Raw genomic sequence first — 66,527 nt, 5'->3', positions numbered from 1 at the left:
TCAGCCCCGTCCAGCAGTGACACACACACACACATACACACACACAGCAGAGTTCAGCCCCGTCCAGCAGGGACACACACACACACACAGCAGAGTTCAACCCCATCCAGCAGGGGGCAGCGCACACACACACACACATGCACGCAGCAGAGTTCAGCCCCGTCCAGCAGGGATACACACACACACACACACACACACCCTCTGTAACTAACCCAAGGACTCCGGTTTCATTTGTGCCAGCCTGAGTGGGTGAAAGAGAGAAAGAGCGTGGGGGGTGGGGGGAGGAGATTGGGGGAGGGGTGTGGGAAAAGCAGATGGGAGGTGTGCTGTGGGCGGGGGAGGAGCTGGAGAGAGAGATGAGGTTGTAGGAGGGGATGGGAGGGGTTTTGTGGGGGGCTGGAGGGGCTCTGGGGTGTCAGGGGAGTTGGAAGGGGAGGGGTTTTGGGGGGCTGGAGGAGGGGGGCGTTAGGGGGAGGGGAGGAACTGTGCTGGGTTGTGGTGGGTTTGAAGCATGTGTGGCCAGAGCCCCCCATTACCCCTGAACCCCACCTCTGCTAGCACCTCCCATCTTAGACTTCGGGGGGGGGGAGCTCACCCCATGATCCTCCCCTCCCCGAATGTTCCATTTCACCCCAGTCTCGGGGGGGGGGCAGGATTTTTTCCCCTGTTGTTTCTTTTCCAATCCAAATCGAGTCCAGCTGTGCATCCCGGCGGCTGATTGGAAACAGCTGGGCCCACCAAACCGCTGGCGTCGCCCCACCCGGGCTGGGCTGGTGGCCAGACTCCGGCGGGGAAAGGGGGGGGGAGAACAAGGCACGCAATGGGGCTCTGAGAGAACCCGAGCTCCCTCAGGGGAGGGAAACTGAGTCACGGGGTGGGCGGGGTGTTGGCATGGGACCCAGTCCAGGCACAGCCCGATCCAGGAAAGCCAAACCTATTTCTGGACAGCTAAAAGAATCTGGGCCGGGTTCCCCCAGCCCCCTATATTCCCCATGGGGGGGGGATCTGATGTGGCTGGTGGGTCCTCGGCTGGGGTTGAAATCTGGGCTAGAGGGGAGATCTTGGCTGGTGGATCGATGGCTGGGGCGGGGGGATTCTGGGCTGGGGGAAGATCCCGGAGGGTGGGTCCTCGGTTGGGGGGGAAATCTGGGCTAGGGGGAGATCCTGGCTGGTGGGTCCTGGGCTTGGGGGCGAGATTCCAGCTGGTGGGTCTTTGGCTGGGGGGGGAAATCTGGGTGGGGGGGAGATCCCGGCTGGTGGATCGATGGCTGGGGGGTGGGAGACCCTGGATGGTGGGTCCTGGGCTGGGGGGAGGTCCCGGCTGATGGATCGATGGCTGGGGGAGATCCCAGCTGGGCGGGGGGAGATCTGGGCTGGTGGGTTCTCGACTGGTGGGGGAAATCTGGGTGGGGGGGAGATCCCGGCTGGTGGATCGATGGCTGGGGGGGAGATCCCGGCTGGGGGGGGAGATCCCAGATGGTGGGTCTTGGGCTGGGGGGGAGATCCTGGCTGGTGGGTCCTCGGCGGGGGGGAAATCTGGGCTCCGGGGGGGAGTCCCGGATGGTGGATCGATGGCTGGGGGGAAAGCTGGGCTGGGAGGAAATCCCGGCTGGTGGATCATGAGCTGAGTGGATCGGGGCCCTGTTCCCCGAACCTCTCCCCCTCTTCTCCCGCCCCCAGCTCCTGGGCTTCGACGAGAAGCCGCTGACCCTGCAGATGTTCATCGGCACGGCCGACGAGCGCAACCTGCGGCCCCACGCCTTCTACCAGGTGCACCGTATCACCGGCAAGATGGTGGCCACCACCAGCTACGAGACCATCCTCAGCAGCACCAAAGTGCTGGAGATGTCCCTGCTGCCCGAGAACAACATGGCGGCCAAGTGAGTCCTCTCCCTCCCCCCCAAACTGGGGAGCCTGAGCCGGGTCTTCAGTCCAATCCGGGCGATCCAGGCCCGGGTCTTCTTGTCCTCCGGAGGGGTGGGTGTTGCTGCTAAAGATCCATTCCAGAGTCCGAGGGAATCCGGTTCCAGAGCTTCTGATATCTACATGGGGGCTGCACACGGAGCCCAGGCCAGGGAAATCCGCTCCAGGTTTTCTCCCCCACCTGAGGGAGGCTGCACTTAGAGGGGCCCAGAGATCTACTTCCGGATCTTCCCTTTTCCCAAAGGCTGTAGCCCAGAGTTCAATCCAGGGAGAACCATGATCCGGCTCTGGGTTTCTCCCCCTCCTGACTGAGCCACACCCCGGAGTCCAATCCAGGGAGGACCATGTTCCGGCTCTAGGTTTTCCTTCCCCTCCTGACATAACCCCATCCCAGAGTCCAATCCAAGGGGGGCTACAGGATCAGGCTCCGGGTTTTCTTCCTCCTCCTGGGCGTCCGGAACCCCCAAGTCCAATCCAGGGAGCACCATGATCTGGCTCCAGTTTTTCATCCCCTTCTGACTGAGCCACATCCCAGAGTCCAATCCGGGGAGGACCTAGATCCATCTCCAGGTTTTCCCTCCCCTCCTGATTTAGCCTCATCCCAGAGTCCAATCCAGGGGAGGCTCCAGGATCTGGCTCTGGATTTACTTCCTCCTCCAGATCCGCCCTGGGGGATTGGGGATGTGGGGAAATCCCGGCATGGATCCGCCCTCGGGGAGTGAGGATGGGGGGAATGGGGACAACTCAGACCACCCAGGGTTCCTGCTTCAGGTTTCCAGATTGTGTGTGTGTAGGGGGGTTGAGATGAGTGCCCCCAAGGGCCCCCTTCCAGGGCACACATGGAGTGGGGGGCCCCCTTAACCTGGGCCCCCCTCCCACCCCACAGCATTGACTGCGCGGGGATCCTGAAGCTGCGGAACTCGGACATCGAGCTGCGGAAAGGGGAGACCGACATCGGGCGCAAGAACACGCGGGTCCGGCTGGTGTTCCGGGTCCACGTGCCCCAGGGCAATGGCAAAGTCGTCTCCATCCAGGCTGCCTCCGTGCCCATCGAGTGCTGTGAGTGCCTGGCCACAGGGGGGCAGGCTGGGGGTCTGCCCGGGACTGGGCGTTCCCCTGCTAAGAGTCGCGGATGGGATGGGGGGATCTTCTCTATGGGGTCCAGTGTCCCCCTGCGGGCCTGGCTAGGGGCTGCATGGGGGGCACGGGGTGGGTCCGGCCATGGGGCCAGGCGCTCACCCCTCTCTCCTGTCCCCCCAGCCCAGCGCTCGGCGCAGGAGCTGCCCCAGGTGGAGAGATGCAGCCTCAGCGCAGGGTCCGGGCGCGGGGGCGAGGAGATGGTGCTGGCCGGGGCCAACTTCCTACCTGACTCCAAGGTCGTCTTCATTGAGAGGGGCCCCGGTGAGTGTGAGCCCCCCCCCCCGCCTCCCAGCCCAGCTAGGACACCCCTCTGTGCCCCTGCTATCTCCTCCCCTGCCCCCTAATCTGGGGAGCCCCTCAGGGGACACAATCCCCCCCATCCCCCATTGGCCCCCCCAGTGTCCTCCACCATCTCCTCCCCTGCCCCCTACACCTGGGGAGACCCCCTTCCCCAATACCCTCCCTGTCCCACCCCCTTTCCTCCCCCCCACCATCCTTGCCTTGCCTCCTCCCTTCCCCCTTGCTCCATGGACCATCAGCCAATGGCCTCTCTCCTTTCAGACGGGAAGCTCCAATGGGAGGAGGAGGCCTGTGTCAACCGGCTCAAGAGCAATGAGGTGAGGAAATCCCGGAGCGGATCCGCCCTGGAGGAGCAGGGTGGGGGGAAATCCCGGAGCAGATCTGCCCTGGGTGGGGGAGCGGGGGGGGGGGAAATCCTGGAGTGGATCCGCCCTGCGGGATCGTGGTTGGGGTGGGGGGAAATCCCGGAGTGGATCAGCCCGGTGGGGGGGGGGGGAGCGGGATGGGGGGAATGAGAAATCCCGGTGTGGATCCTCCTGGGGGGAGTGGGGTGGGGAAATCCCGGAGCGGATCCACTGGTGAGGGGTGGAATCCCGGAGCAGACCAACCCTGGGGGAGTGAGGTGGAGGAACGGGGGGAAACCCGGAGTGGATCCATGCTCATGGAGCGGGCTGGGGGATGAGAAATCCTGGAGAGGAGCCATCTCAGACAGGGAGGGAATCCTGGAGCAGATCCATCCAGGGGAGGGAAATCCTGGAGCAGACCGACCCTGGGAGAGTGGGGTGGGGAAACAGGGGAAAACCCGGAGCAGATCCACCCTTGGGGAGCAGGGTGGGGTAAAATTCCGGAGCGGATCCACCCTGGAGCCGGATTCCTGAAACAGCTTCTGGGTCCAGCGCCAGCCAGGATGGGGGAATTTTGCTGCCCCCCCTCACCCGAAATCCCCCTCTACAGACCACGCTGACGCTCACCGTCCCAGAATACAGCAACCCTCGGGTGGCCCGGCCCGTCCAGGTTTATTTCTATGTCTCCAATGGGAGGCGAAAACGAAGCCCAACGCAGGCCTTTAAATACCTGCCCGGTGAGCAGGGGGGTCCGGCGGGGGGGGGGGGGGGGGTGAAGTGGGGGGAGGGGAGCAAGATGGGATGGGAGAAGAGCAGGAAGAGGTTGCGGGAGGGGACGGGGGACAGAAATAGAGGAATAGGGAGAGAGGGGAAGGGGATGGGGGGCAATGATCGGGGGGGGTGATTCCTCTGTCTCGCCCTGTTTCCTCGGGAGGGGGGACTGTTGGATGGGAGGCATTTGGGGCAATTCCACCCCCTCCCCATCTCTGACTCCCGCCCCATCTCCCCACAGTGATCTTCAAGGAGGAGCCACCTCCGGATTCCCCCCTCCACACCTTCCCCCCCAGCCCCTCTGCCCCGACGCCTCCCCACGGGCCCCCCTACCTCCCCGAGGGCCCCGGCGACATGGACGTTTCCCCCAGCCGTCCCCACTTCCCCTGCTACTCTGGCTACTCCCCTTCCCCCACGGCCTTCGGGGGGCCCTCCCCGTACCCCGATGGGCCCACGCTGCTCCCTCTGACGCCTCCCTATCACCGCTGTCTGGGACCCCCTGAGACGTCCCTCCGCTACCCCCCTACGGAGCAGCAGTATGGGGGAGCTGGGCTGGCGGTGCCTCCTCCCTTCCAGCCACCGGGCTACCGGCCCCCCCACTTCCAGGCCCCCAGCCAGCCATCGGAGGGAACTGGGCCCCCCAGCTGGGGGGGGCCGGAGTCAGGGGAGGCAGAGCAGCTGGAGAAGCCCCAGGGCAGCGGGTACCGGGCAGCTTTCCGCGACAGCTTGCCCGTCCAGGGCATCACGCTGGAGGAAGGTAAGGGGGCTTTTCCCCTCGGGGGGGGGGGGGGGGGGCGCCGGCTCCTGGCTGGCCATGGGGCGGGGACTGGCTGGCTCGGGGGGTCCCCCTCACTCCGTTTCCCTCTTTCTCTTCCCCCCCCCCCAGTGACCGAGATCATCGGCCGGGACCTGAGGGACTTCCCGGAGCCACCGGGGAGCTGAGAGGCTGACCACGGCCGGGTCCGTCCTGGCCTCTCTGAGCTCCGTCCATCTCAGCGCTGTCCATCCGTCCCAGCTCTCGGGCCATCCCTCCATCTGTCCATCCATCAATCGCCGTCCTGTCCTGCTGTCTGTCCATCCATCAAGTGCCGCTCCATCCCTCCGTCTTTCCCAGCTCTCAATCCATCCCTCTGTCCGTCCCTTAATCAAGCACAGCTTCATCCATCCGTCTGTCCATCTGGGCCCTCAGTCCATCCCTCCATCTATCCTAGCTTTCAGTCCATCCATCCATCTGTCTGTCCAATCTCTGTCCATCAAGCATAGCTCCATCCATCTGTCCGTCCAGCCCGGCTCTTTGTCCGTCCATCCATCCGTTCAGCCCAGCTCTCTGTCCATCACTGCTTCCTCCGTCCATCCAAGCTCTCTGTCTGTTCGTCCATCCAAGCTCTCTCCCCATCCATCGAAGCTGCATCTGTCCATCCAGTCCTCCGTCCGTCCGTCCGTCCAAGGTCTGTCCATCAATCGCAGTTCCATCCATCCAGCTGTCGCAGCTTCATCCGTCTGTCCGTCCATCCAATCTCCCCGTCCATTGACCAGGTTTCCACCCACCCACCTTGGCTTCCTTGCCCTCCATGCCAGCTGTCTGTCTGGCTGCCCGTCTCTCTCTCTTTCCTTCTACAGCAGGGAAGGATCATGCTAAAGCCCCCCCTTACCCCTCCCCACTGCAACCCTGTCTCCTCCCCTGAGAGCCCCTACCCCCCCAGACCCCACGGCACACGCCGGCAGCTGGGTGAGGGGCTCCCTCCTTCTGTCACCCCCTTCTCCCGCCCACCGGGGGCCATTTTCCAATGGGGCAAAAATACCCACCCGTGGGGGGGGAGAAACCTTCCTATTCCCTCTGTGTGACCCCCCCCCCTCCACTCAGCAATGGGGGGAGAGGCAGATGGGGCTAGTGGGGGTGAGGGGGGACTTTGTGCCCATAGGTTTTTCAGACCCTGCGAACAGTTCATTCCCCCCCCCCAGGGTTAAAGGCCCTTCCAGCCGAAGGGGGGGAAAAAGTAGTGAAGTGGGCGGTGTACAGCTCCCTCCCCCCACGGCATCTCACACAAGCCCCTCCCCTCACTCTCTTCCACCACCCCCAACGGGGACAAGAAGGGGTTAATGGCGCTAGGGGGGTCAAGGGGAGAGGGGGGCGCCCCTGATTCTCTCTATTTTTATACCATTTATTTACCGCCCCCCCCCCACATCTTCTTTCTTCCCTGGTTTGTTTTGTAATTAAATGAATGGATTAAAAAAACCCCCAAACTAGGAAATCCCCGAAAAACGTGTCTGAGTGCGAGTGTGGGGGGAGGGGAAAGGTAGGGGGGTGGGGAAGGGAAGTGGAGGGGGGAGGACGTCAGTCCAAGGACCGTTGCTGCTGGCAGTGGCGGGGCAGCCGTTGTGGGGTTGAAAGTCCAAGTCCAGTCCTGGAAGCTCGGGGGGTGGGGGGGTGACGTAAGAGCAGAAAATCCCACCTGGCTCCCCAGGCCTGAATCCTCTGGGACCCAAACACACGGGCCTAGGGGGGCCAAGATGCAGGGGCTGTGAGCCAGGCCAGGCATTGAGCTGTTTGGGGTGGGTCCCCTGGGAAATCACCCACTCGCCCCCTAACCCTCTCTCCAGCGTAGAAAGTCAACCGTTGAACGCCAGGCACCACTTTGGGGAAATGGTGCGACCTGAATTCATGACCTCAAACCGTCGAACCCACCCCGGGGTACGTGGGGCGCATCCTTCGTCTCCCCCTTGTCCCTTTCCCCTGCCCAACCGAGCCGCGGAGTTACAGCCTCAGCAGGAAAAACCCCACCACCACCCCACCCGGCTTGATTTTACAGTCCCTGGGCATCAGAATGCCTCCTCCGCTGAGTTTTGCTTGGATGAGAGTGAATCTTTCATCGGGGCAGGCGAAAACCCAGTTCTGCTGCCACCATGGAGCGGGGGGTGAGGGCGGCATTTCATTGCCCCGGCAATTAATTTTTATTCAAGATAATGTTTAAAAAAACTGGTCAGGTACCGAGTTTAAACGGACGAGTTCCTGGACAGCCAGGCATAATGTACGGAGTATTAGCGGGTGCAGAGTTTGGTTGGGAGACCGGGAGCACAATGAAAGGATAATTTGGGGTATCCTGGATGGGAGGTGATTGGTTTGACGGTTCTCAGCACACGCGATCCGTAATTCGGGAACATCCCTTATTTCAGGGGTCACACAGGAGGCGGTTAACGGGGAGTAGGTCTGTCCATAATACTGGATTGTCCCTCTTGAGTCAGTGATGTGTAGAGCAGGGGTGTCAAACTCATTAGCTTGGGTGGGCCAGATTTGAACAAAATGTACTTCCAGGGGGCCATGCACCCCATAAATCGACACACCAGGCCGAACCGTTTTTATGTAGTATTCTCTTCTATTTGCTAGATATCAGCGCTATAAAAACCGCAGTAAAGTCCCTTCTACAACTGCTGCTGTTTTACGATTAAAAGACTCGAGCAAGGGTTAAGATTTATAGGACGGCGGGATGCCCCGAGACCACCCTGGCCCTCTCCTGCCTTCTGGAGCACTGGGTCTCATGCCAGAGAGCACAACGCCGCGAGATGTCGCGGGAAGGTGCACTGCTGCCAGGGGCCGGGCCAAAAAGGTTGGTGGGCCGTCTCCGGCCCGCGGGCCGGATGTTTTGACACCCCATGGTGTAGATAGTCCTTTAATCTATAAATTCCTAGTGGTGTGGCTCCAGTTTACTCAGCCCGGGACTGTCTGCGCCTGGTGAGGTGCCCGATGTAAATATCACTTGACCACTGGATGGTGTAAGACACCATGAGGTGCTACATCAGCCGGGCGTAGCGTCGACTGACCCCGCAGCATGCGCTCGTTGCGGGGATCCCAAGTGCCCAGGTCTCCGATGATCAGGGCGTGGGTCTGAACCTCCGAGCCCTGTGCTCTCAGGATGTCGGCCAGGGGGGCGCGTCCTTCTCCTCTTTGCGAGCTCGGGCTGGGCGAAAGGCCAGGCTCCTGTTTTCGAACGGGACCGTGATGTCCACCAGAACGATTTTCTTCTGGTCCTTGGTAGTGATGAGGATGTCCGGCCTCAACGGGCTGTTGGATCCGGGACCAGCGGAGTTCCCGGTGACCTTTCCCCAGCGAGGCGGGCTGGCTTTCGCGAGTTGGCTCTGGATTGTGTTTTGCCGCAGCCACCAGGCTCTGAAGTGGGGGCATGCAGCCGCAGATGGACGTGGGGCAAGATTTCGTTGTTGTACCCGCCCTTCCGGCAGCGTTTGGCCCGGTTCCCGTGGGCGGACGGCCCCGTGCAGCGGGAGGCAGCTGAGCCGGGCCCGATGGATGAACCGCCCGTGAACTACAGCGATTTCTAACCCAATCCCAGCCAGCCTGGGCCATGTCCCATCAGGCTCAGCATCTGGGGGTGCTGGTGCAGAGCCAAAGCCACCAGTTCGAGCACCTGGTTGTACTCCTGCAAATACAGAGGCAATGCAAATACAGGGCCCGCCCCCTTCAGCCGGCTGAGCAGGGGAGGGCCACTCAGCCCTTGCTTACAGGGCCCGGCCTGTCTTTCCAACCTCTCGCCTTTTCCTCCCTTTCCGTCCTGCAACCCCAGGAGGAAACCATCTGTGGGAGCCGCCCTCAGCCTGTGATGCTGGGACGCATCAGAGCCAAGGGGTGGTGTCAGGACAGGGAAGGAGGAAGTGCCAAGGGACTGCTCCGCAAAGAGAAACTAAGTCAGCCCGGCTGACCGGAGCAGGAAGCCCATGAAATGCTGCTGACAGCTGCAATCTGGAGCTAAAAGGCGTAAATTCACCGCCACACACACACACACCCCGCGCTGTCCTGGGAGCCAGTTAAAAAAGGTATCGGAGAAGTACAGTGAATGGGGGGCCCAGGTGGGTTAGCAGGGGGCTGCAGGTCAGCATTACGAGGGACCGGCAGAGCTGGGGGGAGCCCAGGGCTGTGATAACAGGGGGCTGTGGGTCAGGAATGAGGGGCACCAGCAGATCTGTGGGGGGGTCGCCCAGGGCTGGGCATGCGGGGGGTCTGTGGGTCGGGAGTGAGGGGCACCGGCAGATATGTGGAGGGGTTGCCCAGGACTGGGCTAGCCGGGGACTGCAGGTCGGGAGTAAGGGGCACCCTCTCGCTCTGTCCCAGTGCAGGGATGGCCGCCAACATCGAGTTCCGGGAGCGGATCCCCCGGGAGTGCATGGAGGACCTGCAGTTCATCACCTCGGGCGGGTTCGGTGACATCTTCCGGGCCCAGCACCGTGACTGGCGCATCCTCATTGCTGTGAAGATACTGCACCGGTAAGGGCCGGAGGGACGGGGAGGGGGGTCGTGTGTCTCCTTCCCTCCCCTATCTGTATCCTTCTGGACTTCCATTCCCTCCTTTCTCCCGTCTTCTCGTTCCACCTCTTTCTTCCCCCTCCTTTCTTTTCCTTCCCTCCCTCCTCCCCGCTTTCCCCATCCCTCGTTCACCTTTCCCCGCCCTGCAGCGACTCCTGCAGCCGTGAAGAGCTCCTGGCGGAAGCCCGGGCCATGGACAAAGCGCGCTTCATCTACATCCTGCGGCTCTTCGGCCTCTACGAGGAGGAAGAGGAGAAGGGCGGGGATCGCGGCCCCCGGCTGGGCATCGTCATGGAGTATATGGACGCCGGCAGCCTGGCCAACCTGCTGGAGAGAGTTCGGCCGCTGCCTTGGGCCCTGCGCTTCCGCCTCCTCCACCAGGTGGCGCTGGGCATGAATTATCTGCATGGGCTCCGCCCGCCGCTGCTGCACCTAGACCTCAAACCCAGCAACGTCCTGCTGAACTGGGAACTGGACATCAGGGTGAGGAAGCCCTGCCCCTCCTGGCCAGCTGAACTCGGGTTTCAGCTGGCGCCCACTAGAAGGGGAAGGCCCCATGCCCCATTCCCACCCTCTGCAGAGCCAGTCAGTCCCCTCCTTGGTGCTTGGTGAAAGCTGGTACCTCCTAGAGGGGAATGGCCCCCTTCCTTCCCCTCCTAACCCTGCTGTTCTCTCTGTCCCCCCAGCTGGCAGATTTTGGGCTCTCAAAGGTCAAGCGAGGGACGACCAAGAAAGGCTCGGACAGATCTGGGGACGAGGACGAATACGGGGGCACCCTGGAGTACATGCCCCCCGAATCCCTCATAGACCTCAACTACAAGCCAACGCCAGCCACTGACGTATACAGGTAAAGGAATCCCCATGTCCCAGTGCAGCGCTGGGGGCACTGTGCTGTAGGGAGTGGGGCAGGCGGCTCAGTAGGGGCCGCTCTCCCTTCTCAGTTGGTCCTGACCCCATTGTGGCACTGGGTCCTAGAGGGAACAATGTAGAGGGAGCCCTCCCATCCCCATGATCCCAACCGACCTCTTCTTTTGCCTCTGCAGTTACGCCATCCTCACCTGGTCCGTGTTAACCGGGGAGCAACCCTACCCACGTGAGTCCTATTCCTGCCTTATGCCCCCAAGCCCCGCTTTTGAGCTAAGCTTCTCCTGGGAGTCAGGGGCCTCTTGGGGCTTCCTGGGAATAGAAACAAAACCAACGCCACTTTTGAGCTGTGTGTGGAGGGGGGGAGGAGGGGGAATCACTTCTCTTCCAGCAGGACAGGATTTATGGCTCATACAGGTGCAGTTTTCAAGCTGACCACTAGATGTCAGTGAGATGCAAGAGCCATAGACTGTGTCTATCAGCCAGACACCCTGTATTGCTGCTATAAAAAGAGAGGGGACGTGTGAAAAAGGAAGGATAGCTGGCTGGAGATATAGCTTGATGGAGGGATAGTTTAGTAGAGAGGAAAGGGGGAGAGAGAGATAGAGAGAAAGAACGGGGAGGAATAGATAGGAATGAGGTTGGCTGGGTCTGTGGATTGCAGGTTTGGTGGGAAAACGGTATTTTACAAATTATTGATTAAAAAACCTGAAAAAAATTGCCCCCGTATTTGAAAATATTGGTGAGAGAGAGAGATCGTTGGTGGAGTATTCGGAGATAGATAGATAGATAGATAGATATAGATGAGGGGGTGTATAGAGATGGATAGATGGATGGATGGATTGGGGGCTATAAGGATGGATGGATGGATGGATGGATTAGGGGGTGTCTAGGGCTGGATGGATGGATTAGGGGGTGTCTAGGGATGGATGGATGGATGGATGGATTGGGGGTGTATAGGGATGTGTGGATGGATGGATGGGGGGATGGGGGAATGGATGGATGGATTGGGGGCTATAAGGATGGATGGATGGATGGATGGATGGATTAGGGGGTGTCTAGGGATGGATGGATGGATTAAGGGGTGTATAGGGATGGATGGATGGATGGATTAGGAGGTGTCTAGGGATGTATGGATGGATGGATGGATGGATGGATTAGGGGGCGTATAGGGATGGATGGATGGATGGATGAGGGGTTGTATGAGGATAAATAGATAGATAGAGGGGCAGTGGGGGGATAGATAGACAGACAGACAGACAGAGGGTGGTCAAATAATGGCTCACGAGCCACATACGGTTAACGTGTGGCTCGTAGAGCTCCCTCTAGCCCCATCCCTCCCCCCCCCACCATTCTCCACCTACCTGATGGGGTGGGAACCTCAGAGCTTCTTCCTGTGGCAGGGTGGTGGGGTAAGAAGCTTCTGCCCAGCAGGACAGGGGAGTCACCATCCCCCCACTATATAAACTGCTGAAAATATTCTCAGCCGGCTGGGCCAGATGGATGGATGGACAGAAAACATGGGTGGTGATTCGGGGGGTGGGGAGGGTTCTCCTTGCAGTCAGTGCTGGCCCCAAAACCCCAGCGTGGCACCTGGGGAATCCGCTGTAGGGAGCAGGGTGGGGGCTCGGCGGGGGGTTCTGCACCCAGGTATTCAGTTCTGGGTTCTATCCTGCCTCTGGGAGGGGAGTGGTACCTGGTGGTTAAAGTGGAGGGGAGGGGCTGGAAGTCAGGACTCCTGGGTTCTGTCCCATGCGTCGGGAGGAGAGTGGGGTCGAATGGTTAAAGCAGGGAGGAGCTGGAAGTCAGGACTCCTGGCTCTATCCACAGCTAAGCTATACAGCCTGGACCAAATTACTTCAGCCCTCTGTTGCCTCAGTTTCCCCACCCACAAAAGAGGACTTCCTCGGTCTCTCCGGCCTGTGGATGGTTAGCAGCAGGGAGTCCCTCTGACAGGCTCCTCATACAAACCATGGTGAAACGGCCAGAATATCCCAATTTGAAAATCTCTGCCCCCTATCTGGGAGTTCAAATCCCGGAGGCTCCGATGGGCACCAGAGAGGAGGTCTCAGCTCCAAGATACTTTAGGAAACATGGCTGGGAATTCAATGGCAGCTGAAATCAAATGGGATGGAAGGTAATGCCTATAAAGTCCAGCCCACCTCCTCCTCCTCCCTTCAGCCTGCCCCATAGTAAACAATCATGCCTCGGAAGCACCACAGGGGGGCGGTGTTGGGGCCTGGCTGCTAAGTCTTTGATTCACCATGGGGTGGTGGTGTTGGGGCCTGGCTTCTACATGTCCCGTGTTCTCTTTATCCAGATCTCCACCCGAAATACATGAGCTCCCTTCTCCGAATGCACGTCCCCCAGGGGCAGAGACCCACCCTGGAGGAGCTGGCGGAGGTCACAGGGGTGGAAGGACTGGAAGACATGAAGGAGTTAATGAAGAGATGTTGGGACAATGACAGCAGGCTAAGACCCACATTTAAAGGTAAAGTCCATGCCCTTGCTGCAGGGAGTGGGTCAGGGGCTCCGTAGGGGGCACTCTCTCCTGGCAGGCTGTGCTGACCCCAGTGCCCCTGCACAAGGGGGGCCCCAGGCTGCAGGGGAATCCCTGACCCCTCCTGTCTTTCTCCTGTAGAGTGCAGCAACGAGACAGAGAAGATTTCTTCCCTCCACAAGTCCCAGATTGTGCCGGCCGTGCGCAAGGTGCAGGACGTGCTGGTAAGCCATAGAGGGCGCATGGTAGCCGTGGTGCTCATTCCATCCTCTGCGCCGCCACGGCTGGCCACGAGGGGGTAGCACCTTCCCAGCAGAGCGGAGCATTCGGCGCTGGAACGATCCTGGCTCCAGGCCAAGCCCAGGGCAGGATCTGCGCCTACAGCCCATCCTCCAGCATTTCACGGAGGATAATTCAATCCCGGCTGTTCTCACCACCTACCACAAGGGGGCGGTGCTGCACCAGACGAGAAATCAGAATATCTAACTATCTCCAAACACCTCTCTCTCCCAATCCCCCATACATACCTGTCTGTCTCTCTGTCCCCATCCATCCATCCATCCATCCATCCATCTACACCCCATCTATCTCTCTATCCATCCCCCATACATACCTGTCTGTCTGTCTCTGTGTTCCCCTACACAACTACCCATCTGTCGATGCATCCATCCATCTCTATACACCCCATCAATCTCTCTATCTATCCATCCTCCGTATATACCCATCTGTCTGTCTCTCTGTCCCCATACTTATCCACCCATCTGTCCATCCTTCCATCCCTATACACCCCATCTATCTCTCTATCTATCCTTATAGACCCTCATCTCTCTGTCTCCCCATACACCCCCTCTATCCATCCATCCCTCCAGTCCTGACCCCCAAATTGTCTCCCCAGATGAAGATGACCAGTTCTCCCAGAGAGGAGTCCAGTCCACCAGTAAGCGTCTATACGCCTGCTCTGGCTGAGAGCTCCCAGCTCCACGCCCCTCCTCCATCTTCCCTTGGGGTCACAGAGAAATTCCAGACACTTCACTATGGGGATCCTCCATCCACAGAAAATGGTGAGTGGGGTCCCCGTCCCCCCTCCCAGCCCATCTGCATCGGGCACCAGCTGGTGAAATTCTGGGTATGGAGGGAATCTACGTTGGTGACATGACAGGAAAAATCCCACCTCCAAGATAACAGGGCAGGAAGTCCTGCCTCCAGAAAGACTTACACCTCTGGTCTGACTGCCTGAGAATTCCCACCTCTGATGTGACAGAACAGGAAGTACCACACCAAAGGTCACCCTGGAGGAAGTCTCACCTCAAAAGCAGCAACCTGGGAAGTCCTGTCTCTGATGTGGCATGAGACGACAAAAGAAGTCCCATGGAAAAAGGGGACAATGGGGGAAGATCCCCCTCCAGAGTGGCAAAGCAGGAAGTGTTGCTTCCAGTGTCACCGGACAGGAAGCTCCGCCCAAAATGGTGCCTACTGAGTCACTGGGAAGGAAGTTGTGTCTCCAATGTAGCAAGATAGACTTTGCCATGCTAAACAGTAACTATGGAGGAAGTCCCACCTCCACAGTGGCATAACAGGAAGTCCTGTCTCCAATATGGCAGGACAGGAAGGCTCACCGCTGAAGTGCCCACACAGGAAGTCCTGCCTCTAGAGTATCACCACAGGAAGTCCCACCCAAAATAGGTGGCTGTAAAGGAAATCCCACTGCCAGAGTGACAACACAGGAAGTCCCGCCTCCAGAGTGGTGGTACTTCCTGAGTTGGCTGTTGTGGCCAATTTCCCTGCCTTAGGGGTGGGGTCTGGGCTGTTCTGAGAAAGGGGAGAGGGGGACAGGGACTCCCTACAAGTTGGCAGTGACTCAATGGGGTGTCTTTCCGTCCCTCAGAGGCCTTGCCCCTGAGAAGCACGAGGCAGATGGAGCATCAGCGAGGACCTGGTAACACAACGCCCTGTAGTGTCAGCACAGGTCCCACGCAGGTAAGTTCCTGCCATCTCCTTCTTCCTTGGTGGGGGGGAATCAGCGTTTGCTGGCTAAGTGGGGTCACCCCTGGGTTAGGGGGTGGATGGGATACCCAGGGGGCAGCAAGGGGTGCAGGATAGGGGAACGCCATCCCCTCACACTCAGCACCAGCTGAACCATCCCCAGGCATTGCTGCTTTGCGAGTCTTACATAGCCTCTGCGCCCTACCCCAGAGGGGACGCATCTTAGGGTCGGGTGAGAGATTCCCCTATAACCAGCCCCTGCGCCCCTCCCCGGAGTGGCCCAGTCTCAGGGCTGGGTGAGGGGCCGCTGTGTAAATTGTATCTGTGGGGATCTGGTGCATCCAGGAGGGGCGTGATTCTCTCTTCTTTTTCAAGGGAGCAGAAGGACCCGCTAACGGAGATTTTGCCTCCCCCAAGATGACCCCATCTAAATTCATACCCCCAGGTACCATGGGGCACAGCCAGGGGGGTGGGAAGGGGAGGCCAGGCTGGGGGACTGAGGGACCAGTCCAGGGGGGGGAGGGCCAGACCCTCAATGGGTGGTCTACCCCCATTGCAGTACCCCCATTTCCCCAAAAGGTGGCAGCTTTTTGCTACCAGGCTGCGGGACAGAGGCCAGCACTATAAAACTCCCCTTTAAGAGCCCACTTAAAGGGAAAGTGGGTGTGACATTGGGCGGCAGGCAGTGAGACATTGAACCCTTAAAGGGGAAGTACCCCGGTGCAGAATGGGCCGCTGTTTGACCTTGAGAAACACCCATCCTCCTGTCATCCTTACACACACACACACACCTATCTCCATCCATCCATCCCTCCTTCCCCATCCCCATCCATCTGTCTGTCCGTCCATCCTTACACACACCGCTATCTCCATCCATCCATCCCTCCTTCCCCGTACACATCATCCACATACACACCCATCCATCTGTCTGTCCATCCTTACACACACACACACACACCCCATCTCCATCCATCCATCCCTCATGTGCACCTCTCTGTCTCTATCTATCCAGCCCCAGACACCCGCCTTGTCCCCCCCCCCCCCTGCAAAGCCCATCTCTTTCCGTCTGTCCGCCTGGCCACGTCTCCCTTCACCTGCCTGTGTCTCTGTCTCTCCCTCAGGTAGCTACGTCCAGATCACGGGCTCTTCCAAGGGCATCCAGATTGGCCACAACAACTACATGAAAGTGACCACAGTGCAGAAACCAGAGAAGAAAAAGAAGAAGCAGAAGCAGAGGCAGAAGGAATAACAGCTCCGTCGCCTCTGATCTCCGCATGTGTGCAGGGGTGCACCCCAGCCCTCACTGCCCCTCCTCCCACAGGGGGCCCCCCTTTTCTGGGATGCAGCGCTCCCCTCTGAAACCCAGCCTTCCCACGGTCCCAGGCCCGTTCCCAGCTCCCCCCCACCCCCGCAGGGGGGCAGGAAGGGGCGGGGGGGGAGAGATCTCAGCCTGGAGGCAGGTGGCCTCTCTGGGCCGCGTGGAGGGTTTTTGCAGACTCCACATTAAAGCGCCTGTGAAAGGAAAAGGAGTGGTTTGGAGTCTCAGAGACGGGGGTAGAGACAGAAAGAAGGGGGTGGGGGGTGGCTGCAGGGGCAGATCAGTGGGGGCTGTTTGGGAGGGCAGAGGACTCTGGGGGGGCTGTTTCTGTGAGGGTGGGCTGCATGAGCTCTGCTTAGCCCTGCCCGGCTCACCAACACTCGACTCACTGACCGGGGGGGCTGTGGCATCTGTGCCCCCTACAGACAATGGGGCAGGCTGGAAGCTGACTGTGTGGGAGGAGGGTGAACACCCCCTGCTGGTCCCCCCCCCAGCCGCACAGCGCCCCCTAGTGCCAGCAGCCACCGCACAGCACCCCCCCAGTGCCAGCAGCTGCCACACAGCACCCCCCCAGTGCCAGCAGCCCTCGCACAGCGCCCCCCAGTGCCATCAGCCCCCGCACAGCACCCCCCCAGTGCCAGCAGCCCCCGCACAGCACCCCCCCAGTGCCAGCAGCCCCAGCGCAGCACCCCCCCAGTGCCGAACTGGGGTGCTGCGGTTCAAGGGAAGGGCAGGGAGCCGCGCAGGGGGTGTCGCCTGTGATTTCAGCCGGTGTTTCTGTTCCAGCTGGGCGTGAGCTTCCACTGCCTTCCTCCGGTCCGGCCAGATTCTGCAGCCTGGGGCTGCCTCTCACCTGCCTCTTGCATTTAGGGAGCGGGGCAGGGGGGTGTCAATTTAACTGGGACTGGAGCCAGACCTCTTTGTGTGAGCCCAGAGAGGGGGTCACAGCCCTAGGGAGAGACACCCCACCACACACACACACAAGCCTGGACACGGCAGAGACACCCCAGCCCATGAATTCAGAGACAGGGACAGGTGGGGCCGCACCGGGCATCCGGAGTCGTGAGCCTGCTGAGTGCTAGAGAAATAGACAGAGGGGTGTGTACGGAGATAGAGAGAGAGATAAAGCCAGAGAGAGGCGGGCAGGGGTGTGCGGAGAGAGAGAACCAAAGAGAAAATAGATCGTCAGGAAAGACAGTGAATTTTCACTCCATGCTAGGAAGTGCCCCTGGCCCCAGGGGGCACCGTTTCAGCCCCCCGGCGACGTAGCCGGGCAAGCAGAACAGCCGCGAAAGCAAGGGACCCTGGAGGGATTCTCCTGCCCCCCCCCCCCCCCCCCCCGCTCCTTGGCCGGCTCAGCCCAGCTCCTTGGCGGGGGCCGGGGGTCAGCGAGCAGCCGGTGCAGGGCTCGGCATCAGGAAGGAAATCTGGAGCCATGGGTCCGCGCCAGCCCGTCCCCTGGCTTGGGGCGTGGGTGCTTATCGGCCAGCCGGGGCCTTCCTGTGACGTACGGGAAACTGGCAGGGGACGGGCAGAGCGCCTGGGACCCTCACTCCTGACCCGCAGCCCCCTGCCAGCCCAGCCCTGCGCCCCCAGCTCTGCGGTGCCCCTCACTCCTGACCCCCAGCCTCCTGCCAGCCCAGCCCTGCCCCCCCAGCTCTGCAGTGCCCCTCACTCCTGACCCCCAGCCTCCTGCCAGCCCAGCCCTGCCCCCCCAGCTCTGCCGGTGCCCCTCACTCCCGACCCACAGCCCTGCCCAGCCAGATTCTCCCTTCCTCCAGCCGGTTGGCAGAGGCCCAGCAAACTCATTTATCTGGCTGCATCTTCCTCCCCTCCCCCCGCCGCATACCCAAGGGGAGTCGATTAGTCCGTTCGCAGCGCTCCAGGCCCCACTTAACGTGCACACGGCTGGGAGGCAGCCCCTGGGCCAGACAGGCTTACTGGAAATTCACCCCCCCCCCCATGGCCGCACTGGGGAATCCTCTAATGGATTCAGTTGCGTGACTCAGGCCTAGGCAAAGCGCCTCTTCCCCATTGAATCACGGGGGGGTGAGGGGGGTGTCTCTGGTCACCCAGGCCCCTACAAGGGGACACGCTCATTCTACTGGGCAGCCCAGTTGGCTGGAGAAACTGGGCAGCCCAGTTTCCGGGTGATATCCCCCCCGGCGCTGAATATCCCCGAGTAGCAGGCCGAATAGGTTAGAGCTGGGGGGCTGGGCACCAGGACGCCTGCGTTCTCTCCCCAGCTCTCTTAGGGGAGCGGAGTCTATTGGTTAGAGCGGGGAGGAGGGGCTGGGAGCCAGGATGCCTGGGTCTCTCCGCAGAGGTGGGAGGGGAGCGAGGTCTAGTGGTTAGAGCAGGAAGGGTGCGGGGGTAGCCCGGACGCCTGGGTTCTAATACCATTGCTGACCAGGACGCTGGCTTAAGAGACTCCATCCCAGGCCTGATGGGCGGAAGGGGGCAGGGCCCTGAGTCTGAGAGGAAGCTGAAAATCTGGTTGGGCCGGTTCCCCTACGCTCCCTGCCCTGGGTCAGCCAGGGGACCTGGCCCCCCCCCCCCATTCCTTCCCTCCCAACTCTTCCCTGCACCCCCTCTTACCTAGGGATCGGGGTGCCCCATGGAGGGCATGTCTCCACAGCCCCCCTCCCCCACCCGGCCCCTCTCTGCCACCCCCAGCCCCCCTCAGCTCCGGCCCTGCCCGCCTGGGAATCAGACCCAGCCTCTGTCTGCCAAGAGACAGCCAAGTGTGGGGCTAGCAGGGGGCTGCGGGCTGGGATTGAGGAGTCTTAGAGGGAAAGGTACCACTCGCCCCTCGCAGCCCTGTCTCTTGCACCAGCGCCTCTCCCCATTGGCTGGTCGCCCGGCCCCATTCGGGCCCCCAAGGGGGTTAGGCGCCAGCCTCCCATTACACCTAATGAGAAGCTGGTTTCTGAATCCCTTCCGGCCTTTTAGCCCCACAATCCGGAGAGGGGACCAGGCATCCAGAGTGGTAGAGAATGGCCCAGTGTGAACCAGGGAGCCAGCGAGCCCCTGCTCTAACCACTAGACCCTGCTGCCCTTCCAGAGCTGGGAGAGAACGCAGGCATCCTGGCTCCCAGCCCCCTCTCCCCCCGTCCTCTAACCACTAGACCCCACTGCCCTCCCAGAGCCAGGGAGAGAACCCAGGCATCCTGGCGCCCAGCCCCCCCCCCCTGCTCTAACCACTAGACCCAGAGTTAGAGGCGAGACGTCAGGGCCCCGGGCTCTGGGAACTTGGGGCTAGTTTGATCTGTGGGTCGGGCGGTGGCGTCTCTGAGCTGTGGGGCTGGTGAGGTGACCTGGGTTGGGGGTGGAGGGGGGCAGGGCAGGGCGAGGAGGGGGCTGTAGGTCGTGGGGGGGGGCTAGGATTAGCACCCACCCCATCTCCGTGGGTCTACCGGACTCTGCCCCCCTTACCTGGCTCTTGGTCCTACAGGGAACAGCCGGTCCTGGGCGGGGGGAGGCGGATAAATCCCGGCCCCCCGCCCACGTAAATTAATCCCACGGCGCCCGGGTTATAGCGAGTGGCCACAAGCCAATGGGTGCGGGGGAGGGTGACTGCCCCTAGGGGTGAGCTTAGCCACCCCGGACTCCTGGGTCCCTTTCCCCTGGGGGCTGAAAGCCGTGGGGCCCCTCCCGGACTCCTGGGTCCCCTTCTCTTTCCTGGTCTCTTCCCCAGGGGACCCGGACTCCTGGGTCCCTTTCCCCATGCCGGGCTCTCCGCCCCGGCCGTGAAAGGGTTAAGGCTGTGGGGCCGGGGCGGGGGAGGATGTGGGTGTGGATCCGAATCGCTGAGACCAGGCAGCGGGGCGGAGAAGCTACTATCACGGTCCCCTCCGACCCGGAGCCGCCCGGTAAGCGGAGGCCAGGGGGGCGCCCCACGGGGAGCAGGGGGCTCTGGAATCAATGGGTGGATACCTCTTTAAATGGGGGGCTGGGGGGTCATTAACCCTAGACTCTATCCCCGCTGCAACTTAACCACCCCCTCCCCCCCCATCTGGGAAGCTCTCCCCGGGGAGGCAGAAGAAGGGCCCGCGGTGCCTGGGGAAACTGAGGCACGGGGAGGTTAAAGGGCACAAGCGTGTTGGGGGAGGGGGGAGCTGCCTCCTAACCGCTGGGCCAGCCTTCCCCTCAGGCAGACAGACACACAGAGGGACGGGTGTGTGTGGGGACAGACAGCATGGAGAGACCTGTCCGTCTACCTCGGGCATTAGAGAGACAAGGTGAAGGGCTGGGGGAGGGGATCCCAGGGGTGGGCTAATGGGGGGCTGCGGGTCGGGAGTGAGGGGCACCGGCGGAGCTCGGGGGGGAAGCAGCCAGCCAGCTCTGGGCTAGACTGGGATGGGGGTGGGGGCTGTGGGTCAGACCTGACATTAACCCTTTCCTTTCCTTCCCCAGACTGAAGAACGACCCCCCGACTCTCCTGACGAGCCCCCCCAAAAAATCCCTAAGGAGGGGGCCCCCCTTTGCCCCCAGGACCTTCCGGGCATGCTCCCTAGAGGGCGATTTTAGCGGGGACCCCCCCCACACTATTCACACCCGGGGCAGGGGAAACCTTGGGGGTGGGGGGCGGTGGGTGAGTGAGCAGGGGAAGGGATCCCCAAGGGAGGGATGTGAAAGGGGGTGTCCCCCAGGCAGTGCAGGGGGGGATCCCAGCCGGGGTGGGGGGGGGGGTCCCAGGATGGCCTGTCGGCGGCGCCCCCCGGCCCAGCGGCAGGATTTGTTCTACCAGACCTATTACAGCCTGAGCCAGCTGTACCCGCTTCTCCTCCTGCTCCTGCTAATCCTGCTGGCCGCCTGCCTGGCCCTGCTGGCCGCCCACCTGGCCAGCGGCAGGGTGAGGGGTGCTGGGGGGCCGGCCTGGGACAGGGTGGGGCCAGGGGGGAGACACGGGCCCCCTCCCAGTGACCCCCTTCTGACACTCTCTCCTCCATGTTCCTCCCACCCCACCCAGCCCCCCCTTTCCTCGGCTCTGCGCCCCACTGGTCCCCTGACCCCCAACTCCTCCTTCCTATCCCCTCCCACAGCCCACAGGCCAGGACCCATACCCCTGCTGGGCGCCCCTGAACCCCCGCCCCTTCCACTCCCCCTCGGTCCCAGTCCCCTGACCCCCAACTCCCCCCCCCATCCCCTACCTGCCCACCCCACTCCATCCCCCGAGGCCTGTAGGGAAGGATCCTCTGAGTCTGGGGGGCGGGGCAGGGGAGGTGGAGGATGAGGGGGACTCAGGCGACCGGGATTGATGGGTGAAAGGCCGCCGCGGTGGGGGGGTGTTTTCTGCCCTTCGGCTGCCTGCCCCCCAAAATCTCTAGCTGCTCCCCGGTGGGTTAGCGGATCAGCACTGCCACTCAGTGGCCAAAGGTGGCAGCGCCGCAGCTTTGCCAAGTCCCCCCCCCGGCCCCACACCCTGGGGGACAGTGACCCCAAGTGCCCCATGGGGAGAGCGGGGTCTGCAGTTCCCCCCCCCCCCCCGTCCTGTTCTCACACTGCCCTGTTCCCGATTCCCAGGATCTCGCCTCCCACCTGGGCTTCCTGGTCACGCTGGGAGTGGGCCTGGCCCTCTTCTCCCTCACCCTCTGCCTGGTCTGCGTGGAGGGCATCTTCCAGAGAGGCACCCGGGTCTTCTCTGCCGTCATCTGGGCCGGCCTCCTGGCCATGGGCTACGTCTTCACCTTCACCGGCGGACTGGTCACCGCCTGGGACCAGGTGAGACCTCGGGCGGCTGCTCTGGGCCAGGGGGGTGGGGGGGGACGGGACAGGGGGCTGTTACCTGGAAATAACGCCCCAGGCTGAATCTCACCCAGCCCGACTTCCTCCCCTCCAGGTCTCCTTCTTCCTCTTCATCATCTTCACCGTCTACACCATGCTGCCCGTCCGCATGCGGGACGCCGTGGTGGCCGGCCTCGCTTCCTCCCTCTCACATCTCATGGTCTTGGGGGTCTACCTGTCCGCCGGGCAGGGCTCGCGGGCCGAGCTGGCTGTGCAGGTGAGAGCCCCCTACCAGCTGCCCCCCTTGTCCTCCCCCATAGCAACCCCTTCCCTCTCCACCCTTCTCAGGTGCTGCCCCCTTAGCTCCGCTCCGACCTGCCCCACTTCCCGTGCACATCACCCATTTCCCAGAGCCCCCTTCTCTCCCTGCTCCCCCTTTTCAGCCCCCCTGTTTCCCCATGTCGCCCCCTTTCCCCTAGCTGCACCCCGTGACGCCCCATAGAGTTTTTTCTTCCCCGCCCATGTCTCTGTCTCCATAGCATCTCCCATCCACATGCCCCCCACCCAGATGTCCCATGGATCCCTCCCTCCCTCCCTCCCCCTGGGCCCTGTCTCACCCTCCTCTGCCCCCCTGCCACCCACAGCTGCTGGCCAACGCGGTGATCTTCATCTGCGGCAACCTGGTGGGGGCCTACCACAAGCACCTGATGGAGGTGGCTTTGCAGGAGACCTTCCAGGAAACCTTCAAACTCATCCAGTCCCGGGTCAAGCTGGAGTCTGAGAAGCGGCATCAGGTGAGGAGGAGGGAGGCCGAGATATTTGTCAGTATGGCTTGTCTCCACATGCCCCCTTCTGTCCTTCCATCCACACCTCCATCCATCGGTTTTCCACGTAACCCCTCCGTCCATCTGGACACCGTCCATCCGGTGCCCAGACTGGTAGATTCCTCCCTTCCGAGGCCAGACGGCTCCATGGTGACTATCCCGCGTGGCACATGGACCAGGGGAGGGCCCCATGACAATTCCCAGAGCAGATCATGCAGAAAAATATCCTCCTGTGTTGATTTTCAAATGGTCAGCGAGGGAGAATCCACAGGTACCACCAGTTGTTCCCAGGGTTATTTGCTACTCACCATTGAAAACGTGATGTCGTATTTCCAGTCTGACCATGTCTAGCTTCAGCTTCCACTCATGGGATTGTGTTAGACCTTCCTCAGCTAGGCTGAAGGGCCTGTGGTCAGATCTTGGTTCCCCGTGCGGGAAGTTATGAACCGGGATGGTGACCTCTTGGTTACGCTAAAAAGATCAAGCTCCGGGAGTCTATCGCTCAAAGGCAGGTCCTCATGGCGCTTCTCTGCAACGTCTCAGCATCCCCCTTGAGTGGTGGACGTCAGAACAGGACACGGCTTCCCAGTCAAGGGGGCCCCAGGGCCAAATCCAGAGGTCAAATAACCGCTCCGCTCCGTTTATGTCAGTCCCCTGTTGAGGCATCCCAGGCTCGGAGCAGCCCGTGTGGGCACAGAGCCGAACTGGGAGGCGGGCTGTGCCGCTGGTTCTCCACTGCGACCCCTCGATCCTTTTCCGAGTCGGATCTGTGCATCTGTGCTTCCAACCCCCACGTGCTGCCCTCCCGCACGTCCATCTACCCACCCACCCAAATCCATCCATCCACCTACCCACCCAAACCCATCCTCCACCCATCCACCCACCCACCACCCAAACCCTTCCATCCACCCACCCACCCACCCACCCAAACCCTTCCATTCATCTACATCCATCCACCCACCCAAACCCTTCCATCCATCCACATCCATTCGCCCACCCACCCACCCCAATGCTCATCACTCACCCTCTCCCCCCTGCCCACCCACAGGAGCACCTCCTCCTCTCCATCCTGCCCGCGTACATCGCCATGGAGATGAAGGCCGAGATCATCGAGCGGCTGCGGGACGGGGGCCGGCAGGAGAACGCCAACAACTTCCACAACCTCTATGTCAAGCACCACAAGAATGTCAGGTACCGAACTCCTGGCCCGTCCCCCATGCCATGGGGGGGAGGGGCATTGTGAGTGGGGGGGTTGGGGTCCCCCCTCTGAAGCGTGACCCCCCTTTATAAGCACCCCATCTGCCGAGAGCTACCAAGGCTGGGAAATCCCCTGTGTGATGTGGGGCAGGGTTTGCTGATGCCTCCCTGATTCTGTCCTCCCCTTTCCTGCCCCCCAGCATCCTGTATGCCGACATCGTGGGGTTCACGCGGCTGGCCAGCGAGTGCTCCCCCAAAGAGCTGGTGCTGATGCTGAACGAACTCTTCGGCAAGTTTGACCAGATTGCCAAGGTGAGGCGACCGGATCCCCCTGCCCCCCAGCTCCCCTAGACCCCTGCCCCTGGCATCTATCTGGGACCCCTGCCTCTTGCATCCCATGGGACCCCCACCCCAGAACCTCCAGAGACACCCCCGCAAGTCTCCATGGATCCACCTCCTACACCTCCTTCCGTGTCATTGGACCCCTCCCCAGAACCCCACATGGTGTCCCTGAACCCCCTGGGAACCTCTCCACTATTTCCCCCAGGGAGACAGCCCTCCAGAGACCCACTGACTCAGACTGAGACTCCCTAGTACTCCAATCCCCACCCAAGCCCCACGGGACCCCCTACTTTCTCCTGGGGACCTCAGGAGACCCTCCTCGTCTCTGCCCCTGGCCCCAGCCCACATCTCCAAGGACCAGTCACAGGCGGCAGGGAGGGACGGATTTCACGTCTCTCTCATAGACTCCTTCACCCAAAGGGCAGAAGGGACCATGGTGATCATCCAGTCTGATCTCCTGCCCATCTCTGTCGTGACTCGGAGCCCTCCCCCTCCCCGGCCGTTGGAGAGATTTGTTTTTAGCCGACGCAGATGGGCCATGTGCCATTGCAGGCAACCTCACCATACCATCCCCTCGAGAAACTTGATCAAGCTTGGTCTTGAAGCCAGTGTGGGGTTTTTTGCCCCCTTGGGAGGCCGGTCCAGAACTTCACCCCTCCAATGGTTAGACACCGCTGTCTGATTTCAAGCCTAACCCTGTTGGTGGTCATTTTCCACCCATTTGTTCTCGTGCCAACTGTTGGTCCCAAACGTCAATAACTCCACACGAGTTCCTCGTGTGATGCTGGGGCAAAAAGGGGGGAACGCGATCCTTGGGTGCAGAGCAGGGGAACAGAGATGATTCCCCCCGCCCTCCCCTGGATCCGGCACTGGGACATGGCCTTTTTACAGGGCTTAGAGAAGTGGGCGGAGAAAAGCCGCGAAAATAGTTCGGCGTCTGGAGGAAACATCTGAGATTGAAAAAGTTCAATAGGTTAAGCTTGTTGATAAGAAGATTGAGAAACTTGCTGGGGAGAAAAATGCCCAGTACTAGCGTGCGTGTGTGTGTGTGTGTGTGTGTGTGTGTGTGTCCTGGGCTGCCACCTGATGGTGCATGGAGGAACTCCACATAGTGTGTGTGTTTAATTGTGTCCTCTAATGGTGCGTGAAGGAACTGCATATCTGTGTTGTGTTGTGCTGCCTCCTTATGATGAATGGAGGAACTCTGTGTAACATGTGTGTGTTTGTTTGTGTGTTGGGCTGCATGGAGGAAAGCCATATAGTGTGTGTGTGTGTGCATGTCTGTTTAGTCTAGCGGAGGAAGAACAAGAACCCATGGCTGGAAGTTAAAGACGCAGAAATTCAGAGGGGGAAATAAGGTCCCAATTTCTATGTGTGGTGGTGATTTACAGTGGAATGAACACCCAAGGGAGGTGGTGTCTTCTCCATCTCTTGATGTCAGCTGCTCCTCACTGGAGGCCTCTTTGGAAGATGCTTTGGCCAAGCCCAAGGGATTAGATCAACACCAGCGGAGCAGGGGTGAAAATCCCTGGATATGCAGGTGGTCAGACTGGATTATCTGATGGTCGCTTCCCGCCTTGAAGGACTAAATCTGGGAGGAGAATTCCACCATGGCCTCACCATGAAGGACGGGTTCTTTCTTCCCTCTCTCTCTCTAGGACAACGAGTGCATGCGCATCAAGATCTTGGGGGACTGCTACTACTGCGTCTCTGGGCTGCCCGTCTCCCTCCCCAACCACGCCCGCAACTGCGTCAAGATGGGCCTGGACATGTGCCAGGCTATCAAGTGAGTGCCCGACGCAGGCGGCCTGTCCGTGGGTTGCCGTGAACCAGCTCTAATGGGAAGGGTTGTCTCCCCCCCTCCACACACACACACACACCATCTCTTGTCCCCCCCCCCAAGGAAGCTCCGGGACGCCACCGGCGTGGACATCAACATGCGGGTCGGGGTGCACTCAGGGAATGTGCTGTGTGGCGTCATCGGCCTGCAGAAGTGGCAGTACGACGTCTGGTCCCACGACGTGACGCTGGCCAACCACATGGAGGCTGGAGGAGTGCCGGGGTGAGTGGGGGGGGATGGGGACGTGGGGTTGCCCCCCGCCGGGGGCATGATGCATGGAGGCGCTCATGTGCCTGTGTTTCATGCCATCCCCCCTACTGGTGCCCGGAGGAACTGCATGTCTGTGTGTGTGGTGTTGTGTTGTCTCTTTGTGAACGGAGGAACTCCATGTAGTGTGTGTGTTTGTGTGTTGGGCTGTCCCCTAAATGGTGCATGGAAGAACTCCATCTAGTGTGTGTGTGTTGTGTTCTGCTGCCTCTTTATGAAGAATGGAGGGACTCCATGTGTTTTGTGTGTGTGTGCACGTGTGTTGGGCTGCCACCTGATGGTGCATAGAAGATCTGCATATTTGTGGGTGTTGCATTGTGCTGCCTCCTTGTGACGAATGGAGGAACTCCATGTGTTTTGTGTGTGTGTGTGTGTGTTGTGCTGCCCCCTGATGGCACACGGAGGAGCTGCACCGTTGTGTGGCACTGCCCCCAAGTGGCAGGTGGAGGAATCACCCACCTTTGTGCTGCCCTCTCTTGTGGACGGTAGGACCATCCTGCCTCTCTGCGGAGGGCTGGAGAGTGGTGCCCACCCTGCAGGTGTGAGAAGGAACCATGCCTGCAATTTGCAAAACCGCCCCAGGAGAAACGGGGTGGCAGCTGGGAAAACCCACAGCCTCCGTGCGCCGAGTGGCTCCGGTGCACGGAACAATGGCATGCCCTCTCTTCCCCCCAGGAGGGTGCACATCACAGAGGCCACCTTGTCTCACCTAGGCGGGGTCTATGGGGTGGAGGAAACCTGCCGCTGGCAGCGAGACCCCTTCCTGAAGGAGAACAAAGTCAAGACCTTCCTGGTCATTGACCCACGGGTGAGTCTACACGGCTGGCGTGACGCTGATGCAAAGGTTCATCGCGCAAAGGATTAATAGGGGCAGGGATGGGACACTGGGCCTGTCCTCTCTAGGGGGAGCCGGCTCTGATCCGGCCCCACGGCAGGGCGAATGGCTGGCTCACGGGGGGCAGGGAATGGGACAGGGTGTGTGTGTGTGTCTCTCTCTCTCTCTCTGGATGTTGTGTTGTTCTCCACCATGCCAGGCCGGGGCGGAAAGCTGCAGCGACGCCCTGTCCCCGGTGCCTGGGGAGGGCCCGAAGATGCGGGCGTCGGTCCGTATGACTCGCTACCTGGAGTCCTGGGGGGCGGCCAAGCCCTTTGCCAACCTCAAGCACCTGGACGCCAGCCCGGCCGACCAGCCGGGCTTCAGCCGGAGCAACCACTCGGTGGGTCCAGCGAGAGGAGAGGCACAGCCCTGCCCCCCGATCACCCCACTCCCTGCGGCCTGGTCCCCCCACCCGCCCACCCTACCCTATTCAACCTGCCTAGCCCCAGGGCTCAGTTCCTTCACACACTACTAGGGGGCAGCCCCACAGATGGGAGCTCCCCATTCCCTTAAAGGGGCCACACGTGGGAACTGTCTTCATTGGGTGTCCCCCCCATAGGGAGTCACACAGCACCCCATAAATCTGACACCCCCCCACCCCTACTTTTCTCTCCCCAGGAGAGTTCTCTAGGGTCCCTGAACCAGTCAAAGGCCATGGAGCGGTAAGGCGTAACCCCTTCCTGCCCCTTGAAATGTGTGGGGGCATGAATGTCTTTGGTGGGGGCCTTACTTGACATGCAGACCCCTCCCCCTCTGAATCAGTGAACCCCAAATCATGACACTCATTCTCCTCCCTCCTTGGTGGATTTGGGGGGGGGCTGGGTTCCCAGGGGGTGGACATGGGGGTGATGGTGGGGGCAGGTCTGGCTGGGGGTCTGTGGGGAGATTGGAGGGTCAGTGTGGGGGTTCAGGCTGTGGGGAAGTGGAGTTTTTTGGTGTCAGTGTGGAGGGATTTTTTCTGGTAGGGGTCAAGCAGGGACTTAGGGGTCAATATGGGGGTGATTTTTGGCGGTAGTGGGCTGAGTTTCAGGACTCCTGTCACTGATCCCCTATGGTCGTCTCAGAGTGCCCCCCTCACCTCTGCCTCCTGGGGTCACCTTATGGGGTTCTCTCTCCCCTCCCCCCACGTCTCGCCTGCCCCCCCTCATTCCATTTTCAGGGTTCGCTCCCCCAAGGGGCCGGACGAGGAGCTGGATGGGGTGGATGAGAAATTCTTCCAGGTGTTGGAGCAGCTCAACTCGCAGAAGTAGGGTCCTGGGAGGGGGGTGTAAGGGAGGGGGCAGGAAGGGAGGGAGCAATGGGGGGGGGGAAGCAGAGGACACGGGGAGAGGAATCGGGGTGGGGGGAAAGGCAGAGGGGGAGGGGCAAATGGGGGACAGAAGGGGGTGGCGAGGAAGAGGATGGGGAGAAACTGGGGTGGGGCATGGGGGCATGTCGGGGGGGGAGATCCGGATTTCCCCCCCACACACACCCCCAGCTGCTCCCCTCGCATCCCGTTCAGGCAGTGGAAGAAGTCGGAGGATTTTAACCGCATCACCCTGTACTTCAAAGAGAAACTCATGGAGAAGGAGGTGAGCGGGGCTCCCTGGGGAGGGGGGGCAGTCAGGGTGCAAGAGGGCACTTCTGTGGGGAGCTCATAATTCCCCCCCACCCCCCTGAAGGCGAGAGGGCACCAACCCCCCGGGAAACAGCTCCCCTGCGAATACGACTCTCGAATGTCCCTGCCCCATGGGCCCCCTGCTGGCCGGTGGCCCTCACTGCGGCTCTCTCCGCCCCCCTGCAGGACCCGCTCCCTGCCCCATGGTCCCCCCTGGTGGCCGGTGCCCCTCACTGTGGCTCTCTCTGTCCCCCTGCAGGACCCGCTCCCTGCCCCATGGTCCCCCCTGGTGGCCGGTGCCCCTCACTGTGGCTCTCTCTGTCCCCTTGCAGGACCCGCTCCCTGCCCATGGGCCCCCTGGTGGCCGGTGGCCCTCACTGCATCTCTCCGCCCCCCTGCAGGACCCACTCCCTGCCCCACGGGTCCCCATGTGGCCGGTGGCCCTCACTGTGTGTGTGTGTGTCTCTCTCTCTCCCCGCCCATGCAGTACCGATTCTCTGCTTTGCCTGCCTTCAAGTACTACACGGCCTGCACCTTCCTGGTCTTCCTCTCCAACTTCCTCATCCAGATGCTGGTGGCCTACAAGTGAGAATGGGAGAGGGGGCTGCGACGATCCCCTTTCTTCCCCCCCATCCTCCCCAGCTCTGCTGGTGCCCCTCACTCCCGACCCGCCATCCCCTGGGAGCCCAACCCTGGGCTCCCCATAATTCCTAGCATCTCTGCTGCTCTCCTCCAGGACCCCGGCCCTGGGCATCTCCTACAGCGTCGCCTTCTTCCTCTTCCTCCTCCTCCTCCTCATCAGCTTCGCTGGCAACCTGGCGGTAAGTGAGATGGGCAGGTCACTGCCTGGGGGGGGGGGAAGCTTGCCGCTCCAGAGCCCCCAGGTAGGGTTAATCTAACCGTCCCTTCTCCCCCCGCCCACACCCTGCTATCCCCCACTCTCCCAGAAGTGCTTCCAGAAAGGCCCCAAGATGCTGCATTGGGTGCCCTCCCTCTCAGCGGCCGTCTGCACCCAGCCCTGGCTCCGGGTCACCCTGGGGGTTACCACCATCCTCATCGTCCTCACCATGGCCGTCTTCAACGTTGTGAGTAACCGGGGAGGGGCGGAGGAGGGGGTGCAACAGCTGGGTCTGTCCCCGGCTCTGGGAGTGGGGAGTAGGGTCTAGTGGTTGGAGATGGGAGGCAGGACTCCTGGGTTCTCTCCCCGGCTCTGGGAGGGGAGTGGTGTCTAATAGTTACAGCAGGGTTGGGGGCTGGGATCCAGGACTCCTGGGTTCTCTCCCCGGCTCTGGGAGGGGTAGTGGGGTCAAGTGGGTCAGAGCATGGGGGGTGGGGCTGGGAGCCAGGACGCCTGGGTTCCGTGCCCAGGTCCATCCGTCTCGCTGCTTACAAGGGCCGTCCTCCTCTTCGAGCAGTTCTTCATCCCCACGCCCCGGTGTCCTCCACCGTCCCACAATCCCCCGGGGCCAGCCAACACCACCCGGGAATCTCTCTCGACTGATTCCTTATCCAGCGTCCCGGTAAGTTTTTTGTTTTTTGTTTTTTTTTCTCACGCGCTGCAGTTCGGTGTTTTACTTGCACGTGGACTTGGGAAGGTCTTTAACTCTCCGCCCCCTTTCTCCCTCACCCCACCCCTTCCCCCCTATGCCCCGCCCCCTCCATGTCTCCCCAGTACTACATTTACTGTTGCATCCTGGGACTCCTCTCCTGCTCCCTCTTCCTGCACATGAATTTTGAGTTCAAACTGCTGATGCTGACGCTTTGCCTGGTGATCTACAACGTCCTCTTCCTCCACAGCCACGCCTGGCTCTCCGACTGCTACGTCCAGCACCTCTACCCCAACCAGACCCTGCTCAGGTGACCCCCGGCGTGGCAGGTGCCCAGCCTGCACCTCCCCAGAGCCAGTGGAGAGCGCGGCCACCCCGCCTCCTCTGGCACAACCCAGCAGTCTCCCACCCAAACCCTACACGGTCCCGTTGAGCGGCTCTGCTCCGGGACCGGGTCCATTCTCCGCTAACCAGGTCTCTCTCCCTCCGTCCGCAGGCCGGGGGTCCTGAAGGAGCCAAAGCTGATGGGAGCCATTTCCTTCTTTGTCTTCTTCTTCACCCTGCTGGCCTTGGCTAGACAAGTGAGTTCCCGGGGGAGCTCCCCTAGAGAGGGAGACCCCTGTACTGCCACCCCAGACCCCTGGGTCCTATTCCCCCTCCCGGTTCTTCCCCTGTGGGGCCGAGAGCTGAGACCCATTGGGAAGTTTCCTGGGCTTCATTCTCCATCCTACCCTGTCCTGCTGCAGGGCCCCTAGGGGTGAACGCCCTGTACTGCTACCCCAGACACCTGGGTCTCCATCTCTTCTCCCCCTGGGTGCTGGGCACTTCCAGCCCAGGCGCCTGGCTCCCATTCCTGGTCCCAGGCTCTCCCCGCAGGTGCCGGGAGTTGCAGGCACTAGGGGTGCCATCCCGGATGCCTGGGTCCCCGTCTCTCCCCGCCAGGTGCTGGCCATTGCCTGGACCAGGGGTGGCGGGAGGGTCTGAGCCCCTCTGCGTGCGTCTCTCTCTCTCTCAGAACGAGTATTACTGCCGCCTCGACTTCTTGTGGAAGAAGAAGTTCAAGAAGGAGCGGGAGGAGATCGAGACCATGGAGAACCTCAACCGCGTCCTGCTGGAGAACGTGCTCCCGGCCGACGTGGCTCAGCAGTTCATCGGCCAGAACCGGCGCAACGAGGTCAGCCTGCCTGCGGTGCATTGCCCCTTTCAACGGGGGGGATTGCTGTCTGCTGGGACCCAGCTCTCCGGGGGCGGGGAGGGTGGTTCCTTCCCCACCAGGAATCGGTTTACCCTGAGCTGGTCCACCCCATCCCATGTCCCGTCTCCAGCTGCGGCCGATCTGAAGAAGGTGTAAAATACTGTGGAACACATCCGGCCAGTTGTGCATTGAGGGGCAAAAGAATCCTTGACCCCTGCATTTCCCCCATCCCGGTCCCTCCCCCGTGAGGCTGACAGCTACAGGACCCACAGGGATTTCATCCTGCATGTCTGGGTCCCGTTCCCCGTCCCACTCCCTTCTCCTGTGGGGCTGAGATCAGCAGGGCCCATAGGGGAACTCTCCCAGATCCTGGGTCCCATTCCTGAGATCATAGATTCATAGACTTTAAGGTCAGAAGGATCATCTAGTCTGACCTTCTGCCCAACGCAGGCCAGAGAACCTTGCCCACCCACTCCTGTAATAAACCTTTAACCTATGACTGAGTTATTGAAGTCCTCAAATCATGATTTAAAGTCTTTGAGGTACAGAGAATCCACCAGCAAGTGACCCCTGCCCCATGCTACAGAGGAAGGCATCCATGTAATAGGTTTTCCTCTCATCAGACCGGTTCTCTATACCCTTCGCCATGCTAGTAGCCCTTCTCCGCACCTGGTCCAGTCTAAATTACTTTGAGCTACCGAATCTTATCAGTTGCTTTGAGCATCTCAACATTGAACATCTGCCATTGAAATGTGGTGGTGGGGTCCGTATGAATGGTGGGCTGTTGTCAGCTGGGTGGTGGTGGTTGGATTTGGTGACTTGTCGTGTTGGTTGTCTTGGGCTTTGTTTTGTGTGAGGTGGCGGATGGGATCGGGAGGCTACGGTGGTAGAACGTGGATGAGGAGTTGGCTGGGCATGATAGATCGTGGGGGTCTGGTTGGGTTTTGCTTTGGGTTGTGACGGAGTTGGGTCTGCTCTGCTGTGTTGGCGGCTGTGTCGGCTGGCATTGATGCACTGGGTCAGTTGGAGGTGGTTGGGTTTGTTTGGTTGTGATGATGGATGTGTGGGCTGGAATTGACTCACTGGGGTGGGGTATGTTGATTGGGGTAGTTGGATGGGTTTGATGATTGCTTATATTAGTTGCGATCTTTGAGTTGAGTTGGTTGTGGTGATGGCTGTGTCGGTTGGGTTTAGTGGGCCGTGCTGGTTGGGAAGGGGTTGGATTTGGTTATCTTTTGTGATGTTGTGGGTGGGTTTGATGATGGCTGTGTGTGGTTGGCTTTGGCACACTGCTAGTTGGGGGTGTTTTGGTTTGATTGGAATTGGCTGGCTGTGGTGGGTTGTTTTGACCGATTTGGTGATGATTGTATTGGTTGGGGATGTTTGGATTTGCTTGGCCATGGTGATCAATATATTGATCGGGTTTGGATGGCGGAGTTGGTTGGAGGTGGCTGGATTTTGTTGGCCATGGTGCTGGCTGGAGTTGGCCGGTTGTGGTGGGCTGTGGCTAGCTGGGATGTGGTTCGGTTGGTTGGATGGTTGTATTGCCTGGGGATGTTAGTTGGGTTCGTCTGGCTTTAGTGAGCTGTCTTGTACAGATTGTGGCATTCGGGTGGGTTGGGTGAGGACTGTGTTGCTTGTGGGATGTGGTCATGGTGAGATTTGTTTTCCATTGAGTTGTGGCTGGGTTTGATTAGCGCTTATCAGCCATGTCCGCACGCTGTGTGAAATGATCAGAAAGTGACACGCTGTCTCTCTCTCCCGCCCACCCTCCCATACAGGACCTTTACCATCAGTCCTATGACTGTGTCTGTGTCCTCTTCGCCTCCATCCCCGACTTCAAGGAGTTCTACTCCGAGTCCAACGTCAACCACGAAGGGCTGGAGTGTCTGCGGCTGCTCAACGAGATCATTGCGGATTTTGACGAGGTCCGAGGGGGTTCAGATGAGATTGGGATGTGGGTGCCGTCTCAGCGCATTGTAAATGGGTCACGGGGCTAACCTGGGGCAGCGGGCTGCTTTCTTGATAGGGCCGGTTGGGCCGAGGACCCAATCTGAGCGAAGTGGGGTGAGCGAGATGGGGCTGAATGGACCAGTGACTTGGTTATTTCCAATCCTACAGCTTCTCTCAAAGCCAAAATTCAGTGGCGTAGAGAAAATCAAGACCATTGGCAGCACCTACATGGCAGCTACGGGATTAAATGCCACCTCTGGCCAGGATAACCAGCAGGTAACTCCTTTCCCTCTCCTTTCTGGAGCTCCAGCCAAGTGTCCCCCAGTTTCCCAGAACCCCTTGGGGCTGGGTGACAAACTCCTGAGCTTCCTTATCTTATCCCCTTGACGATGGGTTGACTGCTTCCTCCTTGGTTATGGGTGGGGTTAGGCTTTGATTGCCTGGTTGTGATGGGTGGTTTCTCCTCTCCCATTGTGATGGTGGAGGGGTTTACCCTTCAGGATGCTGAGAGGAGCTACACCCACATGGGCATCATGGTGGAGTTTGCGGTGGCCCTCATAGCCAAGCTGGACATCATCAACAAACACTCCTTCAACAGCTTCAAACTCCGTGTGGGTGAGTCCCTCTCTAACCCAGTTGCAGGAACAATCCCCCCGGTTCCCCAGGCTCTGGAACCATCGCTGTCCATTGGATGTCGCTGTGCCTATTGAATGGCCGACATTGGCCCAGCCAACGTTGGCCATGCTGGTTGGCCATGGCCAACATTGGCCATGCTGGTTGGGCACGGCCAACGTTGGCCTCACCCAACTGGCCATGATTCCCCAGTTTCCCATGATGACCCCACTCACTTGGGCACTTGCCCAGGGGCCAGTGTTGACCCTGCCCAGTTGACTGCTTTGGGGATATGCGATTTGGATCGTGGAGATGAAATGTAGGGGTTTGGGGGCATGTGACTGGTAATGGGGGTGTCAGGATTTCGGCATTGAGCGATGTAATTCTGGGGGCGCAAAGCTGGGATGTATGGTTGGAGCAGCAAACCTCAACATGCCCAAGTCAGATAATTGCTGAGGTTCTCATGAAGTGTTTGCACCGTCTCTCGCTGCACAAATCTTTACAGCTGTGTCCTCCACCCCTACATCTGTCTCTCTCCCACCCTGCCCACTTCCTCTCCAGGTCTAAACCATGGCCCGGTGGTGGCTGGTGTGATCGGCGCCCAGAAACCCCAGTACGACATTTGGGGGAACACGGTGAATGTGGCAAGTCGCATGGAAAGCACAGGGGTCTTGGGCAAGATCCAGGTATGAGGAATGACAGTGCCACGTGGGGCACTGCTATGGGGTAGCTCACAGCACTAGGGGCCCTAGCTGGGCATGCAGTGGGGAAGCTCACTGCACACACAGGAGGGGAGAAAGGGGCGGGGGGTGCAGCATGGTAGCATGGTCCCCAACCTCCCCTAGGTCCCACCAGCCATGACCCACTCATTTACCGTGGCACTGCTGTGGGGAAGCTTGCAGCACCAGAATCCCCCCAACCTGGGAGCTAAAAGGGTTGCTGCAACTACAGGGTTAATTTTCTTCCTTCCCTCCTTTACCCCTCTTCCCCCTAGGTCACAGAAGAGACCGCCAGGGCCCTGGAGAACCTGGGTTACACCTGCTACCTCCGCGGAGTCATCAAGGTGAAGGGCAAAGGCCAGTTACGGACCTACTATGTCTGCACTGACTTGTCCCGCTCCAGCCTATTGCTCAGCTGAGAATGGCCCCAGCACTGCCTGCAATGGGCCAGCGCCCATCCGTCCCACCACAGTACTTCCTCCCCGCCATCAGGGGGAGCCGGCACGGGAGACTGATGGCTTTGGGTTCATCCTACTCATGTCATGAGCTGATGCCTGGACTCAGCCTTTCACAATAGGACAAACGAAGGGCTGGGGTGGGGGCTGAGAGGGTGGTGAACCGCCATCTGAAGGAGGCGGGGAGGGGGTGCTTTTTTGAGGCAGACCCAGGAAGGGTTCAGAGGGGGAATGACACCCCCAAGAGCTGGATGGCGTGATAATGTGGAGGCTCAAGGAGAATTCAGAATAACATGATTTCCCTCAATGAGGGGCTGGGGGAGCCACATAAGAAGACCCCCGCCTTCTACCCCTTTAATCCCACATCCTTGAAGACGGTCCCCCGCCCCCCTGCCCTCAGTGCCCGGACGTGCTGTGGTCCCAGCTTTGTTCGCGAGTGCTTCCTGCTAGCCTAGCTCAGGGGCAGGAAACCACAACTTCCGGAGAGACCAGAACTGGCTTCCCCAACAAAATCTGCTTTCCCCAGGGCATGGAGGAGCCTGGGTGTGTTAGAAGTGTGGGGAGGGGAAGCAGAGAAATATGGCACCAAACTGTGTACAGAGGAAGGGAGGCAAGCCATGGGGTGTGTGTGCGGGGAAGATTCCCTATAGATTTCATATAAGCAGGGCCCGTAGGCAGCCTCTTGACAGCCTGGTAGTTCCCATCGTCAGCTCCTGTTCTCTGTCATGTGTCACTTTGCTGGACATCAACCATTCAGGCTGAAATTTCCCGAGCTGGGGGGGTTCCCTCGGCCTCATTTTTTTTTTTGTCCCCCTGGAAAATTTCGGACAAATGGGTGCCGCCATCTCCGCAATGGCCCATGGAAAATCCCCTGGTGTGCCCCGTCTCCCCGTCAACCTCTGCAGCACTTGCCTTTGAACAGCTCTTCTGCCCGGAGCCAGGGCTTGGTAATTTGGGAAAGGGCAGCTTGCCTGGAGCTCAGCCCAGACATTCGAGAGTTGCCCAGCCAAGAACCGTGGATGGTCGGGTCCGCATGGAGCCCCCTGGAACCTGGGCTTTCCCTGCAGGGGCAGAGCTGAACTCTCTGTGAACCCTAGCTGGGCCCAGCAGGTGGAAATTGCTTGATTCGTAGGGGAGAAAAACAGGCATCGGGGGGGGGGGGGGAGAGGCAAGTGGGACGAGGAGCCTGGGTGGGGAAGGGGGAACAGCTAGAGGCTGGCAGAGCAGGCAGCGCTGAGAAATGAGGCTGATTGGACAAGGGGCCTGGGTGTGGAGGCTGAAAAGGGGCACCAGGACTGGGAGCTGGGGGGCTTTAAGTCTGTGCCCCCTGGTGTGCATCCCCCCGCCCCCCGGAGTTGGGAATGGAGTTCCCTGCATCGTCCCGCCCCCCGCAGCAACCCCTGGGCGAAGCGTGCGTCTCGTCCGCCCCCCTCCCACAGCACGGGCCCGCCGAGAGGGTGACAACCTACTGCTGCTGCATACTCCGCCCAGCTCGGTGCAGCGGTGTGATTCCAACCCTTCTAATGAGCCACGGGGGGCAGGATTTCAGCCTGCCCTGTCCGCCGCCCAGTTTGCTTTTTTCTAACAACCCAGGAAATCGCCCACTCAAGCTGCATTAAAGGATTATGCTGAAGGTTGCGAAGTGGAGCGCTCCCAAGGGAGGAAACGCCCCGAAATCGGGAGGGGCCCCCCTGGAAATTTGACTTTGGGCGTGGTCTTCTAACGTCTGTGTGTGTAAGATTCTCATATTTAAGGTCCTGCAGGGCTACGCCGTGTTCTCGATTTGTAAGCGGTGTCTGTGTCGCTTACTCTGTCTCCTGCGCACACGCTGAGCGGGTTTTTTGCGGCAGAAACACCCAGACGCTGCTACAGCAGGTGGGAAAGACCTGCCACTTCCCCTGCACCGAGGTGTTAAGCAGCGGCAAAAGAAACTGTCCTTTTAATTAAGCAAAACAACCAGAGGGTGAATTTTCACACAGAGGGGCTGGGTCGGCGCCCCATAGCAGGGATATGCCCCATCCCCCCCCCCAAGCCATCTGGACACCCCCCACACTCACCCCTAGTTGGGGCTTGATCTGAGATGCCTCTTCCCCCCCCCCCAAGGGGGTGAGTTGACTCCTTACTACGCTGGTTTTAAGCAGGGGATGGGGGTTGAACTAGCTGCTCTGAGGCGGTGCTATGAAAGGACAGCTTGCGGGACCCCAGCTGGCCCCTGGGAGCTGCCAGCTGCTCGGCTGGAAGACGGGAAAAGCTCCCTGGTGAAACCCCAACTTCTCTTATTCTAGCGGGCCGTGAAAATAGATTTAGGGGAAGGATGGGCTTGTGGTTCAGGCCCCGGACACCTGCGTTCCATTTCCTGCTCTGCCACCGCCTCCCTCTATGATCTCAGATGAGTCGCTGTGGTCCCCGGGCCTCAGTTTCCCCATTTGCAAAGCAGGGACAATCGTCCTGCCTTTGCCAACTTAGACCGCAAGTTCCTTAGACGCTGGGGCTGTCTCTCTGTGGGGCTGTGTGCCTGGCTCAGCAGGGGACCCAATCTTGGTGGGGGGCTGGGCAACGTCTGGCACATATCTGTCTGCCCTGCTCCACATCCGCCTCTCAACATCCTCTCAGTACTGGTTTCCCTCCGTCCCTTTCACCTTGTTTCTCTCCCTCTGCCCTCTCCCTGGCCTTTGTCCCTCAAGCGTCCTCCTGTTCCCCTGTCCCTTCCCCTCCATCCGAGCAGATGGGCCGCCTTCTCTCCACTGTAAAATGACCCCATTCACGCCCTAAACCACGTCTCCATGGAGGGTGGAGTGCCTTTTCCACAGTTATACAAAGTCTAATTGTGCTTCTTGTGTAGCTGGGCCAGTCCCCGGTGCAGTGAAGGCAGAGATGGCTCCAGGTCACTGGAGCCTGGGTTTGCACCCCTCAGTCACCACTGGTGAGGAAGGGAGAAAGATGCTGGGGCCAGGTTGTTCAGACCAGTTCAACCCCCAAAGATGAAGCAAGCGACCACTCACCCTGCAAATTCTTCACAGTTTCACCCCCACTCCATGAAGGATCCGGAGGGGGTCCTTTGCGCCATCATCGTGGGGGCCTCCCAGGAAGATTCTTCCCTTTCCTGTCCCCCATGATTCCACGGCTAATCCAGGGTGTTGGTGGATGCAGTGGGATTGTTGGCTCTCACATCCCTCATAGTCCCAGGGCTAATCCAGGGTGTTGGTGGATGAGGTGGGATTGTTGGATCTCACATCCCCCGTAGTCCCAGGGCTAGTCCAGGGTGTTGGTGGATGCAGTGGGATTGTTGGATCTCCCGCTCCCATGTGGCCTAGGATTAGTCCAGGGTGTTGGTGGATGTGGTGGGATTGTTGGATCTCACATCCCCCAAAGTCTCAGAGCTAGTCCAGGGTGTTGGTGGATATGGTGGGATTGTTGGATTTCCTGTCCCCCATGGTCCCACGACTAGTCCAGGGTGTTGGTGGATGCGGTGGGATTGTTGGAGCTCCCATCCCACATGGTCTGGGGCTACTCCAACGGGTGGGTGGTAAGGGTCGTGTTCTCTGGGTTCCCATCCTGCCCCATCTCCAGCTTGGCCTCCTCATGCCGCTGGATGGTCCGCCCCGTCCACTGCCGCGTGCTGGACACCTCCGAGGCCGTCCCCTCAAACAGCTTGGCCATGAAGCCTATGCCGGCAGACTTGATCAAGGCACCGCCGGTGAAGGCGTAGAGGATGGGGTTGACGCTGCTGCTGAAGAAGGCCAAGGCCGTCAGGGTGGGCCGGGCCATCTTCCCAGCCATGATGAGCGCCTTGGAGTGGCTCAGCGACCCAGCCACGTCGAGGAGGTTCACCACGTGGAAGGGCAGCCAGAAGAAGGCGAAGGCGACCACGATCAGCGCGATGAGCCGGTTGGTGCGGCGCTTCCGCCGGAAGCGGGTCTCCCGCAGCCGGCGCCCGATGACCCCATAGCTCCAGATGATGGCAGCAAAGGGCAGGACGAAGCCGGTGAGGGTCTCGAAGAGGTTGTGGAAGACCAGGTGGCCGGGGGTGGGATGCGACAGGTCGCAGAGGAGGTGCGGACCCCGGCGCACCAACTTGCGGTAGAAAATAACCGGCACGGCGAGGAGGAAAGAGACCATCCAGATGGCCAAGACCAAGGACCTGGCCACGAGCTTGGTCCGGATCTTCTGGGAGATGAAAGGCTTGGAGACGGCCAAGCAGCGGTCCAGGCTCATGAGGGCGATGAGGGAGATGCTGGCGTACATGCTGACCCCGCAGATGTAGTGGCAGAGCTTGCAGACCACGGGGCCGAACTCCCAACTGCCGGCACTCAGGAGCCGGAGGAAGAAGGGGGCGGTGAGCAGGACGGCGCAGTCGGCCAAGGCCAGGTGGAGGATGAGGAGGCAGGTGACGGTGCGCTTGTGGACCCGCCACAGGGCGCTCCAGACCACGAAGACATTGCCCGGGAAGCCCAGGATGAAGGCCAAGGAGAGGATGGCCAGGCCCAGCTTGGCACCGGGCAGCGAGGGCAGCACGCCACTCTGGGTGGTGGCGTTGAGGGTGGCGTTGGTCATCGGGCCGAGAGACGGGCCTGGAGGACAGGAGGGCTGGTGAGAACTATGGGAAGGACTCCATGTGGCTTCTGCCTCAGTTTCCATAACCCCGAACACAGCCTCCATGCCCCACACCGCTCTAGTTAGATCCACACCCCCCCATGCCCTACGTAGACCCCTCCATCCCCCACCCTCCTCTGTCTGTCTATCACCTACGCACCCAGTCCTCCACGCAGTCCCATACATCCAGCCGTCTTCACACCGAGCTCGTTAGCTGGCTCCCTGCCCAGCACCAACGTGCCAGCCGGACCCCTACGTATTCGTCTATCTATCCCCCCGTCCCTGTGCCCACACTTCCAGCACCCTCATCTATCTCGCCAGCCGTCTGCACGCACACCTGTCCATCCATTGCCCCACACTCCTGTATATCTACCCCATACACCCCCTTTATTGATCTATTGATCTATCCCCATACACCCCATATCTATCCCTCTACACCCCATATATCTATCTATCTATCTGTCTATCTCCGTACACCCTACATATCTGTCTGTCTGTCTATCTACCCCATACACACCCTCTATTGATCTGTCCCCGTACACCCCCATATCTATCTGTCTATCTATCCCCCTACACCCCCATATCTACACCCCATCTCTCTGTCTATCCCTGGACACCCCCATATCTATCTGTCTGCCTGTCTGTCTGTCTATCCCCATTCACCCCCATATCTATCTGTCTATCTACATCTGTGTCTGTCTATCCCCATCCCCCCATCTGTCGGTCTGTCTGTCCGCATGCACCCCTCTATCTCGCTAGCTGTCTAGTTATCCCTTTCTCGGCTCTCAGGCCCCATGCTTGCTCTGTGGCAATGGCCAGGGTGGGGGGAGCCGGGGGGGGCTCTTCTCAAGGCGGGAAGAGGTGTTACGGTTTCCTGAGGACACTGCGGGCAGCTGATGGGGCAACTTCCCCGTTGCCCTTGCGCCGTGTGTTGCAAAGTGGCGCCCGTCCTTCCCCAGCGAAGTGTGTCGGGGGGGTGAAATTTAGGGGAAGTGGGGGGAGCTCCGGGGGGGGGGGGGGCGACGGCAGCCAATGGGGGGGGGGGTTGGAAGAGTTTGCCCGGGGAGCAGGAGGACAATGGGGCTGGCAGGGGTTGAGCAGCACCATGCACCCCGGTGATCTGGCTGCCCTCCCCCGCCATGCACCCACATCGCTCTGCCGGTGCCCCTCACTCCTGCCCCACAGCCCCTCCCCTGCTCGCCCCGCCCTGGCCTGGCCTCCACCACAGCTCTCCTGGCGCCCCCCCCCCCCCCACTCCCGCCCCACAGCTCGGCCAACCCTGGGCCTCCCTCCCTGCCCCCCCAGCTTGGCATCAGACGGACACTCACGGTTCATCCTTTCAGACCGTCGCTCCCCAGCGAAGCTTCCTCCGGCCGTCTGATCCGCAGGGCGTCTCTCAGAGCCACCCCAGCCCGTCTGGCTGCTCCGAGGCGGCTGAGTCACCGGGAGGCACAGCGAGCGGAAGTGGCAGCCGTCTTGAGTAACCCACAGGGCCGAGCCACCCCGAGGAGACCTGGGTGTTTCAGGGGGTGGGGAAAGGAGGGAGGGTGAAAAAGTGGGACCCCTTTTTCAGGGAGGGCGAGGTGCCTGCCTAAGACAAAGCCCCTAAGGGCGGGACGGTCCCGCGGACGGCGGGACGGCTGGGTCGCCCGAGGTGGTGCGGAGAAGGGACCTGACTTCTTGAGACCCAGGCGTCCGGTTCTGGCCCCCTCCCCCGTTGCCCAGAATGGGGTCCCAGTGCGAGCCCACGGGGTGGCGAAAGGGAAACTGGAACCCTCGGCCCCCCCGCCTGGCGCCGGACTGGATCGGGTCGGTTACTGGACCACAGCCCTGAGGCTGGGAAACAGGGGCCCCCAGAGGATGACTGAGCCTCATGTCACCCACCCTGCAATGACGGTCAGGGGACAGCAACCCCTAGAGAGCCCCCCCCCCAGCTCCCTGAATCACAGCCCCACCCAACACGGCAGCAGGGTCGGCGTTGCCTGCAAACTCTGACTCAGCTGTCTCGCTTCCCGGGCCCCACGCTGACCTACTTCGCCCTGTTTCCTCTTGCAGGCGGAGGGGAGCCCAGCCCTGCAACTTCCTCGGAGGGTAGAAATGTGGGGCACCACGGTACCTGACCAGAGAGGTCACCGAGTGCAGCCTCTGCAAGTGGATTGGAACCCAAGAGTCCTGGCTCCCCCTGCTCTAACCCCTAGACCCCACTCCCCTCCTGGAACTGGGGATAGAACCCAGGAGTCCTGGCTCCCAGCCCCACCCCGCTCTAATCACCAGCCCCCACTGACCTCCCAATGATGGGGAGAGACGCCACCGTTCATCGACCCGGCCCAATTACTAAAAGCACGACCTCTTTGAGTCCCGCCCGGCCGTTGCGCAGGGATGCTGGGTGTCCGCCTGAACCTCTCACAGCTAGAAACCGGTTTATTGCCTCCCCATCGCCCTACGGCACCCTCACGGGCTTGGGGCACCCCCCGCCCCCAAGATATGGGGATAGCTGCAGGTCTATTGCCCGAGAAAGAAATAAAGGCAGGCCTTGCTTGTGTTTTGAGTACTAGCATAATCCTGAGTCAGAGCGGGCTGCGCCAGGTGCTGCACACACCCCGCCCCAGATCAGGGGCCCGCCCGGGTGTGGGGTGTTGCCCAAACTCACCTCTGCCTAATTTACAGATGAAATAGACAAGGGATTGGGGGAGAAACTGAGGCACAGAGAAATTTACTTATCTGATGACTCAGTGGATCAGGGGCAGAGCCAGGGATGGAACCCAGGAGTCCTGGCTCCCTCCCCCCCCCTGTAACCACTAGACTCCCACGCCCCTCCCAGAACTGGGGCACGAACCCAGAAGTCCGGGCTCCCAGCCCCCCTACTTCGTGACCACTAGACCCGACAGCCAGGATAGAACCCAGGAAATGTTAATCGGCTAGCGCTGCCTTGTCTTGGGCCTCAGTTTATCCCCAGCCTATATACCAACCTTTCTCGCCTATGACCTGTAATGTCACATTTCACCTCAAGGAGGCAGCATTTTGCTTCCATGAATATAGAATGGACATCAGCGCCCAAGACTAAGCCAGGCCCCTTTTCGGGTACAGCGAAGGTCAACAGAAAGGATCAGAGGGCTGGAGCAGCTTCCAGATGAGGAGAAATTAATAAGACGTGGACTTTTCAGCTTGGAAAAGAGACACCGAAGGAACTAGGGGGTCACACCGATGACCTGAATAGGCAGCAGGTTTAAAAGGGAGTATTTCCTCACCCAGTGCGCAGTAATCTGTGGAACTCCTCGCCAGGGGATGTTGGGAAGGGAGGCCAAGATTATAACAGGGGCCCGAAAACAAAGTAGCCATTGGCCACTGACGGAAGACAGGACACTGGGCTACATGGACCTTTGGTCTGACACAGCCTGGCCGTTCCTGTGTGCCCCTTAAAGGGGACGGGTCCCCGAAATTGACAGAGTCCTTAAAGGGGAAGCTTCCCGGAGGGTCAGAGTCTGGCAGAGAGCAACTCCACCCTTAAAGGGAAAATGTCCATGCGGGATGAAGTCTGGCAGGGATAAACTGCCTCCCTGGAAGGCATGTACCATGAGACAGGAGGGGCACAAAAACAGCAGGCATCGGCAGTGAGAAATTTCCCCTTTAAGAGCAAGTTAAAGGGGAAGTGTCCATGCAGACCAGAATCTGGCAGGGAGAAATGTTTGACCATGAGAAATTCCCCTTTCAGAGCAAATTAAAGGGGAAGTGCCCCCAGAGGGCCAGAATCTGGCAGTGAAAAATGTTTGGCCATGAAAAATCCCATTTAAGGACAAATTAAAGGGGAAGTGTCCATGAAGACCAAAATCCAGCAGGGAAAAATGTTTGGCAGCAAGAAACTCCCCTTGAAGAGCTAATTAAAGGGGATGTGTCCATAAGGACCAAAGTCTGGCAGTAAGCATGCTGCTGTTAAAGGGGAAGTTCCCTCGAGGACCAGAATCTGGCAGTGAGAAATGTTTGGCACGGAGAAACACCCCTTTAAGAACAAATTAGAGGGGAAGTGTCCATGAGGACCAAAGTCCAGCTGGGGGGGGGGGGGCTCTGCTCTTAAAGGGAAAGCATCCATGAGGAGAGTGAATACGTGGGGGCTCGGTGGGGATGGCTAAGAGGATGCAGTGTGGGGAGGACCATATCCTGAGGGAGTCGGCTGCCCCACGGCCCCATCCCGCCGGGCCCCCTCACCCCCGGACTCCCGCCGCCCTATCTCCATGCCGTCCCCTGCCACCGTGTCCTTGTCTAGGTCCCTTAAGGAGGGCGACTTCCTGGGTGCCTCCCCGGAGGCCGCCTCGAAGAACTGGGCGATGAATTTGGCTCCCGAAGTCTTGATCAGGTCGCCGGCGGCGAAGACGTAGAGGACGGGGTTGATGCTGCTGCTGAGGAAGGCCAGGGCGGTGGCCCCCGCCCGGCCGGCCTTCCACGCCTGGGCCAGCCTCTCGGCCGCCCTCCCCGAGGCCAGGTTGGAGGCCACCTGCAGCACGTTGACCACGTGGTAGGGCACCCAGAGGGCGGCGAAGCAGAGCACCACGGCGGCGATCAGCTTCCCGGTCCGGGCGCCCCGGCGCCGCCAGCGGCGCCCCCGCAGCTGCACCAAGATGGCGGAGTAGCATCCCACGATGATGGCGAAGGGCACCACGAAGGCCACCACAGTCTCCAGGGTGAAGTGGAAGACGGCCAGGCCCGGCGTGGCGTGGCAGGGCTCGCAGATCAGCCACCGCCCGGAGGGGTCGGCCAGCAGCTGGCGGTAGACGAAGGCCGGGGCGGCCAACAGGACGGCCGCTGCCCAGAGGCCGGCCAAGAGCTTGACCACCAGGCGCTTCTTGCGGATGGCTTGGGAGAGGTAAGGCCGGCTGACGGCCAAGCACCGGTCCACACTCATGAGCGTGATGATGAAGATGCTGGCGTACATGTTGACACAGCAGAGGTAGTAGACGCCTTTGCAGACAGCGAGGCCGAAGAACCAGGTCTTGAAGGTCAGGAAGAGGATGAAGAAGGGGGTCAGCAGCAGGACGGCCCCGTCGGCCACGGCCAGGTTGAGGACCAGCAGGCAGGTGACCGAGCGGCGGCTGGGCTTCATCTTCCAGAGGATGCTCCACACCACGAAGACGTTGCCCGGCAGCCCGATGAGGGCGGCCAGGAGGAGGAAAACGGTCCCGGTCACGCTGGAGACCGAGGACGTCAGGAGGGTGACGTTGCTGGAGGTGTGAAGGCAGCTGTTCATGGCGGCAGCGGGGGCAGGACGGATTTCCCTGTGGCGGAGAGGCGAGGGGAAGGAGGTGAACTTAGAGATGGGCAAAAGAGATAGATAGATAGATAGATAGATAGATAGATAGATAGATAGATAGATGCGTGGGTGGATGGATGAATGGATAGATAGATAGAGGGGGTGTATGGGGATGGATGGATGGAGAGAAAGAGAGACGGATGGGTATGGGGCTGGACTGATAGATAGATTGCAGAATTCAGGAGGTGCGTATGGGGAGATAGATTAGAAACAGAAAGTGCATTTTCTAGAAAAAGAAAGAAAGAAAGACCCCAGCCCCGCCGGTGCCCCTCACTCCCGACCCGCAGCCCCCTGCTAGCCCCACCCTGGGCTGCCCCCAACCCCACTGGTGCCCCTCACTCCCGACCCGACGTACCCCACTGAGCGGCCTCCACCCCAGGCGGGCGTCTCCCGTCCTCTTCTAGCCCAGTCCCTCCATGGCCGGGCGGTGGCCGGATGGCAGCGCGGCACGTCTAGACCGGAGCAGCTGAGTAATGGGGCCCCGGAGGGCGGGGCTGGGCCGAGGGGAAGCCGGGCGGGTTGGCAGGGTCCCCAGTGTGCCCCCCGCCAGCCGCTCCCAGGGAGGGACAGGGGGGACGCCCCTAGGGGTGTCCAAGGTCCATTCGTCCTCTCCCCCAGCGCCCACTTCCGTCCTCTGCCCGCCTCTCGCCCGCTGAGTCAGCACTTCTGGCCAGGGAAAAGGAAGACAGCGCAGGATGGGTGCTGGGGGCTGATAAGGCCCCCAGATCCTCCCTCTGGGAGAGAAAACGCTGGCGGGCCCAGAGACATTCCAGGGCTCGCAGTGGGAGGGGAGAGCACTCACTCCCGACCCGCAGCCCCCTGTTCTTCCATCCCTGGGCTCCCCTAAACTGCTCTGGCATTGCCCCGCGATCCTTGGGAAATTCTCCCACGAAACAGGCCGGTCTCTGCGATCCCCAGCCGGCAGGGTGGCCAGGGTGTTGCAAAAAGAAAGGCCTGTTTTCTTAGCACCCCTTTATCATCATCATCATCGAGATGAAGCAGGACTCACCTACAGTCACCGGGAGTATTTCTTGCTCCTTCCTCCAGCCCCTGGCCACGTTTGAGTTCGTTGTCTGGAGATGAAGACCAAGAGCCAGGCCGTGTAACGAGGGAGCGCCGGGAGCCCGAGAACCTCCACCGCGTCTGTAATGATCAGGTTCAGATTCCTTCTCTAGGGAACCAGTGAGCCCCCCCCTCCACCTCTAACATGCCGGCGGGAGATCCTTGGGCCTGCCCCCCCCGGAACGTGGCTGCCCCTGGCACTCCAAGGTGAGTCTCCACACCCGGCTGGTCCACCTACGTACGCCCCGGATCCTTGGCCTGGGCGGGGTGCTTCCAGGAATGTCTCTTCCCGCGTCGACTCCCCTGCCGGGCATGCTGAGACTGGAGAGATTCGAAAACCTTGGATTCCTCCCTGTCTGAGCTAATCCCTGAAACCTTCACCCCACCCTGAGCTGGGGAGAGAACCCAGGAGTCCTGGCTTCCAGCCCCCCTGCGCTAACCACTAGACCCCCCTCCCCAGAGATGGTGATAGAACCCAGGAGTCCTGGTTCCCAGCCCCCCCCCCCCCCCCCGCGCACTAACCACTAGACCCCACTCCCCTCCCCAGAGATGGTGATAGAACCCAGGAATCCTGGCACCCAGCTCTAACTCACCAGTGTCACAGAGTTTAAGGACAGATGGGGGCCAGCCTTAACCCCCCCACACACACACACCCATCTAGCACAGGCCGCCAACCCCCTCCCAGTCCCCCCACTAAACCCAGCCACCGAAAGGAACCCAGCGGATCACAGACTAGACTATGAAATGCTGTGGGTGCCCCCCCCCCACGAGGCCCCCGCAGTGATGTGAGACACCCCAAGAAGCCAAGCTGGCGACCATCCCCTCCCCACTGCCTCTCTCCCCCCCCCACGCTGCAGAAGAAGGGAACCCTCTGCTCAAGGCCACTGGGGGAAATTCCTGCCCGACCCCCCCTCAACCTACGGCGACTGGAGAGACCCTGAGTGTGCGACCCCGAAAAATCGCTTGGGGGCCCCAGCACATCCCATGAACCCTGGGCAGGCACCTTATTTCACGTGGGCTTTTTAACCACAGGCGTTGAGTCTCCCCCCCCCCGCCCCCTGCATGCCCCCAGAGCGCGGCGCCCCCCTCCCCCCCAGTGGCGTTTGCAAGAGGAGCGCACCCCCCTACTGCACCCTCCCCGGTGCCCAACTCCCAGAAGCACAGTAGAGGTAGGGCTGGGCGGGACCTGCAGAGGGCACCGAGGCCAGCCCCGGCATGGACGTTCGGGATACCGCCTCGCTCTAACCACTAGACCCCACTGCCCTCCCAGAGCTGGGGATAGAACCCAGGAGTCCTGGCTCCTTGTCCCCCCTCCCCTGCCGCCGCTAAAAACCACTAGACCAACTCCCCGGCTGGGGGGTTGCGTGAATTGTGCTGTGATCTGGGGCCTACCGGAGGCCCATCCTATCATTTGTGTCTGGGGGGCTGGGGTGGGACAAGGCTGGCCTCTGCTCGGGGAAGTCCAGATCTCTCCCCGCCCTCGCTCCCCACAGGCAGCAGAAAGGGACGAGGAAGACGAGGCTGATGGTGCGGAAGAAAGAGCCACCCGCAGCCACCAGCTCCTGGGGCCAAAGGATCCAGAGACTTGTAGCGACGGGGAACGCAAGAGAGGGAGAAAAGATGGTTTCCCTGCTGCGCCCCAACTGAGGAGAGCGAGCGCTGCTCTGTGTGTACATGTGCCTGCCCCCTTGGGCTGTGCCTGCCACCCCCCACCTCGAGAATCTCCCCCAAATACTGCCCCCCCCAACCTGTGCTGGGGATTGAACCCAGGAGTTCTGGCTCCCAGCCCCCCGCCCCACCCCTGCTCTAACCACTAGACACCACTCTCCTCCTTGTGCTGGGGGTTGAACCCAGGAGTCCTGGCTCCCAGCCTTCCCACACACACTCTAACCACTAGACCCCACTGCCTTCCCAGGGCTGGGGAGAGAACCCAGGAGTCCTGGCTCCCAACCCCCACCCACCCACCAGTGCTCTAACCACCCACCTTGCCTGCTGCTGCGATCCCGCCTGATCTCCCCTGTCCGTGGTATTTCTGGTCTGCTCAAGTGCTGCTCCTGTCCTCAGAATGGGTCCCAAGCCCCCCAGGCTCTCTGCCCCATCCCTCCAGTGTCTATCCTAGGGTGGGTGAACACCTCCCACACAACCTCCCCTTTCAGGTAGGTCAAAGAGGCCGGTGGGGGACTGGCGGGGGGAGACATTGAGACATAGGCCGTAGGCCAGTGGTACCAAGCGTGGAAAAATTCAGGAGATACCTCTGTGGAGTATCACCTGATAATACCTGGGTACCAGCGAGCACTGTAGCAAGGGGGCGTGGCTTCCCCCTCCGAGAAGACGAGGGAGGGACTGCTACTCAACCTCCAGGAGGGCGGAGCCAGAGAAGCCACGCCCACCATGCCAGAAGTATAAAGAGCGGGACCTACAGTGCCGATGGAAGGCGGGCCAGAGGGGAAGGCAGGCCCCAGCCCGCCACTGCAGAGAGGAGCTGGGGACTCTGGAGGACCCAGACAGCAAGAATTTGGGGGGACCACCACTGGCAACGTACCCCGGGGAGGCCCTGGGCTGGGACCTATCCACACCACCCTTAAGGTGGTTGCCTCGTCCTGGCCTATCAAGCTACGGAGGCCTGTAGACACTTTGCCTGCACCACCCTGATCGAGGGCCAGGGCAATAGACGGTGAAGAGCTGAATCCCTGTGTAAGGTTGGCCCACACAGGTGTGACAGCGAGGGGGCATGGCCTCCCTCCAAGACAACCAGGGAGGGACAGGCCACGTCCTCTACACTGCTGGAGAAGATGGTCGTAGGATACCCGCATACTGAACAAGCCAAGTTGTATCTCCTCGGAGTATCATCTGATAATAGCTGGGTACCTTTGATTACTGCTGGAGAAGGTGGTCCTAGGGTACCCATCCACCTATCGCCACCCTTCACCCATCCACCTATCTCCACCCTTCACCCATCCACCTATTGCCACCCTTCACCCATCCACCTATCTCTACCCTTCATCTCCTCTTTCGTTCTTGGCTCGTAGATGGGCAACCTCTTTAAGTCGTATGATGTCTTTAACACACGTAAGGCAGAGGTAAAACCTCATTATAGGTTGGAAGGGACCTCAGGCGGTATCTAGTCCAACCCCCTGCCCAAAGCAGGACTAACCTCAGCTAAATCATCCCAGCCAGGGCTTTGCCAAGCTCGGCCTTAAAAACCTGTAGGTAAAAACCCTAGGTAACGCATTCCAGTGCTTCACCACCCTCCCAGGGAAATTTTTTTTCCTAATATCCAACCTAGACCTCCCCCACTGCAACTTGAGAACATTGCTCCTTGTTCTGTCATCTGCCACCACCGAGAACAGCCTAGCTCCATCCTCCCTGGAACCCCCCCTTCAGGTAGTTAAAGGCTGCTATCAAATCCTTCCTCATTCTTCTCTTCTGCAGACTAAACCAGCCTAGTTCCCTCAGTCTCTTCTCATAAGTCATGTGCCCCAGCCCACTAATCATTTTTGTTTCCCTCCACTGGACTCTCTTCTATTTGTTCACATCCTTCCTGTAATGGACGGCCTAAAACTGGACACAATACTCCAAATGCGGCCTCACTGGTGCCGAATAGAGGGGAATAATCACTTCTCTCGATCTGCCGGCAATGCTCCTACTCACCTGGAATACCGAGTCCAGTTCTGGTTTGAGAAAGAGGAATTCCAACTGGACCAGGTGCGGAAAAGGGCCACTGGGATGGTGAGAAAGTCTGTGGACACCTCACCGCTGTGGGTCCCTCCCGGGAGATCTGATCCAGGACTTTCCAGGTCACGAAATCCAACCCCTGAAAATTTAGGCCTTTAAATGGGGTGTTTTCTGTTCTAGTTCACACAGGGACTGATCCAGGCTGGATCCAGTTTCTCATGAGATCAAGCCCCCCTGGCAGCTTGTCCTGACAGATGGAAGGAGCATCCGGGGGTTGATCTGTACCCCAGATAGAATTCCAAATGTTCATGGCCTCACCTCGCTGCTTCTTTTGTTTTTTCCTCCTGCCCCGGAATCTGCCAGTTTCCTCGCACCCCTCAGCGTGACCGACACAAGCCTCTGTGTGCACGTGATCCCGCCTGCCAGGGGTACGTGGCTTATCTCGGCGTGCCCCGTCTTCACTCCCAGGCCCAGGGAAGATGATTTTCAGCCTTGCTACATAGCTCTCCCGGAGGTGACCGGCGTGGCACTAGAGATCTTACAGTTCTTTGTGGGAACTGGGCACCCTCCGCCAGTTGGCTCAGGTCACAGCATGGGCACCACGCTGGGGAGGAGAAGGTTTCACACATCATCGGCCATCTGAGAAAACAGGGTGTGTAAATTAGTGACTCAACGAGGCGGGAAAGCAGAGAGGAAGCCACAGATAACATCAATGTACCGGCAGCAAGATGGTGCCGATACGGCCAGCGTGATGAGCTCGTCATGCCACCTAAGGGGTCGCGGGGTAACAAGAACGGTGTTTGCCCGTCTCCCCACCTGGCCAGTGTCGGAGGGGGGGGCCGAGACTTTCACCCATGTGAAAATGACGCCACCACCAGAGGGGAAACCAAGGCACAGGCACGGCAAGCGACTGGAATGGAAGCCAGGAGTCCTGGCAGCCAGCCCCAATCCACAGAGCCCTCACTTCCATGCCAGCGCTGCGGATGGAACCCAGGAGTCCTGGCACCCCGCCCCCCGCTCTAACCCACTAGTCCCCACTTCCCGGTCAGAGCTTGGGATACAACACCTGTGTGCTGATTTCTCGACCCCTGCTTTAACCCATTGAGCTCATATCCTCCTTCACAATCAGGGATAGAACCCAGGAGTCCTGGCTTCCAGCCTTCCCCCGACCCTGCTCTGACCACTAGACCCCACTCCTCTCCCAGAGCTGCAGAGAGAACCCAGGAGTCCTGCAGCCCACACCTCCCCCTGGGGATGGACCAGAGAGGCCGTGACAGTGTCAGTTCCCCATATATGCCCCCAGCCCAGCATGTAGGGAGACAAGGGGGCAAAAGGAATTTTGGTGTCAGGTTTGGTGCCCTTAGCATCACTGAGAGACAGGGACTGTAGCAGGCGGGCTGCAGTGACTGGCCCCGACCTCTTGCGGGCTACTTCTTTCTCTGCCCCTCAAACATCAGGGCCAAGTGGCTGTTTTCTGCTCCACCGAGTGGCTCAGCCATTGGTGGAAACTGCTGGCCTCAGCCCAGCACAACCGGGGAAGGAGGTGCTGTTTGTGGTCCAAAGGAGACTCATCCTCTGGCCTCAGCAGTGCGGGGCAATGACACACACCATGTGGGGGACAAAATAACCACGGCAAAGGAAATGAGACACAGAGGCCAGACAGGGCTAAAAAAGCTTTCGTTTAAAAGTTAGAGGTGGAGGGGATATTTAAAGTTATTTACACAGCCTTGAATGTACACGGAAAACAAAGTTTTGAGGTGCCTAGACTCTTCCTTCAGCCACTTCTTTCTTTCTTTCTTTCTTTCTTTCTTTCTTTCTTCAAAACACACCCAGCCAGTTTCTCCCAGCTTTGTAGCAGGAAAAGTGGCACACAATGATTTTGGTTGGCCGCTAATATTTCAGAAGCAGACCATTCAGATCTGAACCCAATTGGGCTACAGACCTGGCTGGGCATCTGTGAGAAGGGAAGAATTAGCCATAGTCGGTGGCCGAGCCGTCATGTCCCATTTTAGTACTCATTATTCCCATCCGACTGGGAAGCGGGGCTGGAGTCCTCGTTCGCCATGGAGGGTGCAGAATGGCCCGACTAATCGGTGGCCGATTGAAATGGGGCTGAGTAAATGTTTGTTCGAGTTGGGTCAGGGCCTTCTTTGCGCTTCTCTGGGGGACCTGAGAATGAGAAAAGCACGTGATGAGACTCAGGTCACCAGCAAAGAAAGAAAGAAAATGGGAATGTGGGGGCACTTTTTAATGGGAGACCTTCTCGGAGCAGGCGACGTGCTGAAGCAAATAAGGGGTATCTGTGGGAGGGTTCATCAGCTGAGCAGGGAGACCAGCAATTCCTACGTGGTTGCTCGTCAGCAGCTGCCCCCTCCCACAGTCACCCAGCAGGGTCCTCCCCAGAGACGGTTGCATCTCAGCAGGTGGCGCCCTGAGGTTGGAAGAGGAGCTGTAAGTGTATCGCTGGCGGGCAGAGGCTAGGCTCAGAGTTGCCACCGGCAGAAGCCGCTCTCCCAGGGCAGACGCAGGAGGAGAAATTTCAGGGTCCGTTTGTTTAAGGTACCCCGAGCTCCTCAGAAAGTGGGGGAGGGGGAGGAGGAAAATGTGCCTCTACCCCGGGCCCAAGACAATTACCTTTTCTCTTCATGCAGAGGTGGGTGATGAGGAAGATGAGGCCGTTAATGGTGAAGAAGGACACACCCAGAGCCACCTCCCGGAGCCAGAAACGGCTGCGCGCTGCAAAAAGAGGCAAACAGGTAAAGAAACAATATTCTGGCAGGACGGTGTGTGTCACGGCTGCCTCCAGCTGAAGGGATGGAGACCAGCACTGTGTGTGTGTGTGTGTGTGCGTGTGTGTGTGACAGCTGCCTCTTGCTGGAGGGATGGAGACCAGCACTGTGTGTGTGTGTGTGCGTTGTGTGATGGCTGCCCCCTGCTGGAGGGATGGAGACCAACACTCTGTGTGTGTGTGTGTGTGTGTGTGTATGTGTGATGGCTGCCCCCTGCTGGAGGGATGGAGACCAGCACTGTGTGTGTGTGTGTGCGTGGTGTGATGGCTGCCCCCTGCTGGAGGGATGGAGACCAGCACTGTGTGTGTGTGTGCGTTGTGTGACAGCTGCCCCCTGCTGTAGGGATGGAGACCAGCACTGTGTGTGTGTGTGTGTGTGTGTGTGTGTGTGTGTGTGTGTGTGTGTGTGTGAGATGGCTGCCCCCTGCTGGAGGGATGGAGACAAGCACAGGAAGCATTAAGTACATCTTACAGCAGTGGATCTGGGGCCACCTCACCTGTCATGGTAACAGACACAGCCACGCTCCCAAGGGACACAATCCACCTCCCGGCCACGTTCTCCTCGTACGTGCAGGTGAATTCCCCGGTGCTGTTGGGACCAGCCCGCGGGATGCTGAGCACCGAGACATTCCTCGCACCAGTGCCGGGCTCCCTGGGGCTGATCTGAGACCCCACATCCCCGGGGAGGATCTCGGTTCCGTTCCTGTAGAAGTGAAACCGCCGCTTGGCAGCATCGCCAGGAGCCGTGCAGGTGAAGATCAGAGGGAGCCCTTCGCTCACCGCTCCGGATGGGGGAGTCACGCTCATCACCGGCCGGGGAGGGGGACCTGAGGGGAGACAGGAGTTGGGCACATGGGGAAAACAGAGATGTTGTCCAAAACTCAGTGCAGGTCAGATTCAAAGTGATACCTTGGACATTTCTACACGTGGGTCTTTGCGTAGCTGCGAGTGAGTGCCTGTGGTTTGCTCCTTCCCCTGATTCTACAAGGAGAGTGTGTCTAGCCATTATATTGCACGAACTATATCTGGGTGTTTAGAGATCGTGTTGTCATTAGCCGGGTACATTCTCTGGATCTCCATGCTGTTGGCAGTTGAATAGTCAAGTTGGGTGTCAAGTTGTTGGCCATTGGGCGTCATGGTGTTGGCCGTTGTTGAGTGCCAATTTGGTGGCCATTGGGTAGTGATGTTTGGTGCTGTGTTGTTGGCTGTTGCGTAGTCATGTTGGTTGTCACGTTGCTGCCCATTGGGTAGTGATTTTGGGTGCCATATTGCTGGCTTTTGGGTAGTGATGTTGGGTGCCAGGTTGTTGGCCATTGTGTAGTGATGTTGGGTGCCACATTGCTGGCTTTTGGGTAGTGATGTTGGGTGCCATGTTGTTGGTCATTGCGTAGTGATGCTGGGTGCCAGGTTGTTGGCCATTGGGTAGTGATCTTGGGTGTCCCATTGCTGGCTTTTGGGTAGTGATGTTGGGTGCCATGTTGTTGGCCATTGCGTAGTAATGTTGGGTGTCATGTTGCTACCTGTTAGGCAGCCATATTGCGCATGTTGTCAGCAGCTCAGTGTCCTTGTTGGGTGGCCATGTTGTCAGCTTTTTGTAAGCCATGTAGAGTGACCATGTCTTCGTAGGGAAGTTATGTTGGATGCCAGGTTGTTGACTGTGTCTGTTGGATCACCATAGTGTGTGGCCATGTTGTTTGTAGATGGGTATCCATATGGAGGGGCCATTTTGTTGATAGTTTGGCAGCCATTTTGGTTACCCTTATATGGGAACTGAAGGGCATGTTGGGTAACTATTGCTGGCAGCCTGATTTCCATAATTTGACTTAATATTCGTACCACCATGCAGGGCCTTCCTAGTCGTTAGGTAAGCACGTTAAAATGTTATGTTTCTGGAAGCCTAGGGATTGTGTTATCAATTGGGCAGACATGTTGGAAGACTATGTTGTCAGCAGTTGGTCAGCCATGCTGGGTGGCCCTCTTTTTGACAGTCATGGGGGATAGCCTGTGGTCAGTAATTCGGCAGCCATGTTTTCGAAAGTTGAGACGTTTGATGTCAGTTTTGCAGCTGCGTTGGTTGCCCGTGTTATTGGCAGTAGGGATGTTGTCAGCAGTTGGGTAGCCATTATGATTTATTTGTCTTATCATAGCGCCTAGGAGCCCTTGTCCAGGACCAGAATTCCATTGTGCTAGGCAACCAATAGCGGATGGCTGTGTTGTTGGTAGCTAGGCAGCCGTGCTAGGTGGCCGTGTTGTCATTAGTGGGACAACTCTGGTGGAGGGTCATATAGTTGGTAGCTGGGCAGCCATGTTGGGTGGCCACGTTGTTTGTAACGGGGCAGCCATGTTGTTGGTAGCTGGACATTGGGCGGCTCTGTTCTTTGCAGCAGGGTAGCCATGTTGTTGGTAGTTGGGCAGCCATGTTGCATGGCCATGTTGTTTGTAACAGACAGCCACATTGTGAGTAGCAGGGCAGCCATGTTGTAATGGGGCATCCATGTTGGGTGGCCATATTGTTTGTAGCTGGGCAGCCATGTTGGGTAGCCACGTTGTTTGTAACAGGGCAGCCATGTTGTTGGTAGCTGGACATTTGATGGCCCTGTTCTTTGAAACAGGGTAGCCATGTTGTTGTTAGCTGGGCAGCCATGTTGGGTGGTCATGCTGTTTGTAGCTGGGCAGACATATTTAATGGCCGTATTGTTTGTAACAGGGCAGCCATGTTGTAATAGGGCAGCCATGTTGGGTGGCCATGTTGTTTGTAACGGACAGCCATGTTGTGGTTAGCTGGGCAGCCATGTTGTAATGGGGCAGCCATGTTGGATGACCATATTGTTGCCACTTGGACAGCCATACTGGGTAACTGTATTGACTGAGGTATTAGCCATGTAGGGCAGCCATATTCGGGGACTGAATGGCACGTTGAGGGACTGTGCTGTTGGCTGTTTCCCTGCCATATTTGTGTCTGCCTATGTGTCTATGCATCATGGACGTGTTCCCCCGCCCCTCGACCCCAATGAAGGCTAGCGCCGGCGCAAAGCTCACCTGTTACTTTCATGAGGACAGTGTTGCTCCTGCTGGACTTGTTTGAAGAACCGGCTTGGCCTATCCAGTAGCTGCACTCGCACGAGCCCCCGTCCGCTGGCCCCTTGATGTTTATGTTGTAGGTATAGCTGCTCCTGGAGGAAGAAAGCAAGGTGATGGCCCACCCGACGTCAGAGTAGTACATGAACCCCCTCACTTCATCCTCCAAAGGGGGAGCTGAGCACGTGAGCCCCACGGTGTCTCCGGGGAAGTACTCCTGCTTCTGGGGGTGCAGGGACAGGGTCGGGGCTGGAAGGGTACCTGGGAAAGGAAAAGTTCTATGGTCACCAGCTGGCAAGGAAGGTGGAAGCAGCAGCCAAGAGAGAAACCGAAAGCTGCCCCACATCCAACCGTCAGACATGGGATACCGGCAGGCCAAGCAGAAGACGATGCCCCCCCCTCGCAGCACACACTGCCCCTGCTGATGTGCTCCGCTAGGGGGCAGCAGGGCACCCATCCAGCCACTGGACTCCCTGGGCTGAAACCTCAGCAACTCGTCACACCCATGGGATCCCTGAGCTACTGGGGTTTGATCCCTTAAGGAGCATAGAGGGAGCTTTGTCCATTGGGGGGAAGAGGGCAGGAGATCCCCACGCCCCCATGGGATTCCAAATCCCCCAGCATGAGCACAGGGGATTCATCCTCCAGAGACAACCCCCCCTTCCTCCCCAGATGAGTCGTCTCAGTGAGGATAGGCGTCAGCGTTACCTGCAGGGGACACCAGCCCGGGGAGAATCTGGAGAGCAGCTGAAACAGAGAAGAGAGGCTGGGTCAGAGATCTGGGGAAGGATGAGTGCAATTGGAGTCACGGAGGCTATGAAAAAAAGGGGGGCAGTAGAGAGACAGTGGGCATGGGATGGTACAGTTCAGGTGGGAAAGAAAGCAAGCCAGCGAGCCAGCAAGAAAGACAGACAGGAAGAAAAGAGAGAGAGCGAGAAAGCCGAAAAGCAAGCAAGAAAGCAAAGCAATAAAAAGAGAAAGGCGGGGGGGGGGGAAGGAAAACAAGAACACAAAGGGACAGATAGAAAGAGGAAGCCAGAAAGCAAGCAGAGAGAAATATAGAAAAGAGAGAGATCAAAAAAGCAGAAAAGAAAGAAAAGCAATAGAAAGATAAAGCTGGAAAACAAGCGGGCAAGCAAGAGAGAAATATAGAAAAGATTGAGAAAGCGGAAAAGCAAGCCAGTAAGAAAGAAAAGCAATAGAAAAAGAAAAACAGAATGAAAGAAAGGAAAGCAAGGGGACAAATAGAATGAGAAAGAGATAAAAGCACTAGAAAGAAAAAAAACAGGAAAGGAAGCAAGCAAGCAAGACAAGTGAAAGGAAGAAAGAAATCGAAGAGATAGAAAAAGCAAGAGAGAAAGCCAGCAAGAAAGAAAAGCGGGAGACAGAAAGGAAGCAAGAAAGAAAAGTAATAGAAAGAGAAAGACATTAAAGAGAGAGAAAGAAGAAGCAAGAAAGAGGGAGAAAGCAGCAAAGCAAGGGAGAAACGCAATAGAAAGATAACAACTGGCTGAAGGCTGGCGAGTAAGCAAGCGAGTAAGCGAGAGAAAGGCGCTAGCCAAGGAAAGGAAGCGGGCCCAGGGCAGTCACTTACCCAGCAGCGGCAGAAGGTGAATTAGCTCCATGATCTCTTTGGGCTGGGAGCCGAATCACGGTGGGGATGTGTCACTCAGCCCCCCTGCTTCCTCCACGATGTGGGAGGGCCTGTGGAGTCTCCGTGACGGTCACATGCTGAGCTTTTGAGAAAGGCGGCAGAAGTTGCGGACCACAAGGCTCCACTCCCCGCCTTTTCCCTTCAGCGTCTTGCAACAGAAACACGGCTCTGTGCCAGTTCGGCTCCACGTGGCACCTTCCCCCATCTCCCCATCCAGAGGACTTTCTCCAGCCGTGTGGGGAAACTGAGGCATGGCGTGGGCAGAGGGGTCAGTGTGCCAGAATTTAGGCAGTCTCCACGGGAAGTCAGAGCTTTGCAGTGGCCAATGTAAATAATTATTCCTCCCTCCCGCGCCTCCCATTTGCACTGAAAATTTCCACCTCGATTTTCCATGAGGCTCGAATTTGCCTGTTTATGCCAAGGCCTGCCAGCCCCCTGCGCCAACCACTAGACCCCCTGCCCTACCCAGAGCTGGAGAGAGAACCCAGGAGTCCTGCCTTCCAGTCCCCTGCTTCAACCACTAGATCCCACTGCCTACCCAGAGCTGGGGACAGAACCCAGGAGTTCTGGCTCCCCAGCACCTCCTGCTCTAACCACTAGACCCCACTCGCCTCCCAGAGCTGGGAATGGAGCAGATGGGTCACGGTAGGACAAACTCCCCAGGGAGACCAATATTGCCCTGCATGGAGCAGGCAACAGGAGTGACTGACCGATGAGGAGGATGGAGAATGGGTGGCGGGGTGCTGTCTACAGGAAGGGCCAGGGGCTGGGATTTGGGTTCTAAGCATCACAGAGCTAATGAGACAACAGGCTGAATTTAGCTGTTCTCTGAGCCCGCAGCCTCCTGGATTCAGGGCAAGATGACTTCTCCTTCATAGTGGGGCTAGCAAGCAACTGGCCGCAGTCCAGCTCATGGCGGCTGAAAGAGAATCTCCCCTCTGTGTCCGCAGCCTTTTCTTCTTCCTTGGCTGTCCGTCCTACTGGGCGGTGACTGCGGAGGAGAGAAATTTATCACTTGGTCTCTTGACAGATGTCTGTTTACATCTGCCTGCAGCATCTTCTCCCCAGTTCTCTTTGCGAATATTTGCTTTTTCTTCAAGTTGCTCTTCAAAACGTCCCAGGCACGCAGCTTTTGCCCTCCTGTGGCACATTTCCCTTCCTTGCGTTCACCGTAGAGGCGCATCTCTGAGATCCAGCATATGGACAACATGACCTGTCCAGCTCAGCCGCGCAGCTAATTCCGAGAAGCTACTGCAGATGTCCCAGTTGTAGGCTTGGAAGCTTTCTGATGTGTTGCCTGTGTCACGCAGGTAGATGGGGGGGGAGAGCATTTGTTATATTGTTTGACATCAATATGTCAAAATCAGATTAATCCATGTGGGATAGGCCATGTTAGGTACTGTTAGGAAGGTGCTAAGTCAGATGACGATGTTTATGTGCTTGTATAATAGAAGTTATAGATATATTTAGTGTTTCTGTATTTCAAATGGTGCTGTCTGGGTAGCAACTCAGACAGGATGGTGGCAGGACAATAGCCTGCTTTATGGCCCGTTAAGACATTCCCAGGTGCAAGGGGCCCAGGGGGAGAAACCAGAGATGTACCTGATGAGGCACTAGGACCGGCCCATGTGGCGCCGGACTCCATTTTAGTTCCTGTAAAACTCTACAAACCGCATGCCCGGGCCAGAGGGTATATAAGGCAGAAGCCTTGGGAATCGATTTTGTCTTCAGCCGGGATTCAGCTTCAGGTACCAACTTAACTCTGGATCAGCTCATTTACAACTGAACTGAAGCTGTGAAACAAAGGATTGAGGCCCACCCAGAGATTGGGTGCACACCAGAGGAACTATACAAGCCTGCAAACTCCACAATTCTTCTAGAAACCTGATGTATATGTACTTTTAATCATTTGTATGTATCCGATTTGCTTTAATCCTTTAATATTTTTTTTATGGTTTATTTCTTTCTTTTTGCAATAAACCTTTAGTTTTAGTTACTAAAGGATTGGCTGGCAGCATGGGATTTTGGGTAAAATCCAAACTTATATTGCTCTGGTGCTGTGGCTGGCCCTTTGGGGTCAGAGGGAACCTTTTTAGTAAAGAGCAGAGAGTTTAAATAACTGGTCTCTTTACTGGACTCAGTGGCTGATTTGGGAGCCTGGAGCTGAAATGCAGTAAAGGGGGCTGTGCGCATTTGTGTACTGGCTTCCGTGGGGATTCAGAAATGCAGTTTGTGGCTGGTTGGGAAGTCTGGCTTCAGTGTCACCCACCAGTGCTGGGAGAACCTGCTCACCGTTTGCAGCCTGCCCTGACATTGGCATTTTCAGGGGGCTACCCTGGGCACAGGATGGGTCACAGCCTATATAGGATTACAGTTTCCATCAAAAAAGTGCTGTCAGCAGTGCAGCATGACAGACCTTCATCTTAGTTGCTGCTGCGCTGATACCAGAGACGTTTTGATTGTCTTCCAAATGCTTTGGTGGCGGACCCATTGCAATACCCCGCTTCTGCATCAGGTGTGTTATCTCTAGCAACTGCATTTCCGATCTAAGGATTTGACCCATTTCAGGATTTCCACGCTGATAAGAACTTCAGGCACAACACCCTTGCCTGCATTTTGTCTATTGGCTGGCTGGCAAAGAAGTTTAGTTTATCTTTCATCTGAATTGTTTTGCTGCTGTCACCAAGGAAACGGTTATCTCTTGGACAGCTCTGAGTGAACCAGCAGCTAGTGCTGAATCATCTGCAGAGGGGAGTGCTTTAGTGCATTCTTCTCGCAGTTGACACGTAATCTAGCCAAGCTCAAGACAGTACAGGGCCAATGACACACACTGTGGTGGGGAGGAAATAACCCCAGTGAAGGAAGAAAGGAAAGAACAGGTTAAGGAATATTTAGAGACATTAGCTGTATTCAGTTGGCAGGGTGTAATGAAATTCATCCTCGGGTATTTAAGGAAGTAGCTGAAGCAATCTTGAGACCGTCAGCAGTTATCTTAGAAAACTCATGGAGCATGGCTGCGGTTCCGGAGGGCTGGAGTAGAAGAACCACAGAGGCTATCTTGAAAAGGGGAAACAAAGAAGACATGAAGAATTATAAATTAATCAGCCTAACTTCGATGCCTGGAAAGGCACTGGAACAAAATATTAAACACACAGTTTGTGAGGATAACAGGGTTGAAACACATAGCCAGCCAGTGTGTATCAAGAAGAAATCATGCCTCTGCAATCTAATTTCCTGGCTTCGCAGTTAGAGATACGTGATGTATCTTGGTTTTAGGAAGGCTTTCGACACGTGACATTCTCATAAGCAAACTCAGGAAATGTGGTCTAGATGGGGGGGGGGGCACAAGTGGTTGAAAGGCCATCCTCAAAGAGTGGTGATCAGTGGTTTACCATCAAAGTGAGTGGGCGTATCTCACGGTGTCCCACTGAGACCAGTCGTGGTCAGACACTATTCAATATTTGTACTAATGACTTGGATGATGAAGCGGAGAATATGCTTATAAATGGCGTGGATGGCACCAAGGTAGGAGGGGTTGCAAGCACTTTGGCGTGCAGGATTAAAAATCACAGCGACCTCGCCGACCTGGGGAAGTGGCCTGAAATCAACAGGAAAGATGTGCGCAAAGCACTTCAGCGTGCTGCAGCTGCAAGAAAGAGGAGTACCACTCTGGGGTGTGTTACCCAGAGTGTTGTATGTAACACACCAGTCTTGGACCTGCTATATTCAGCACTGGAGAGCTGCCTCATATTCTGGGCTCCGCACTTCAGGGAAGATGTAAATCCGTGACATTCCCCCAGAGGAGAGCCACCAAAATGATCACAGGTTTCGAAAACCGGACCTAGGAGGCGAGGTTAACAAACAAAACAAAACCAAGGCCCGTTGAGTCTTGAGAAGAGAAGATCGAGGAACCGTCTTCCAAAATGTGAAGGGTCGTTACTAAGAGGACGGAGACCAATGGTTCTCCTTGCCCAATGAAGGGCGGAGAAGACGTGAGGGCCTTCATCTGCAGCAAAGAAGATTGAGATCAGCTACTAGGAAAAGCTTTCTGACTCAAAGGGGAGGTAAGCTCTGGACTGGCCTTTCTAAGGGAGGCTGGGGAAATGCCTTCACTGGAGGTTTTGAAGACCAGGTTAGACCAACACCTGCCAGTAATGGTCAACTTGCAGCTAAAGAATCAGATTCCTCAGACGCCGGAGGACCCATATAAAATAAAACCTGGGAAAGACATCATCCTTGGCTCTCGAGGGACCGTGGTCTTACCTCGGTGGATTTGATGGAACAGGTGCAGAGAAAGGCGACTAGGATGAGCCGTGGAATGGAAAACCTGCCTTACGAGAGGAGACTCAAAGAGCTTGCCTTGTTTAGCCTAACCAAAAGAAGGCGGAGGGGAGATATGATTGCTCTCTGTAAACACGTCAGAGGGATAAACACCAGGGAGGCAGAGGAGTTATTTAAGTTCAGCGCCAATGTGGACACAAGAACTAATGGCTATAAACTGGCCATCAGGAAGTTTAGACTTGACATTAGACGCAGGTTTCTAACCATCAGAGGAGTGAGGTTCTGGAACGGCTTCCCAAGGGGAGCGGGGGGGGTAAAAAACCAAGCTGGCTTCAAAACTGAGCTTGATAAGTTTATGGAGGGGACGGTCTGATGGGACAGCCTCATTTGGCAACTGACTGATCTTTGACGAAGGGTGGTAGATACGCCAATGGCCTGTGAAGGGACGTTAGATGGGGCTGGTTCTGAGTTACTACAGAGAATTATTTCCCAGGTGTCTGGCTGGTGAGTCTTGTCTACATGCTCCGGGTTTAGCTGATCGCCATATTTGGGGTCAGGAAGGAATTTCCCCCCGGGACTGATTGGCGGAGGCCCTCGGGTTTTTTCACCTTCCTCTGCAGCGTGGGGCACGGCTCACTCGCTGGTGGTTTGTCTGTACCTTGAAGTTTTTAAACCATGATCTGAGGACTTCAATAACTCTGTCATGGGTGAGGGGGTCTATTGCAGGAGTGGGTGGGTGAGGTTCTGTAGCCTGAGTTGTGCAGGAGGTCAGACTGGATGGTCATATTGGTCCCGTCTGACCTTAACGTCGCTGAGTCCCTTCCAACCCGCCGTGTCTCATTTTATGGACTGTTAGGGCAGGAAAAAGACCATAGGGGGTTGGAGGCAGGTTTTAATAACAAACAGGAGATGGGGAAATGTACAGAGATTTACAAAGGCTTGAATGTTCATGGTAAAAGGGAGATTTGCTGAGAAGTTAGGAAAACAGAAACTCCGTCCTTCCTTTCCAACAGTCCCAGACTCTCCGCAGGAGGCGAAGAGACACAAAACAAATTCATTTCCCCAGCGATGTTTGAGGCGCAGGATATTCTCCGCTCGCCCTTAGCGGGCCGGAGACCTGCGGTGTGACTGTCAAGGAGAAGGAACATTGTTAGGCTATACACAATGAGTGTTTTAAGCGTCACGGTTCTTCTTTGGCTAGATGATGCTGTGGGGGAAACTGAGGCAAGGAGCGGCGGCGGGGGTGGACTTTCCCCTGGAGGTTAAAGAGTGTCCGGGTTGATCGCGGCCAGAGGGATGGGTGAGTAACTGCTGACAGAGCCGTTTTTCTGAGCTCTCCTCTTCAGCTGCCACACGGAGCCTGCCAATGAGAAAAGCAAAGCAGACGCATCGCTGGAGTACGTGGGGCGTTTTGTAGATTCTTTCTGTCTCACGTCAGGCCTCCGGCTCAGAAGGCATTTAAATGGGAGACCCAATAGGCTCAGCAAAGCAAAGAAGCAAAGAGGGGGGGCACTATGGGTAGTTGTAGGCCCCCACCCCATTGATTTCATTGTGCTCGCCTGAATGCCTCCACCCCGGCCCCTTCCATGAGATCCAGCGTCCGCCTTGGCCCTTCCGCCCCGCTGTTTTACGGCATACACGCAGCAGACAGCAAGCTGCTGTGTTCCACCCCAGAGGTGGCTGCATTTCAGCACCAGGCATATGATCTCCTGTGAAAATCCCCATCCTGACCCCTCCCCGCCAGCCTAGGGGCTGAGAGCTGCAGGGGCCCCTATGGGTGAGCCATGTGCACTGCCGTCCCGGCTGCCTGGGTCCCCTTCCCCATCTCAGTTGCTCCCTGGCCAGGACTGAGAGCTGCTGCCCTCCCGGACACCTGGGTCCCATTCTTTGCCTTCCCCACGCACCTTTCCTCGTCCTCCTGCAGAGATAGATGAGGAGCAGCAGTAGAACCAGGGCTACCGCTGCACTGGCGCATCCAGCCACCAAGGGGATGGGCAGAGAGCTGTTAGCTAAGGAAAGGGGAAAAAGCGAGGGGTTAACAGCCAGGAGAGGGAAATGTCGCAGCCCTCCCCTTTAAGGGAGGATTTTCTGCCAGCCAGATGCATGATGAAAAGCTGCCATCTATGGATCAGACATGGGTACTGCAACAAGGGGGCACGGCTCTTTCTATTACATCCACTAACACGTGTCAGCTCCTGGCTCCAAGGTCTCTCCTTGGAGGGCAACAGGGGGCTGCTGGTATGGGGTGGCTTTATTTTTTGGGGGGGAGGGCTCAGCCTTCTTGGCTGAGGGTTTTTGGTTGCCATTTTTTCGGGCCTTTCCCTGCCCAGTCCGCCAGCCCTGGAAGGTCGAGCATTATCCCAGGGATTATAAACCATGGCAAAGATTCCACGTGTCCTAAATCCGCGGGTACGGGAATTACACCTCCCGTCATGGCATCTCATTGGCCTTCGAAGAGGTACTGCGCGCGAGGGGGGCGTGGCCTCCCCCGTTTTTCCCCCTCCGCCCCCCGCGGGACCGCGGCATGCCTCTTTGACGACGTCGAATGGCTCACCCTTCACGGAGACGGTCACGGCCTGGCTCCTGATGGATGGGATCCATCTCCCGCCCACGTGTTCCTCGTACCCGCAGGTGAATTCCCCGGCACTTGCAGGACCAGCCCGGGGGAAAGTGAGCATCAGAGAGCCGGAGCCGGTTTCCGTGGTGCTGATTTCTGACCCCTGGTTCCCGGGGACCATCTCGGCTCCGTCCTTGTAGAAATGAAACCTCCACTCACTGGCGTTCCTGGGGGCGGCGCAGGTGATGTGCAGGGGGAGCCCTTCGCTCACCTCTCTGGAGGAGGGATCCACGCTCAGCGCTGGCCGGGGAAGGGGGTCTGCGGGGGGCAGGAAAAAGGAGGGGTCAGATGGAGAACCAGGCTCAGGAAATGGTAAAAAGTCAGCTATAGGGTATAATGGCGCTGAGGGCAGCAAAGGGTCGGGGGGCAGGGCTGTGTGTGTTTGCACATGCGTGTGGGTTCTGCAGGAAGTATACAGTGCATCTAGATTTGATCTCTAGGGCAGCCTCACCTCTCATGGTGACGTTCACGGCCCGGCTCCTGGGCGACGGGACCCACCTCCCGGCCACGTTTTCCTCGTATCCGCAGGTGAATTCCCCGGCACTGTCAGGACTGGCCCGCGGGATGCTGAGCACCGAGACGTTCCTCGCGCTGGTGCCGGGCTCCATGGTGCTGCTATCAGACCCCGCAGCCAAAGGGACCATCTTGACTCCGTCCTTGTAGAAATGAAACCTCCACTCGGCGGCCTCCCCGGGGGCCGTGCAGGTGAGGTGCAAGGGGAGTCCTTCGTTCACCTCTCCGGATGGGGGATCCACGCTCAGTGCCGGCTGGGAAGGGGGGTCTGTAGGGGGCACAGGGAAAAGAAGGGATCAGCAGAGGACCCACACCGCTGTGCGGGGGAATAGGGCAGCTCTACTGTATAATGGGCACTGGGGGCAGCGGAGGGTGGGGTGAGGAATGGTGTCTTAGTGTATAAAATGCACGTGGGGCAGCAGAGCGTGGGGGCGGGACTACGTGTGTGCACACGTGGGTTCTGCAGGAAGTGCACTGTGTATCTAGGGCTGGATTTTGTCTCTAGGGCAGCCTCACCTTTCAAGGTAATGGTCACCAGCCGGCTCCTGACGGACGGGATCCACCGGCCTTCCATCTTCTCTTCATACCCGCAGCTGAATTCCCCGGTGCTGTTGGTATCCACCCGTGGGAAGCTGAGCACAGAGACCTTCATAGGGTCAGTCCCAGGTGCCCCGGCCTTGATCTCATACCCGGCGTCCTCACGGACGGCCTCTTCTCCGTCCTGGTAGAAATTAAACCGCCGTTCGGCAGCGTCCCCGGGGGCCGTGCAGGTGATGTGCAGGGGGTGACCTTCGCTCACGGCTCCAGATGGGGGATCCACGCTCAGCTCCGGCTGGTGAGGGGGATCTGAGAGGAGGCAATAAAGGTAGGGGGTCAGCCGGGGCAGAGCAGTGAGGAAAACGGTGATGGGGGTAGACATGTGGGATTACCACATTGTTGGCCATTGGGTAGCCAGGCTGGTGACTGGGTTGGCGGCCATGTTTTCGGTTGAGTAGCAATGGACGATTACGATATTCTTGGCCTTCGTGGCTGTTTTAGTCATTGAGCTGCATGTGAGCCAACCACAGGGGCATGTGGGTGGCCGTGTTTATTTTGTTGAGTGCGAGCAGCTGTTTTCAATGGGCATGTTAGAGCGCTATGGAGCAGCCGCGGATGGCGGCCACCGAGTTGCCAGCCAGAGAGCCGTCTTCGATGGCCAGGTTGGTGCCCGTCAAAAAGTCAGAGCGAGTGGCCATGATTTGGGAGTTGAATGGCTGGGAAATAACCCACGGTGGATAAACCATGGCAGAGATTACGGGATCCCGAGGAAAAATGGGGGAGGAAGGCCCATCTGCAGAGCTGCACCACTTTGACAG

The 66,527-nt window shown here is 58.6% G+C and overlaps 7 protein-coding genes across 9 annotated transcripts in view; 3 read left to right on the top strand and 4 right to left on the bottom strand.

Annotated features, from left to right (window-relative positions):
• The window catches only part of NFATC4 (nuclear factor of activated T cells 4), a 12,026-nt gene extending 5,289 nt beyond the window's left edge, over positions 1 to 6,737 (top strand). The window contains exons 4-10 of the mRNA XM_067543443.1: positions 1,681 to 1,880; positions 2,810 to 2,982; positions 3,184 to 3,324; positions 3,625 to 3,680; positions 4,318 to 4,444; positions 4,720 to 5,235; positions 5,365 to 6,737. Of these exons, the coding sequence (XP_067399544.1) occupies positions 1,681 to 1,880; positions 2,810 to 2,982; positions 3,184 to 3,324; positions 3,625 to 3,680; positions 4,318 to 4,444; positions 4,720 to 5,235; positions 5,365 to 5,420 (1,269 nt within the window). The 3' untranslated portion in view covers positions 5,421 to 6,737. The remainder of the gene's footprint in view (positions 1 to 1,680; positions 1,881 to 2,809; positions 2,983 to 3,183; positions 3,325 to 3,624; positions 3,681 to 4,317; positions 4,445 to 4,719; positions 5,236 to 5,364) is intronic.
• A 2,391-nt stretch (positions 6,738 to 9,128) lies between these two features.
• RIPK3 (receptor interacting serine/threonine kinase 3) lies at positions 9,129 to 16,655 on the top strand. Of its 2 annotated transcripts, XM_067543444.1 has the most exons (11): positions 9,129 to 9,305; positions 9,601 to 9,753; positions 9,942 to 10,275; positions 10,479 to 10,639; positions 10,836 to 10,885; positions 12,977 to 13,147; positions 13,298 to 13,380; positions 14,052 to 14,217; positions 15,042 to 15,133; positions 15,515 to 15,584; positions 16,261 to 16,655. In XM_067543444.1, exons 2-11 carry the CDS (start codon positions 9,608 to 9,610, stop codon positions 16,386 to 16,388), a joined length of 1,401 nt encoding a protein of 466 aa, XP_067399545.1. In that variant the 5' UTR covers positions 9,129 to 9,305; positions 9,601 to 9,607; the 3' UTR covers positions 16,389 to 16,655. The 2 variants fall into 2 exon arrangements, with proteins under 2 accessions (XP_067399545.1, XP_067399546.1); XM_067543445.1 differs by lacking the exon at positions 15,515 to 15,584.
• Positions 16,656 to 21,148: 4,493 nt separating this feature from the next.
• ADCY4 (adenylate cyclase 4) lies at positions 21,149 to 38,053 on the top strand. 2 transcript variants are annotated; one of them, XM_067543441.1, is made up of 25 exons: positions 21,149 to 21,312; positions 21,984 to 22,181; positions 22,300 to 22,461; positions 22,829 to 22,978; positions 24,057 to 24,199; positions 24,406 to 24,517; positions 26,206 to 26,333; positions 26,451 to 26,609; positions 27,330 to 27,462; positions 27,689 to 27,871; positions 28,150 to 28,193; positions 28,691 to 28,777; positions 29,033 to 29,102; positions 29,616 to 29,713; positions 29,865 to 29,949; positions 30,076 to 30,213; positions 30,544 to 30,648; positions 30,801 to 30,985; positions 31,172 to 31,256; positions 31,691 to 31,849; positions 33,652 to 33,798; positions 33,992 to 34,099; positions 34,324 to 34,438; positions 34,997 to 35,121; positions 35,430 to 38,053. In XM_067543441.1, exons 1-25 carry the CDS (start codon positions 21,157 to 21,159, stop codon positions 35,571 to 35,573), a joined length of 3,219 nt encoding a protein of 1,072 aa, XP_067399542.1. In that variant the 5' UTR covers positions 21,149 to 21,156; the 3' UTR covers positions 35,574 to 38,053. The 2 variants fall into 2 exon arrangements, with proteins under 2 accessions (XP_067399542.1, XP_067399541.1); XM_067543440.1 differs by having other exon boundaries at positions 34,309 to 34,438.
• A 1,055-nt stretch (positions 38,054 to 39,108) lies between these two features.
• Positions 39,109 to 41,596, bottom strand: LTB4R (leukotriene B4 receptor). Its single transcript, XM_067543442.1, has 2 exons — positions 41,531 to 41,596; positions 39,109 to 40,180 (listed from the first exon to the last, which is right to left on the bottom strand). The coding sequence occupies exons 1-2, from the start codon at positions 41,535 to 41,537 to the stop codon at positions 39,117 to 39,119; spliced, it is 1,071 nt and encodes a 356-aa protein (XP_067399543.1). The 5' UTR covers positions 41,538 to 41,596; the 3' UTR covers positions 39,109 to 39,116.
• Positions 41,597 to 44,325: 2,729 nt separating this feature from the next.
• Positions 44,326 to 45,441, bottom strand: LTB4R2 (leukotriene B4 receptor 2). Its single transcript, XM_067543454.1, has one exon. It carries the CDS (start codon positions 45,439 to 45,441, stop codon positions 44,326 to 44,328), a length of 1,116 nt encoding a protein of 371 aa, XP_067399555.1.
• Positions 45,442 to 51,914: 6,473 nt separating this feature from the next.
• On the bottom strand, positions 51,915 to 57,775 carry LOC137149832 (alpha-1B-glycoprotein-like). The gene is made up of 6 exons (XM_067543451.1): positions 57,702 to 57,775; positions 56,816 to 56,854; positions 56,069 to 56,368; positions 53,527 to 53,856; positions 52,876 to 52,977; positions 51,915 to 52,410 (listed from the first exon to the last, which is right to left on the bottom strand). Exons 1-6 carry the CDS (start codon positions 57,730 to 57,732, stop codon positions 52,328 to 52,330), a joined length of 885 nt encoding a protein of 294 aa, XP_067399552.1. The 5' UTR covers positions 57,733 to 57,775; the 3' UTR covers positions 51,915 to 52,327.
• A 5,151-nt stretch (positions 57,776 to 62,926) lies between these two features.
• LOC137149831 (Fc receptor-like protein 1) overlaps positions 62,927 to 66,527 on the bottom strand; it is a 5,363-nt gene continuing 1,762 nt past the window's right edge. The window contains exons 4-8 of the mRNA XM_067543450.1: positions 65,689 to 66,018; positions 65,111 to 65,440; positions 64,597 to 64,917; positions 63,947 to 64,051; positions 62,927 to 63,402 (exon numbers count right to left, since the gene is read on the bottom strand). Of these exons, the coding sequence (XP_067399551.1) occupies positions 63,305 to 63,402; positions 63,947 to 64,051; positions 64,597 to 64,917; positions 65,111 to 65,440; positions 65,689 to 66,018 (1,184 nt within the window). The 3' untranslated portion in view covers positions 62,927 to 63,304. The remainder of the gene's footprint in view (positions 63,403 to 63,946; positions 64,052 to 64,596; positions 64,918 to 65,110; positions 65,441 to 65,688; positions 66,019 to 66,527) is intronic.

Source organism: Emydura macquarii, unplaced genomic scaffold, assembly GCF_026122565.2.
Source record: "Emydura macquarii macquarii isolate MOO-44397 ecotype Brisbane River unplaced genomic scaffold, CSIRO-AGI_Emac_v2 contig_845, whole genome shotgun sequence".
Taxonomy (NCBI): Eukaryota; Metazoa; Chordata; order Testudines; family Chelidae; genus Emydura; species Emydura macquarii.
Note: the sequence above shows the minus strand (reverse complement) of the source record. Positions and strands in the feature narration are given on the sequence as shown.

Coding starts and splice junctions, on each gene's coding strand:
- LTB4R2 (XM_067543454.1), bottom strand. CDS start 45,441: ATGAACAGCTGCCTTCACACCTCCAGCAACGTCACCCTCCTGACGTCC.
- ADCY4 (XM_067543440.1), top strand. CDS start 21,157: ATGGCCTGTCGGCGGCGCCCCCCGGCCCAGCGGCAGGATTTGTTCTAC. Junction 22,182..22,299: donor TGGTCACCGCCTGGGACCAG/GTGAGACCTCGG, acceptor CCTCCCCTCCAG/GTCTCCTTCTTCCTCTTCAT. Junction 35,122..35,429: donor GGGTCTTGGGCAAGATCCAG/GTATGAGGAATG, acceptor TCTTCCCCCTAG/GTCACAGAAGAGACCGCCAG.
- RIPK3 (XM_067543444.1), top strand. CDS start 9,608: ATGGCCGCCAACATCGAGTTCCGGGAGCGGATCCCCCGGGAGTGCATG. Junction 10,640..10,835: donor CCAGCCACTGACGTATACAG/GTAAAGGAATCC, acceptor TTGCCTCTGCAG/TTACGCCATCCTCACCTGGT. Junction 10,886..12,976: donor CGGGGAGCAACCCTACCCAC/GTGAGTCCTATT, acceptor CTCTTTATCCAG/ATCTCCACCCGAAATACATG.
- LOC137149832 (XM_067543451.1), bottom strand. CDS start 57,732: ATGGAGCTAATTCACCTTCTGCCGCTGCTGG. Junction 52,978..53,526: donor TGTGTCTGTTACCATGACAG/GTGAGGTGGCCC, acceptor CTCTTTTTGCAG/CGCGCAGCCGTTTCTGGCTC. Junction 52,411..52,875: donor CCTCTGCATGAAGAGAAAAG/GTAATTGTCTTG, acceptor TCTCATTCTCAG/GTCCCCCAGAGAAGCGCAAA.